The sequence below is a fragment of the Nicotiana tomentosiformis genome, chromosome 2 (genome assembly GCF_000390325.3).
Source record: "Nicotiana tomentosiformis chromosome 2, ASM39032v3, whole genome shotgun sequence".
NCBI lineage: Eukaryota > Viridiplantae > Streptophyta > Magnoliopsida > Solanales > Solanaceae > Nicotiana > Nicotiana tomentosiformis.
In genome coordinates this window covers 165500496-165572584 of record NC_090813.1, presented here as the reverse complement: position 1 = coordinate 165572584, position 72089 = coordinate 165500496, and the positions used below count along the sequence as shown (strand labels likewise).

Here is a 72089-nt window from a genome sequence, read left to right as displayed (position 1 = left end):
AAGCCACCGAGATTCGAATATTAAGTACCTAAGTAAAAGCTTGTACAACCCAATCATCAACGACCGGTGGCAGGTCCATCCGTTCCATTTGAAACCGAGATACATATTCTCTAAGCATTTCATTATCATTCTGCCTCACTTTGAAGAGGTCTGATATCCTGGTTTCGACCTTGATAGCCTCAGTGTGTGCTTTCACAAAAGAGTCTGCAAGCATAGCAAATGCGTCAATAGAATTAAGGGGTAACTTTTGATACTATATCATGTCTCCCTTTGACAAGGTTTCTCAGAATTTCTTCAGTAAGACGGACTCGATCTCATCATCCTCCAAGTTGTTTCCTTTGATGGCGCATGTGTATGAAGTGACGTGCTTGTTTGGGTCATTATCTCATCATCCTCAAAGTTGTTTCCTTTGATGGCGCATGTGTATGAAGTGACGTGCTCGTTTGGGTCAGTTGTTCCATTGTACTTAGGAATTTCAGGCATGCGGAATGTTTTCGGGATCGGCTTCGGAGCCGCACTCGGAGGAAAGGGTTTTTGTACTAACTTCCTAGAATCCAGGGCCTTCAATATCGGAGGTGCTCTTGGGACTTGGTCTACCCTGGAATTATAAGTTTCCACCTTTTTGTCGTTAGCCTCGATCTTCTTCTCCCCTGATTCTATTCATTTTGTCAGCTCCTCTAGCATCTTTATAACTTCGGAGATAGCCCCCGATTCATTTTCGTTTGACTTTTCTACCACCGATTCATCCCTGTGGGTGACTTCCCGGGGAGGATCGGGCTCAGCCCTGCTTGGTGCACGGCTTTGGTTATGTAACTGAGCTATCACCGCATGTTGAGCCTGCAACATTTCGAAGATCATTCGTAGGTTGGTCCCGTCTCCTTCTACATTTTGTGTGTTCCGAGTTGCTGGTCGATCTCCACCACGAACGATATTTTCGGGGTCGGTAGGCAAATTTGCATTGATAGCCACATGCGAATTAGCGTCAATCGGATCTGCGATCGAAATTCCAGCGGGATCAGCAGGCGGTATCTCGTTACCGGGCACTATGTTGTTATTTTCACCTTAGTGACCGGACTCGTTGTCAACATGCAGAGGTGCTGATTGAGAGTTTGACATTTTTGTATTTTATCCTGGAATCAAAGACACTTCAAAGAACAAGTGAAAAATAGTGTGTGTTATGGAAATTTGTATCCAATAACCACTATTATCCTTAGCCCCACGGTGGGACCAAACTGTTTACCCTCAAAATCGGATAACAATTGAATATATAAGTGATTTTAAGGATACATAGATTAATTTGACACAAAGTGATATATTGAACTATAAGTAAATTCAAACTGTGTGACTTGAACAGTTATAAAGTTGAGAAATAAACCTCACTCAAACTGAATACGATCCAAATAATGTCAAATACAGAAGAACAGTAGCTTGCAGAAAGAAAATAATGTTATAATGCTTTTAGGATGCGTGTTACCATATATTTTACAGATAATCAGACTCCCTTTATATAGTAGGGGAGTCCTACTTTAGGTGCAACTCTATATAAGGTAAAAAATCTCATGATTTGCTAATTAAGCGATTTCATTGATACGTGCCAAGATTCCCGCCGTGATGCTCGACCGGTTTATGGATATTTCGGCCTTTCGTTATTTTGGTTCGATGATGTTTTCTCGAGCTAATTCGGAGTCGGAGTCAACTCTGGCGTCATGGACTCGGTAATCTTTGAAGGCGCATGTTCTAACCTCGTACCTAGGTTCGATAGAATCCAGGGTCGATCTTCAACCCATTATGTTTCACCCCCGGTCTGTCATTCAATAGGCGAGCTCGGTTTCTACCGTATACAGATTTATTACAAGAAAGCATCATGCATAAGTATAACTATATTTTGTTTTTACTCTGCAATAGTTTAGAGACCCAAGAACAGTAGCAACCCATATACAAATAGTTTTGAAATGCAGTGCTATTTTAACATGTCTTTTGAAGAGTAAAGTTGATCCAACACCTTCTACAAAGCTATTTAAATTGGTACATACAAGATACCAACGCCTAATAGCAAAACATATAAGTGGTTACTAGTATTTTATTACTAGATAAAGGCACATGTATTTTTAACAAAATGTTTTAAATCCTGGGGGCATGATGTCTAAAGAAAAAGTTTAGCAGTAAATATGTTTAAGGGTGTGTTTGTTACAGAGGAAAATATTTTTCTAGAAAACGTTTTCATGGAAAATTAATGGTTTTATCATTTATTTTCCCTTGTTCGGTTGGTGAGTAAAAAATATTTTTCGAAAAATATTTTCTAATATTTGATTAGAGAGTAGAAAATATTTTTTATACTACTCTCCTCATCCTCTCCCCCCTCCCCCCCCCCCCTCTCTCCCCCCAAGTCTCTAACAATTCACACAAATCCAAATGAACTAATGTGCTGCTTTACTTTTTTATGCAAAATAACGTTGAAATTTGTGCTCCATAACTAAAATAAATACTTTTTTTTTGGTTGAAAAAAAAATATTTTTTCTACAACATGAAAATAAAGTACTTATTTTATTGAAATAAAAGAAAATATTTTTTCTACGTCATAAAAAAAAAATAATTAATAATATTTTTTTAGTATGGGGGTGGGTGGATAGGTGGGGGTGGGTGGATATTTGGGGTTGGGGGTTGGGGTTGGGGTTGGGTGGCCTTGGGTGGGGTTGGGGTTGGGTGTGGGGGTGGGTTGTTGGGGATGGGGAATAGGGTGGGGAAGGTTGAGAAGGAGTTTTGGAAAATGTTTTCCCTTCTCTTGATAGGGAAAATATTTTTTTCTAATTGAAGGAAAATAAGTTCACGAGGAAAATGTTTTCCAAAACATTTAGGCCAACCAAACATGCGAAAATTGAAAAATATTTTCTGAAAAATATTTTTCTTCATACCAAACACACTCTAAATCTATAAAAAATCTAAATTTCATCTTAGTGTCATGACAAAAATACATATATTCAATAATGAAGGTTCTGAAAAAACCACAGCAAGTTCAGATTTAATTCTCAACAAGTATGGGCATGAATTCTAACAATCTCTTTTAGAGAAAAGCTTGAAAGTTTTAACTTTTAAAACAGAATACTATCCTTCTCTTTTACACAACACTTGAGATGAGCAGAAGTGATAGATTTAAACTTATATTCATGAGTCATGTGGATTAGACAGAAATTTTTGCCTTCAAGAATTCAAGAACAAATATATAGATCTTTTATTTAAAAGCTATTACATCTTATAAGCATGGTATCTAAATGCAAATTAAGTACATATATGTTAGCTTCTTATATAGTTAGATCCAAATCAGAATGTCCTATGCTCATGACACTTACAAAATAAGGGAAACAAATAAAATAGCACAAAACAGACTTTTCATGTAAACATTTGGTCAAGATATTAATGTGTCACATTTTGAATTATAGGTCTAGAACACAAGTTTTCTTAAGGACATAATCTTCTAACTTAAAACACTAGAACATGATTTCTCATAAATCTCAAGACACGGAAATATTTAAAAACTGAATATATACAATGCCTAGTAACATGCTTTCTACGACATCAAATTTAAAAGGGACTATAGCTCGAAGTCACTGACCTTTTGCAGGGGAGTAAACTGGGGTTGGGGTCTTTGATCATCTATCGCACTCCGACCTCGAACTACTTCGGACGGCTTCCAAGCAGTAGTAGTACATGATGTGGTCTAAAAGGACTAATAGGATGAAATATAAAAACTAGCCAATATATTTTCTCGCATTTGAAGCCCAAAACTGTTGTCAATTGGCCACTCTTTCTTTGCATTTCTGGATGAGCTTCCAGCTTTGATTTCCTTGTGGATCCGCTGTTATCCATGCTAAAACTTCAGCTGCATTTCCTTTGTGTATGTTATCTCTAAGCTCATAAACTGTACGCCCCAGTATGCATTTTACCACCTTAGAAATGAGCATATGTAGTAGTTTACCTTGAGCGTGAGTGTCTGTCTGAATCCAGCCATCATCCCAGCAACTAGTGACATCCTTATGGTGTGTTTTATCTTGGAGAGTATCTGCATCTTCATGAAATACATCAAAACCGCACGCAGCATAAATTGGTTTCACTGTCCACAAATGGACGAGGACAGCCTATTTGCACAATATTGCGCGTGATCTCCCTGCTTGATCTGTTACTGTCTTTTGTTGAAACTTATGCTGAGGTATTGTATTAGATAAATACATCGGGGTTTTAAATCCACAGTGCATCCATAAGATCCAATTTTCCTCGCAAAAACCTGTACCTCCATTGGTCCCCTATAGAGGAAATCTGGACAGAGCCTTCCTTCTCTTTCCAGTGTTAGTTTGTATCTTCACATCTATGGACTTGGGCTTCAGCTTGGTAGATAGAGGACTAGGGTGATTGAAGTTAACATCAAGCCTTCGAAAGTTGAATAATAAATCCAGCCCCTAGCCTCTTGGTAATCATCCTTGCTTCCATGCTTGTGCCTATCGTTGCTTCCCCTCCAATGGAATGAGTGCGTAATACTAATACCACCAATAGAAGGTTATTCAAGAGATAAGGCATGGATACAATAACGTCTCCTGCAAAAAAGAACACATAGTTAGTGAAAAGATTAATCACCACACTCTCCTCCCTAAGGGTTCGAGAGTGGTGATCATATTTGTTGAGCACCTTCTTCTCCATCACCATTGCCCTTCCCCCTTGTTCCTCTCCTATCTCCTTGATACTTTGACTCTCAAATATGGACATTGAAGCTTATCTCCATTAACTAACCTCCTGCCTTGAGAATCCAAATGATGAAAACCATAACATTCTATGAACCCTTGGTCAAGGGCGTAGTTTGCCAAATGGTCTGTCAGCTTATTTCCTTCTCTAAAAATATGAGATACCCTACCATTGCACATTACAAGCATCTTCTTTATCTCCTCGACTTGTTCATCAATGACCCAATATGGCTTCCAAATTCCTTCAATAACATTTTGAACAACATAAAATCCGTTTGTAGCCATATTTGAGTTAGGTCATTATGAATACAATACTTCAAAGCCTCCAGAATTGCTATACCCTCTGCTTGTGTATTTGTCACCTCCAGAGTTAGGGGCTGAGATTGAGAGGGATCTAGATAGTCCTATGGTTGGGCTAAAAAGGAGAATTTTGGGCTGCTAGTTGGGCGGAATTGGGTCGATAGCTTGGTCTGGATTGATATTAAATGCAGTAGCTACCAGATAAATGGTGGAAGAAGTTTTTGGGGGGATCCAAATGGTCGAATTTTGATGGCCTTTCTCTTCTTCAATTTAATTTCCTTGGGCTTCCTTTACCTTATACTTTAAACTCAATATTACTTTAAACTTGTATAGTTATATGTAATCAATTTACATCAAAATTTAAATAAGATAATATATAGACTAATATCACGTATTAGATAATAACTCAATGTACCGTTAATAATAATGAGGTAATGTTGTAATAATAATAATGCTATAATTGATAGTAATTCTTGTAGTAATAATACTAATACTAATAATAATAAAACTAATAGTAGTAGTAGTAGTAATTATAATAGTAATAATAATTATAAAATAGCGAAATAGAGTATTAAATTATTAATGACTAGGAAGCACAAGGAAATTAATTTGATGAAAGGTAGGACAAAATTGGATATCAACAATGGGGAGCGTGATTCTTGGGTATGAGAGTGTTATCTATACATACATGTACCAACAACATTTGTGGGAAGGTTGTTGAGGTCAAATGGGTAAACATTGGGTTGTGGGATGATGAAATCCACCATACAAGAACCTTGAAATCATAATGCACACCTAGCGTTTGATAAAATGCTTAAATGAGTTGAACCCACGAATATCTTCCTAATTATGGTTCAATTTTGTTATGCCTCTAAATAGATTAAAGTTGCTAGGATTTTCGGTACATTGTAGTAATTTAAGAAAATCTCAAAGCGAGGTATGTTGGCTAAACTTCTCTCTTAGAAATGAATCCCACGATGTCCTCGTAAGTCTCAAGTATGATAGGTCAATTTCTTATTTCTCATGTCCCGAGTTATTCGTTATAAATTTGACTATTTTGAATAAGCTTTGTGTCGAAAGGCATATGTTCAAAATGTATTCCGAATGCTCTTATCTTATTATGTCATCCTTCGAGAATGTGTTCAAAGTATGAGTTGAGTATTAAAATGTCATGACTTCAAGTCGTGTTTCAAATGAAAGTTATTATGCCAAATTGTGGAAGAAAACTCAATGTGCTTAGGACTCTTAATTGCTCATATGTGTACTTAAAGTTTTGATTAGAAATGCCTTATTGTTGATAATCCATGATGATGCTTGAAAGTGAAAGGGGTGAGCATGAAATATGAAATACGAAATACGGCCAACGTGCCAAGAATGATATTATATTTGTGGCCACTAGTGCCAATGGAATTAAAAGATGTGTAAACGATTATGAAATTAGCTGAAAATCCGTTATATAATAAACATTTTGGGGAGTATCGTTAGTCACCGATAAAGGGTAGGTTGAAATAACCTAACCCCGAAACTATATGTGTCAGTGTAGGAGTGATTGAGGGGTAAATCCCCGAACTAATGTGTTGAGAATATTCCCCTTCAATGGGATGAGATTGAGGTGTTGAGACTCTTTCCCCTAAGTTGGGATGAGAGGATTGCTAGCGGAATCTGATGTCGATCCACACGGCATTATGGTGAGACGGTCTAGCCGATTGGGTCGAGATCGGACGCTATGCCGCGCACATGGTGGTGATTGTGATTGTGATTGGATGTCTTTGGATGAGATGTCCTAGCCAATCGGGCCGTGATTGGACTCCGTGCTAAAAATACGGTGGAATATATGTACTAAAGATCTCCCAACCTAAAATATTGAAATTTACTTGAAAACTTATCTTGCTCCTAACTTGATGCTTTGGTATTTTTTTAGGCTTCCATTGCTTCTATGATTGTTTATCCTTGTATTGTTACTCGTTATATTGAGAGGGTATTTAGTCTTACATACTAGTACTATTCCACATGTACTAACATCCCTTTTGCCGGGGGCGCTGCATCTTTAATGGATGCAGGTGGTTCCACAACAGGCAGCATTGATCAGTGATAGTGGTACACCCTCTTCCCAGCTGACTTGGTGAGCCCCACTTCAATTCGGGGTCGTGTATCTTTTGTTCCTTGTGTATTATGTTTTGAGGTATAGCCGGGGTCTTGTTGCCGACACTATCATAGTACCCCTTTGTATCCGTTAGAGGCTTCGTAGACAAGTGTGGATTGATCATTGGTGTTGGGAAAGTCAAACTAGAATGTTGTATTTGTACTACATGTTCCACTTCTAAACTATGAATGTGTAATGTTATATTTTGGAGACTTATAAATAAAGTGACTAATGGTAATGAATTGGTGTTGTTCACATGATCTTCTCATTGTCTAATTAATGAAATGTATTTTCTCTTTATTCGTGGGTAAATTCGGGTATAAGGCAATCTAGCAGGCTTGCTCGGCCAGGTTATCTTGGTTGAGCGCCAGTTGCGCTCCCTGAGGTCGGGGCGTGACAAGATTTTCACGATTTAGATTGGGGTACGTATTTTTTACTCGAATTTGTTTATATTCCATGATTCTATCTTTCTTTTAGTATTTAATTGGTGAATTGAAGTGAAGAAATTGGGGATTTTAGAAAAAAATTCCTAAAGTGTAAATTGAGGATTTGGAGGTTGATTTGAGGACAAAATTGAATAAAATAGGTATGGTTTGACTCATAATCGAATGGGTGTTCAAAATTTATGAATTTGGTCGGGTTCCGAGGTATGGGCCGAGGGATCACCTTTTGGGTTGACTTTTTGATTTTGGTTAAAGATTTTAGCTTTATCAATTGGAATCGATTCCTATGGCTTTTATTGATTATATTAAGTTATTTTAGCTAGATTCGTGCAGTTTGGAGGTTGATTAATGCGGAAAAGGCTTGTTAAAGGAGTGATTTGGCTTGCTTGATGTAAATATCTTACCTAAACTTGGTTGATGCACTAGTTGCTTGAGTTATTTGTGATAACTACGTGTTATGGGTGCGCATATGTGAGCACCAGGGTATTTGTCCATGCTTGGGGTCGTGTTAAGGCTATTAGATACCTTGAATTGATTGTTAAGCTTTAAGACGTGATGTTTCTCATAGTTATAACTCTATTGTGAGCTATTTGACCCATGTTTTGAGGTTATATAGAGGCTAATCTCCTTATTGAACTTGATATTTGCTATTTTCGTAATGAAATTGCCGATTTGAGCTATGATAGCACACTTTGCATATGCATACACTTTAACACGTCACTTATACCAGTCTAGGAGCATGAAATTTGATATTCATTGATCATATACATGTGTTCTTGTATATTTGCTTATGTGTGATATGATTTGGATTGGATGCATGTGACCACGCTAGGCAGATTGTATTTTTATGCATGTGACCACGCTGGGAAAATTGTGTTGGTATGCATGTGATTACGCGGGGCGGATTGTGTGCATGTGACCACGCCGGACGGATTATGATATATAGTATGTGACCACGACGGGCGGAGTATGATTATTGCACGTGACCGAGCCGTGCAGTGTGTGGATATTTTTCCTGTTACACCCCATATTTTTGTACGTGAAAGTACGCCATAAGTAAATTGATGAAAGTTCGGAAATGAGATATTACATCCCGTATTTTTCATACGTTAAAGTTTCATCATAAGTTAATCGACGTAAGTTCGGGAATGAGTTTATTTTAAAATTATAAGCATTTTATGCTATTTCAAACAAGTAATGAGTAAATTCGTGAAGGTGAGAGGGTAAGCAAATCTAAGAAAATGAATTTCATCGAAGTTTGATATTTTGGGATAAAATACCGCCCGAGCTAAAATATCCGGTATTTATGGACTAGTTCCATACAAGGTACCACATAGCCATGATAGTAAGGTGTATTAAAAGTAAGTAGTATTTTAAGTAATTTGAGATAATTCTTAATTATGTGGGTAATTGGTTAATTATCGGATAGTGGGAGATTATCTATTAATCGTGAGATTGGTGGTTAATTAATGGTGATTTTGGATAAAGCTTGAATTACAAAAACGTGGCAGCAAGTCACTACACAAACCGTATGACTCTTAGTCATAATTCATGACTCATAGTCCTTTTTAATTAGGTGGCAACCTAACATGTTATATACAAGATATTTCCCTTCTAATATTTTCAACACCAAAAATTGAAACTTATATCCATGAGAGTGAGCAGCTGCTTTTTGCCTAATTTGCCTCTCTTCAAGCTTTTGATATTCACAACCTGAATATCAATGTCAGCAAAGAACAAAATCCTTCTTATAGTAAACCAACCGAAAATTTGTACAAGTTCAAAGATGTTGGAATCCCTCTACACTTTGATACAAAAAAATGGCACTGTAACCAAAGACTGTTTCTTGATGAACCAATTCATTGCCACATGTTCTACACTTAATAGCACAGATTTTGTAATTCTAAGAGAGTATGGTGCAACCTTTTCCAAGAATATCATACGGAATTTTGCCTACTCTAGGTATGTTAAGGCTATCCTTTTCTTCCTTTTGGCATGATCTATACGACACGAACGAAACGAGCAAATGCATAATTTCCATAAATGACTCTATTCATAGAAATATTAGTGGTGTCTATACTCTTTATTCCCCATGTGAATTATTATTATATCTTCTGTTCATGGGTCTCAGAAAAATACGTATTTGATAAAATTTATCCGACAGGCATATTATTTTTATGACATTTAGAGAAAACCTTATTAACGTATTTCTTATGCATTTCATGCATTTATACATGTATATTTACCCATGACCAGATGGCGTTATATACGCGTATATTATATGTATATGGGATATGGGAAAAGGTTATGGCGTTATATACGCACCACCACCTGATCGGCTGGTATACGTTGATAATTTGCCCACAGTGGCTGAAATGATATGATGGGATGCCCTCGGAGGTTTGATGATGTTATGAACGCATATACCTATGCATTGTATGACATTTATACGCATATGCATGACATTATAAAAATGAAATGACTCACAGAGCTATGCAAACGTACATGTCAAGCCTTTTACTCCATGTTTCTCTCATGTCTATTATTTACTAATTTTTATTCCTTACATACTCAGTACATTATTTGTATTGACGTCCCTTTTGCCGGGGAATGCGGCGTTTCATACCCGTAGGTCCCGATAGACAGGTCGAGAGCCCTCCAAGTAGATTATCAGCTCAGCGGAAGATGTTGGTGCGCTTCATTTGCTTCGGAGTTGCTTGTTTGGTTAGTATGATTTAGACGTGTATTGTTTGGTATGGCGGGACTCTGCCCCGAACCTTATGACCATTATGTATTCTTAGAAGCTTGTAGACAGATGTCATGTATGTAAAAGATTGTATGGCCTTATCGGCCTATGTTCAGTGTACGAGTGATTATTTTGGTCTTATAGGCCCGTATGTCTTATGTATAAGTTGGTATCACATGTTGTATTCTACTTATCTCACGGCAGCCTTCCGGCTCAGTTTTCTATGATAGTATGACATAAAAATATACGTTATGTTGGTACTCAGTTAAGTAAGGTACCGGGTGCCCGTCGCGGCCCATCGGTTTTGGTCGTGACAAAAGTGGTATCAGAGCAGTTCTATCCTAGGAAGTCTACAAGCCGTGTCTAGTAGAGTCTTATTTATGGGTGTGTCGTGCACCACACTTATAAGCAAGAGGCTATAGGGCATTTAGGACTATCACTCTTTCTTCTTACTCTAGATCGTGTGGTAGAGCTAAGTTATAAGAACTCAATTTCCTATACTCTATCTTATTCGTAATATAATGATGCCTACATCCAGAAAGACGGTTGGTAAGAGATATAGCTGTGGAAGAGTTGAGTCAGAGTAACTTAATTTTTGCATCATGCTTTTGATGGATAAATATGAGGTATTCAGCAGATCATGTGTACACTAAGACGTGTAAGTCTCTTGATAAGGAACCTTAAGGCAAGAAAATTTATCCACCTTTATGGGGAAAGACAATGAGAGATTCAAAAGATAAATACAAGTTTCACGAAGTAAAAGAAGCAAGGTGAAAAAAGGTACGAGGTATCCAGTTAATAAAGATTATCATTTTTTACCATTCAGGAAGGGAGATATAAGCATTTTGAGTTACCTTCAACAGTGACAGATGTATGTACAATCGGCCACACCGATCTCAGTTATGCCCTATAGGAGCTAACAGACATAATTTAAGAGAAGGACGAGTTATCAGGACCCGACTGGGGTTAGAATAACCCAAAAATGGTCGATGGATTATTTGCGTTAGTTGAAATTTCCAAAGGATTTTGCAAATGTGCTAATAATTCTCCTTGTGAGACACCCAGATGGTGCACTCTAAAATAGTACATCTGGATATAAGTACTACAAACATAGGCACTGGAAGCCTAAAAGGGATAAATATTACCTTAGTATGGCTCCGGTCCCAAGTTAAGGAAGAATGTTAGGCAACCCGAGGAGCCAGTAGATGGGGCAAGGGAAGCTATAAGCAAAAGATTGTCTTGTTGATGTTTTCAGATAAGGTGATAGGCATAAATGTTAGCGGGAAATTTGAAGAGAGTTAATGTAGTATTATGAGTAAGATGTGATACATGGATGACAACAGTGGAGAAAAAAAATGAAATGACAATATTAAATAGTCTATAATCAAGGGAAGGAAAATATGAGAGGTGCCAGGCTTGGAGGCAACAAAAGAGTATAGTCCGTAAAGTTGTATCCTCATTTTGAGAAATAAATTCGTGACTCTAACGTGATTACCAGAAGGAAAAGTTAGACCCCAGAGTAATAAGAAATCAGTATGGATTGGTGAACAAGATAAACTAAACATGAATTAGGGACTGAATGATTCGATTATGGTCGACATCATGAGAATTTCATATTTCGTTTCGGCGATAATAGATGGACAAAAGAAGAATACCCTTTAAAGGTCATTCAGGAAGACGCTTCCCTAAAGCAAGAAAGGTGAGTAAAGTTAAGCTTAAGGGACTATATGTGCCAGTTACACTAAGTGTCGCCCTCGAGAGTGAGGAATTTCGTTATCCTTGGTACAGAAGGATCACCGTGAGGCGAGTAAGGATCATCGATGACGTGAAAAGATACCAAATATGAGAGTGTAAAATATCTATACGTAGATCATCGTAGCACTAAATCTTAGTGCTCCCCTAAAGGGGGGAATATGGAGTGATGTGGTATTAAGTCAGAATTAAGTAGTTCTAGTAATTATGGAATGGTAAGGGAAGAATGCGAAGAGAAAAAAAATGAAAAAGGGATGAGATTGCACTTATTAAAAGCCTATAAATATGCTACGATTCCAGAACATTATGCAAACACGGCGTCAAGGAAAGGAAGTAAGGGTCCCTGCCCGAGATGTTATTGATAAATAAGAAGCTAGTGCGAGACGTAAGTTAATGCAAAGGAAATAACCTGTGAAAGATTACACGGAATAATGATCTGAGAAAGGGCCAATGAGTAGTTAGTAGTTGATCCAAGAAGAGCCTAGTTATGGCTAAACAAGAGGACACAGAAAAATCAACAGATTGTGCAAGATGAACATAGTGAACCCCAATATGGAGAATTCAGTCTCGCAGATACGACATCGTGATCCTTGAGAAATATTCAGATAGAAGTTGTAGTAGTAATAGGTGACATATAAGTGTTACGGAAATAAAAGAGGATACCACTGGAAACATTCAAAATTTAAGTTCAAAAGAAACCCTACAAGCACAAGGGCATGGAGATAACTAACTATGGATAATTATAGGCGAGAAAGGATTCAAGATCATATGGGTTGTATGGAATTCTAATATGTATGGGCACTAATATAAACCAAGTATTCATGCAAAAAGTGGCAGAAAGACCATGAAAGGTAATATCTTACGTTTAAAGAAAGCCGAGAAGGAATGATAGAACTTATTCGATCAATGATCCATAGTTGGTTACGTTATGAATGCACTTAAGCGTTCGTCATATTTTCCATACAGCATATCTGTCGACAATCATACAGCCGTAGAAGATTCTGGTTTAAGTTAAATGAAAGAATTGAGCCCAGGTCATAGACAAAGGATTGAGTTGTTAAAAGATTGTATCATGGATATTCCATAGCGCCCACGAAAGGCTAAAAGTATAATAACTAATACCATGAGCCGCATATAGAAAGATAGCTTAAACCTACATAAAGGTTCATCAGAGAAAAGAGGAAACTAAAGGATTACATCACCCAAATAAATCAAGAGTTTGATTATTGGACCCAGGAAATTATGGACATCGTGATTAAAAACATTGCAGAATCACTCTTAATATCAGAGGTGCAAGAGAGATAGTACAACAACCATATTCTATTACGGCCCTACGATAAAACCGGTTAGAAAAGTATCAACCTCATAAGAAGTTAGTATGAAGCTCTCGCCAGATTATGTATACACCAGAGGTGCAAGTATTATAATAAAGCCTCAAGTTATGGATGTGAATTATACCTATATGGAAGGAAGGTCATGAAAGAGATACAAGACGTGATGCAAGATTTTAAGGTAAGTAAGGTAAAGGTGAACAACGTACGCGATACTCAAATGTAGGAGGTTGTGAATAGTCTATACTTGGGATAGAAGGATAAAAGCGTGGGGATTCAGTATCCAAGAATGATAGCGGCATCGGCAGTGGCATGTCTTACAGCCTATGGTTTCCAAGTATCGAGTAGGCTAATTAAGAAAGTAAAGAAGAGTTAGAGACGATGTGATGTCGCGCTTGATGTTCCAGAATGACACAAGGAAAACTATGATGCAAGAAAGTTGAAGGAAGGTTACGAGTAGTATAAATATATATACATAGGATGCAAGCTAAAGTATGGTAAAGCAATAAGGTTTTAGAAAGACAGGAATAAGGAAAAGATAGGTCAAATGAGGAGGTGACGAGAAATAGGTAAGTTCTCGGGATTAAGCCCGTGAAAACAAGAGAGCTAATGATCTCTCTAAGTTATAGCAAGTTCAGTATAGCCTGAATAAACTCAAGGGAGTCTAAGACTAATAGCATTAAAAAGAGATGGAATGCTGCCCTGATAGTACAATGAGGGTGTAATTGTAATGGATAAAGGATGCCGTTTAGGCCTTCGAGTGAGTAAAGATTTGAAGAGGATTTCTTGGATTGTACGAGATTAAAATACCCATGTAAGGTGGGTCATTGGGATACTGTGAGATACGCTTATGAAAGCATAGTATCACCCCAGGTGGATCAATCTAATCATTTAAGATGTTCCCCGATGCAACATGGACCCTAGCGGCATAGTTACACAAAAGGTTAAGTTATCAGGGGTAGATTATAGATCAATATTGAGGTGAATCAACAATGGATGGATAAAAGTTATAAAGTATGAGATGAGATTAGGCCATCAGTCTTAAGATGAATAGTAAAGTGGAAGCATTAAAGGACATAGATTTATACATATTGGATAAGCAATAAAAGTAACCTGGAATTTGGTAGCAGACCTCAGTAACAAGAAATCGAGGTAAGGGTTATGGTATAGTATGACCTATTTAGATGCAGTAAAGTCATACGGATGGATAGACGGGTCTATGAAATAAGATATAGAAATATTCGACAAAATACCGAGCGTAGAACTTCAGTAATAGGAAAAAACAAAATCGGAGGAAAAGGAAAGAAGAGACGCATAAGCGCACTTACAAGGTCAGAGTCGTACATGCTGCATGATAGAAGGTAGCAACAGTTACGAGACTGGAAGGATTCCGATCTTAAGTCGTGGTGTGAGAAAGAGGCCTAAAGGGGGGGGAATGCCCTGGCCTTTGGATTTATTCACATAACAGTTGCCTAGATGGCAAGGAGAGTAATAAAGTATTCAGAAGACATAGGCTATGAAAATGATAAGTGCGCCAGTCAACATTCGAGGACGAATGTTCCAAAGGGGGAGGGGGGGGAGGGGTGTGATGTTACACCCCATGTTTTTGTACGTGAAAGTACGCCATAAGTAAATTGATGAAAGCTTGGAAATGAGCTATTACATCCCACCTTTTTTGTACGTTAAAGTTTCGTCGTAAGTTAATCGACGTAAGTTCGGGAATGAGATTATTTTAAGATTATAAGCATTTTATGCTATTTCAAATAAGTAACGAGTAAATTCATGAAGGTGAGAGGGTAAGCAAATCGAAGAAAATGAATTTCGTCGATGTTTGACATTTTTGGATAAAATACGGCCCGAGCTAAAATACCCGGTATTAATAGACTAGTTCCATACAAGGTACCACATGGCCATGATAGTAAGGTGTATAAGGTGTATTAAAAGTAAGTAGTATTTTAAGTAATTTGAGATAATTCTTAATTATGTGGGTAATTGGTTAATTATCAGATAGTGGGAGATTATCTATTAATCGTGAGATTGGTGGTTAATTAATGGTGATTTTGGATAAAGCTTGAATTACAAAAACGTGGCAGCAAGCCACTACACAAACCGTATGACTCTTAGTCATAATTCATGACTCATAGTCCTTTTTAATTAGGTGGCAACCTAACATGTTATATACAAGACATTTCCCTTCTAATATTTTCAACACCAAAAATTGAAACTTATATCCATGAGAGTGAGCATCTGCTTTTTGCCTAATTTGCCTCTCTTCAAGCTTTTGATATTCACAACCTGAATATCAATGTTAGCAAAGAACAAAATCCTTCTTATAGTAAACCAACCGAAAATTTGTACAAGTTCAAAGATGTTGGAATCCCTCTACACTTTGATACAAAAAAATGGCACTGCAACCAAAGACTGTTTCTTGATGAACCAATTCATTGCCACATGTTCTACACTTAATAGCACAGATTTTGCAATTCTAAGGGAGTATGGTGCAACCTTTTCCAAGAATATCATACTGAATTTTACCTACTCTAGGTATGTTAAGGCTATCCTTTTTTTCCTTTTGGCATGATCTATACGACACGAACGAAACGAGCAAATGCATAATTTTCATAAATGACTCTATTCATAGAAATATTAGTGGTGTCTATACTCTTTATTCCCCATGTGAATTATTATTATATCTTCTGTTCATGGGTCTCAGAAAAATATGTATTTGAAAAAATTTATCCGACAGGCATATTATTTTTATGACATTTAGAGAAAACCTTATTAACATATTTCTTATGCATTTCATGCATTTATACATGTATATTTACCCATGACCAGATGGCGTTATATACGCGTATATTATATATATATGGGATATGGGAAAAGGTTATGGCGTTATATATGCACCACCACCTGATCGGCTGGTATACGTTGATGATTTGCCCACAGTGGCTGAAATGATATGATGGGATGCCCTCAGAGGCTTGATGATGTTATGAACGCATATACCTATGCATTGTATGACATTTATATGCATATGCATGACATTATAAAAATAAAATGACTCACAGAGCTATTCAAACGTACATGTCAAGCCTTTTACTCCATGTTTCTCTTATGTCTATTATTTACTAATTTTCATTCCTTACATACTCGGTACATTATTTGTATTGACGTCACTTTTGCCGGGGGATGCGGCGTTTCATGCCCGCAGGTCCCGATAGACAGGTCGAGAGCCCTCCAAGTAGACTATCAGCTCAGCGGAAGATGTTGGTGCGCTCCATTTGCTTCAGAGTTGCTTGTTTGGTTAGTATGATTTAGACGTGTATTGTTTGGTATGGCGGGACTCCGCCCCAAATCTTATGACAATTATGTATTCTTAGAAGCTTGTAGACAGATGACATGTATGTAAAAGATTGTATGGCCTTATCGGCCTATGTTCAGTGTTCGAGTGATTATTTTGGTTTTATAGGCCCGTATGTCTTATGTATAAGTTGGTATCACATGTTGTATTCTACTTATCTCACGGCAGCCTTCCGGCTCAGTTTTCTATGATAGTATGACATGAAAATATACGTTATGTTGGTACTCATTTAAGTAAGGTACCGGGTGCCCGTCGCGGCCCATCGATTTTGGTCGTGACAAAAGTGGTATCAGAGCAGTTTTGTTGTCACGCCCCGAACCTAGGAGCGAGACAAGCACCCCGTGCCTCACCTAACCTGGCGTACCAAATTGTGACTAAGGGACTCTGAACACATAATGTCATACTTTGGCCATGGGGCCACCTTGCAAGACAATTTGCGAAGCAAAATATAAAACTGAATGGAAACTAGCACTAACTAAATATCAATATAAAGCTAGGCCGACAAGGCCGTCATAGCTACTACAGCTGACAAACCACCAATTTATACAAACCCAACATACTGCACTAACCAACAGGATATGCCTACAAGCCTCTACTGATAGATGTACTGTGATCGGAACAGGGCCCCGACCTACCCATAACATATATACAGATATACATAAGATGTACACAAAACTCTAGTCCTGGCAACTCCGAAAGACGTGGAGCTTACCGATCAGGCGGAACTCGGAAAATACCTACTGAGGAGGTCTACCCGTCTGTCTGTCTGAACCTGCACGCATGAAATGCAGCGCCCCCAAAAAGGGACGTCAGTACGAAATAATGTACCGAGTATGTAAGGCAATAAAATAACTGAAATCTGAAACTGAACTGATAATATGATAACTGAAATTAACTGGGAGTCAAAGATGATCTGGAGATATACTTACCTGCTGATACTGACTCAACTCCTTCAATATAGTAAGTAAAATAATTGTACGGCCTTATAAGGCTCGGTATATATAACTGCTCTGCCATAGTAGGCTCGCTTATAGGCGCTCGGCCATACTAGGCTATGTATCTCGACCATGCTGGGCTCGCTCATAGGCGCTCGGCCACAGTAGGCTCGGTATATAACTTTCCATCTGATCAGAGGTTGCCCAATAGGGGCCTACCCATCGATTATAGCTCGATGGTAATGAAAATACTGTAATACTGTATATATAGGCTTGCTGCTCTCTTGACTGGAATAAGACAATACTAAAATTGAATATAGAGTCTCGATAAGGAATAATATTGTAACTTATGAGACTAGAATAGTGTGAATAAATTCATGAATATGAACTTCTCTTTTTGTCTCATTACTAACACATGTAGCTACGAGATCATGCCAAAATGAAGGAAGGCTTAGCCTTAACATACCTTATCACAATCTTTTCAATCACCAAGTTGAACTCACCTCTTCGCACCTTAATCTACAAGAATGATAATAATACTATCGTTAAGTTACGAAAGGTACAACTATCGCACAACGAACGACAAACCTATTTTGTATTAAAACGGGCAGCATCTCCCCTATAATATGCCCTTCCTCCAACTTCAAGATAACACCAACAATACAAGGACAGAACAATAACAACATATATACATCATTTTCCAGCCCTATATACACCATCAAATACTACAAAACAGCCCAACACACCCCAATCTCTTCGTACACAAAACGACCACCGTAGTAGTGTCAAACGACCCGAAAATGTTATGACGAACGACCAGCCAACCACCCTACATTTATATGGTGTTTATAAACCCCCTTCCTCCTCCAAAACTCCACAAAATAGTAATAAAACACGCAGCCCAACAGCAACACAAAACAGTCCACAAAACAGTCCGCTACAAGTGAATAACTCGAACTCACGGCTTCCGATCACCATCCCGTGAGTTCTTACAAGTATAGAACGACTTACCATGAATTTACAGAAGAAAAAATGGATGAAAGAGAGCAGTAAACTCACCTTATTTGTTGGATAACTCAGCTCCTATCTTGGTTCTTCAAACTCTAAGTTTTACCTCCAATTGGAACTTGAAAGGGAGAGAAAATCAATTAGGGTTTGTGGGAAATTTTTGGGAGGATTCTTTGCAGAGGTTATGTCTGGTTATTATGCTCTATTTTAAGTCTAATATATGAAGAAAATAGGCCCTTAAAAGGCCTCTTTGGACGACCCGAAATGGCCCATTTTTGGGCTTTCATTTAAGCAAGTAGGTGACACACCTACTTGTCACCTAGCAGCTTGCGCAGTATCGCAAAAATGCACATATCTCTCTACTCCGATGTCGTATTGACAAATGGTTTAATGCGTTGGAAAATAGACTCATAGATCTTTAATTTGATGTGTGGAACACACCATAACTCTAAGTATATTGGGAGAAAATTGCAGTTACATTTGACCCAAAGTTTCAGTAAAACTTATGAATGTAACTTGTGATGACATTCATCGACTTTTGTTCCACAACTCGCTTGACTTAAAAACATAACACACGGATGTAATACGACTAATATAAATCATAACATAATCTCTTTATCATGTTAATCACCCTAGTCTCACCCCAAAAGTACATGTTATAACATTCCCAACTTGTCGACTTTCGATGAAACATTGTTTTATTTAATTGCTTTAGCTTCTGAACTGTCCAACCCTCTTTGTACTTGTTGTTCATGATCTTCAATATTTGTAACCTCAGAGGTAACATGATTAACTTACTTTATATACTTTTAAATATTATCTCATTTTTTTGTCCTACATTAGTTTGCTTACGACGCATTTTTACATACGAAAATATAGGGTGTAACATTTGTCCTAGGAAGTCTACAAGCCGTGTCTAGTAGAGTCTTATTTATGGGTGTGTCGTGCACCACACTTATAAGCAGGAGGCTATAGGGCATTTAGGACTATCACTCTTTCTTCTTACTCTAGATCGTGTGGTAGAGCTAAGTTGTAAGAACTCAATTTCCTAAACTCTATCTTATTCGTAATATAATGATGCCTACATCCAGAAAGACGGTTGGTAAGAGATATAGATGTGGAAGAGTTGAGTCAGAGTAACTCAATTTTTCATCATGCTTATGATGGATAAATATGAGGTATTCAGCATATCATGTGTACACTAAGACGTGTAAGCCTCTTGATAAGGAAACTTAAGGCAAGAAAATTTATCCACCTTTATGGGGAAAGACAATGAGAGATTCAGAAGATAAATACAAGTTTCACGAAGTAAAAGAAGCAAGGTGAAAAAGGGTACGAGGTATCCAGTTAATAAAGATTATTATTATTTACCATTCAGGAAGGGAGATATAAGCATTTTGAGTTACCTTCAACAGTGACAGATGTATGTACAATCGGCCACACCGATCTCAGTTATGCCCTATGGGAGCTAACATACATAATTTAAGAGAAGGACGAGTTATCAGGACCCGACTGGGGTTAGAATAACCCAAAAATGGTGGATGGATTATTTGCATTAGTTGACATTTCCAAAGGATTTTGCAAATGTGCTAATAATTCTCCTTGTGAGACACCCAGATGGTGCACTCTAAAATAGTACATCTGGATATAAGTACTACAAACATAGGCACTGGAAGCCTAAAAGGGATAAATATTACCTTAGTATGGCTTCGAAAATATACGGTGTAACATCACTCCCCCCTTGGGAACATTCGTCCTCGAATGTTTACTCTTGGAGACTTTGGAAACTTTTTCCAGAGTATCCTTCGTACACTAGGTTAAAACCAACCTGCACGTAGCCAGAAACATACTATGCATGCCACACATGGCCAATCTTTATAAATAGCAGCAATTTGCCTCTGACATAATCCTGTCTCGTAGCCCTGCTACATCTGGAACACACAAACGACCCTTGTATCTGAGAACCCCATCTCCCTTGAGCTCTAACAATGGCTTCTTCTGCTGCGGAACTCGCTCTCTCAACTCGACCAACTCTGGGTCCTCGTACTGCCTTTCCTTGACTTCAGCTATGAGGGATGATTTTGCAGTGTTTTGGATTACAACTCCACCATCCTCAGAATCTACTAACCGAACCCCCAACGAAGCCAATTGATGAATATCTCTAGCTAATTGTCTTTTCTCGGGCTCTACATGTGCTAAGCTACCCATAGATCGGCGACTTAAGGCATCTGCTACAACATTAGCTTTCCCTGGATGGTAGAGAATGTTAACATCGTAATCTTTCAATAACTCAAGCCATCGCCTCTGTCGCAAATTCAACTCTTTCTGCTTGAAAATATATTGTAGGCTTTTATGATCAGTAAATATATCAACATGAACACCATATAAATAATGCCGCCATATCTTAAGTGCATGGACAACCGCAGCTAACTCGAGGTCGTGGGTCGGATAATTCCTCTCGTGCTTCCTCAACTGCCTTGAAGCATATGCAATTACCTTCCCATGTTGCATCAGGACACATCCTAACCCGACACCTGATGCATCACAATACACGGCATAACCCTCTAGACCCTCTGGAAGTGTTAGAACTAGAGCTGAGGTCAACTTGTTCTTAAGCTCTTGGAAACTCCGCTCACAAGCCTCTGTCCATTGAAACTTAGTTTCTTTCTGTGTCAACTTCGTCAATGGTGCCGAAAGGGAAGAAAAACCCTCTACGAACCTCCGATAGTATCCTGCTAAGCCTAGAAAGCTACGAACCTCTGTCGGAGTGGTAGGTCTAGGCCAAGATTTCACGGCCTCAATCTTCTAAGTGTCCACCTTTATCCCTTCATCTGATACAATATGCCCCAAGAATGCTACAGACTTCAACCAGAACTCACATTTAGAAAACTTAGCATACAACTTACGATCACGGAGGGTTTGGAGTACCGCTCGCAGGTGGTCCGCATGCTCATCCTCTGAACGGGAATAAACCAGAATATCATCAATAAATACTATCACGAACAGATCTAAAAATGGTCGGAATAGGCTATTCATCAAGTCCATAAATACAGCGGGTGCATTAGTCAACCCGAAGGACATGACAAGGAACTCGAAGTGGCCATATCGGGTCCTGAAGGCTGTCTTCGGAATATCTTTTTCCCGAACTCTGACCTGGTGGTACCCCGACCTCAAATCAATCTTGGAAAAGCATCTAGCTCCCTGCAACTGATCAAACAAGTCATCGATCCTTGGAAGTGGATACTTATTCTTAATAGTTACCTTGTTCAACTGCCTATAATCGATACACATCCTCAGCGAGCCGTCTTTCTTCCGCACAAATAGTACCGGTGCACCCCAAGGTGAGGTACTGGGCCTAATGTAACCTTTCTCCAGCAAATCTTTTAACTGCTCCTTCAACTCCTTCAATTCGGCAGGTGCCATTCTATACGGAGGGACGGATATTGGTTGAGTTCCTGGAAGCAAATCGATGCTAAAATCAATCTCTCGCTCTGGAGGAATACCTGGAAGCTCATCTGGAAACACATCTGCATACTCTTTGACTATGGGAATAGACTGAAGTGTAGGTATCTCAGCATCTGCATCTCTAACTCGCACAATATGATAAATGCACCCTTTTGCGATCATTTTCCTCGCCTTCAGATAGGAAATAAACCTACCTCTGGGTGTTGGTGTATTACCTACCCATTCAAGGACTGGCTCACCCGGAAAATGAAATTTGGCTACCTTTGCTCGGCAATCAACTGTGGCATAGCAAGCTGCCAACCAGTCCATGCCCATGATAGCATCAAAGTCCATCATCTCTAGCTCAACTAGGTCAGCTGAGGTCTGACGACTACAAATTGTCACCGTACAACCTCGGTAAACCCGTCTAGCAATAATCGATTCTCCGACCGGTGTAGATACCGCAAAAGGATCACTTAGTATTTCAGGCACTATACCAAACTTCCTCGCGACAAATGGGGTAATATACGATAAAGTAGATCCTGGGTCTATCAAAGCATAAGCATCGTGAGAGCAAATGGTTAATATACCTGTCACAACGTCTGGTGAAGACTCCTGGTCCTGTCGACCCGCTAAAGCATAGATACGGTTCTGATTACCACTTGAACTGGAACCTCTACCTCTGCCTCGACCTCTACCAACCGAAGACTGAGACTCACGCCTTGAAGGATGCACGGACATAGACGATCCTGTTGCTGAACTCGCTGGTTGTGCCATTCCCCCAGAATCTCTATTTGGGCAATCTCGCATCATATGCCCCGGACGCCCACATGTATAACAAGCATCAGAACCTGCTCGGCATTGACCCAAGTGTCCTCTACCACAGATGTCACACCGCGGAGGAAATGACCATGTCTGCGCAGAACCTCGTTGTCGCTGCAAACCCGACGCCCGTGAGCTCTCACCTGGTCCTGACTGAGTATAGCGGTCATACCCGTAACCCTGTAACTGAGGTGGCAGAGGCCTAGGTGGCCGTCCGAAGTACTGGGTCCTATAACTACCCTGAGATTGCTCCTGAGACCTGGGAAATCTCATCCTCTTACGTTGCCCTTGCTCAGCCCTCTCTGTACCCTGCTGCCGACGCCTACCCCTTTCTATATTCTGGGCGAATGCCTGAATCCGGGAGATATCCATACTATCCTGCAATGCAGTGGTGGCACATGCCTCGGTTAACTCTGGGGCTAACCCTGCTATAAACCTGTGAATCCTGTCCCGCATAGTAGAAACTATGGATGGTGCATATCTGGCCAATGAGTCAAAACGGAGACTATACTCTCGAACACTCATATTACCCTGCTTGAGGGCTAGAAACTGATCGACTCGAGCCTGTCGGATCTCCCGCGGTAAGTACTGGTCAAGGAAAGCATCTGAAAAAAATTCTCCCAAATAGCTGGAGGTGTATCACGTCCCCTGGACCTCTCCCATCCCTTATACCAAAGGATGGCTATATCTCGGAGTCGAAAAGCTGCTAGCTCAACTGCCTCTTTCTCCGTGGCATGCATAACATGAAAGATCCTGTGAAGCTGATCTATGAAATCCTGCGGGTCCTCCCTCTGATCTGTCCCCGTGAACTCTGGGGGACTCAAAGCAATAAACTCTCGGACCCTTGAACTCCCAGACCCCTCAGAAGTTCCTGCACTAGCTGATGCCCTAGCATGTTGCTGGGTAGCTACCAACTGTGTCAACAAATGCACCGCACTCCTTAAGTCCTGATCTGATGGAAGTGGAGGGGGAACTGGATGTGCGGTTTCCCTAGGAATCTCCGTAGTTGGTGGAGGAGCCGGTAATGGCTGAGTAGGGGTCTCCCCTTGAGCCTCAGACTGGGCCCCATCTACTGGGGGTACCCTGTTGGTCCCCTCACCTACTACTGTATCTCTCCTCTGGCTAGCCGTAGTCTTCCTAGTCACCGTCATCTGTGCATGCAAACACCAACACATAAGTTTAATTCAAATTTCCTATAACTCAGTTCTATAGCACGATTTAGATTTCAAAGAAGTGTAACCAACTCCTAAATGCCCTGTAGTTCCTTGCTTATATAATGTGGTGCACAACACATCTATAAACAAGACCCTACTAGACACGGCTTGTAGACTCCCTAGGACAGAACTGCTCTGATACCAAGTTTGTCACGCCCCGAACCTAGGAGCGAGACAAGCACCCCGTGCCTCACCTAACCTGGCGTACCAAATTGTGACTAAGGGACTCTGAACACATAATGTCATACTTTGGCCATGGGGCCACCTTGCAAGACAATTTGCGAAGCAAAATATAAAACTGAATGGAAACTAGCACTAACTAAATATCAATATAAAGCTAGGCCGACAAGGCCGTCATAGCTACTACAGCTGACAAACCACCAATTTATACAAACCCAACATACTGCACTAACCAACAGGATATGCCTACAAGCCTCTACTGATAGATGTACTGTGATCGGAACAGGGCCCCGACCTACCCATAACATATATACAGATATACATAAGATGTACACAAAACTCTAGTCCTGGCAACTCCGAAAGACGTGGAGCTTACCGATCAGGCGGAACTCGGAAAACACCTACTGAGGAGGTCTACCCGTCTGTCTGTCTGAACCTGCATGCATGAAATGCAGCGCCCCCAAAAAAGGGACGTCAGTACGAAATAATGTACCGAGTATGTAAGGCAATAAAATAACTGAAATCTGAAACTGAACTGATAATATGATAACTGAAATTAACTGGGAGTCAAAGATGATCTGGAGATATACTTACCTGCTGATACTGACTCAACTCCTTCAATATAGTAAGTAAAATAATTGTACGGCCTTATAAGGCTCGGTATATATAACTGCTCTGCCATAGTAGGCTCGCTTATAGGCGCTCGGCCATACTAGGCTATGTATCTCGACCATGCTGGGCTCGCTCATAGGCGCTCGGCCACAGTAGGCTCGGTATATAACTTTCCATCTGATCAGAGGTTGCCCAATAGGGGCCTACCCATCGATTATAGCTCGATGGTAATGAAAATACTGTAATACTGTATATATAGGCTTGCTGCTCTCTTGACTGGAATAAGACAATACTAAAATTGAATATAGAGTCTCGATAAGGAATAATATTGTAACTTATGAGACTAGAATAGTGTGAATAAATTCATGAATATGAACTTCTCTTTTTGTCTCATTACTAACACATGTAGCTACGAGATCATGCCAAAATGAAGGAAGGCTTAGCCTTAACATACCTTATCACAATCTTTTCAATCACCAAGTTGAACTCACCTCTTCGCACCTTAATCTACAAGAATGATAATAATACTATCGTTAAGTTACGAAAGGTACAACTATCGCACAACGAACGACAAACCTATTTTGTATTAAAACGGGCAGCATCTCCCCTATAATATGCCCTTCCTCCAACTTCAAGATAACACCAACAATACAAGGACAGAACAATAACAACATATATACATCATTTTCCAGCCCTATATACACCATCAAATACTACAAAACAGCCCAACACACCCCAATCTCTTCGTACACAAAACGACCACCGTAGTAGTGTCAAACGACCCGAAAATGTTATGACGAACGACCAGCCAACCACCCTACATTTATATGGTGTTTATAAACCCCCTTCCTCCTCCAAAACTCCACAAAATAGTAATAAAACACGCAGCCCAACAGCAACACAAAACAGTCCACAAAACAGTCCGCTACAAGTGAATAACTCGAACTCACGGCTTCCGATCACCATCCCGTGAGTTCTTACAAGTATAGAACGACTTACCATGAATTTACAGAAGAAAAAATGGATGAAAGAGAGCAGTAAACTCACCTTATTTGTTGGATAACTCAGCTCCTATCTTGGTTCTTCAAACTCTAAGTTTTACCTCCAATTGGAACTTGAAAGGGAGAGAAAATCAATTAGGGTTTGTGGGAAATTTTTGGGAGGATTCTTTGCAGAGCTTATGTCTGGTTATTATGCTCTATTTTAAATCTAATATATGAAGAAAATAGGCCCTTAAAAGGCCTCTTTGGACGACCCGAAATGGCCCATTTTTGGGCTTTCATTTAAGCAAGTAGGTGACACACCTACTTGTCACCTAGCAGCTTGCGCAGTATCGCAAAAATGCACATATCTCTCTACTCCGATGTCGTATTGACAAATGGTTTAATGCGTTGGAAAATAGACTCATAGATCTTTAATTTGATGTGTGGAACACACCATAACTCTAAGTATATTGGGAGAAAATTGCAGTTACATTTGACCCAAAGTTTCAGTAAAACTTATGAATGTAACTTGTGATGACATTCATCGACTTTTGTTCCACAACTCGCTTGACTTAAAAACATAACACACGGATGTAATACGACTAATATAAATCATAACATAATCTCTTTATCATGTTAATCACCCTAGTCTCACCCCAAAAGTACATGTTATAACATTCCCAACTTGTCGACTTTCGATGAAACATTGTTTTATTTAATTGCTTTAGCTTCTGAACTGTCCAACCCTCTTTGTACTTGTTGTTCATGATCTTCAATATTTGTAACCTCAGAGGTAACATGATTAACTTACTTTATATACTTTTAAATATTATCTCATTTTTTTGTCCTACATTAGTTTGCTTACGACGCATTTTTACATACGAAAATATAGGGTGTAACATTTGTCCTAGGAAGTCTACAAGCCGTGTCTAGTAGAGTCTTATTTATGGGTGTGTCGTGCACCACACTTATAAGCAGGAGGCTATAGGGCATTTAGGACTATCACTCTTTCTTCTTACTCTAGATCGTGTGGTAGAGCTAAGTTGTAAGAACTCAATTTCCTAAACTCTATCTTATTCGTAATATAATGATGCCTACATCTAGAAAGACGGTTGGTAAGAGATATAGATGTGGAAGAGTTGAGTCAGAGTAACTCAATTTTTCATCATGCTTATGATGGATAAATATGAGGTATTCAGCATATCATGTGTACACTAAGACGTGTAAGCCTCTTGATAAGGAAACTTAAGGCAAGAAAATTTATCCACCTTTATGGGGAAAGACAATGAGAGATTCAGAAGATAAATACAAGTTTCACGAAGTAAAAGAAGCAAGGTGAAAAAGGGTACGAGGTATCCAGTTAATAAAGATTATTATTATTTACCATTCAGGAAGGGAGATATAAGCATTTTGAGTTACCTTCAACAGTGACAGATGTATGTACAATCGGCCACACCGATCTCAGTTATGCCCTATGGGAGCTAACATACATAATTTAAGAGAAGGACGAGTTATCAGGACCCGACTGGGGTTAGAATAACCCAAAAATGGTGGATGGATTATTTGCATTAGTTGACATTTCCAAAGGATTTTGCAAATGTGCTAATAATTCTCCTTGTGAGACACCCAGATGGTGCACTCTAAAATAGTACATCTGGATATAAGTACTACAAACATAGGCACTGGAAGCCTAAAAGGGATAAATATTACCTTAGTATGGCTTCGGTCCCAAGTTAAGGAAGAATGTTAGGCAACCCGAGGAGCCAGTAGATAGGGCAAAGGAAGCTAAAATCAAAAGAATGTCTTGTTGATATTTTCAGATAAGGTGATAGGCATAAATGTTGGCGGGAAATAAGAAGAGAGTTAATGAAGCATTATGAGTAAGATTTGATACATGGATGACAACAGTGGAGAAAAAAAATGACATGACAATATTACATAGTCTATAATCAAGGGATGGAAAATATGAGAGGTGCCAGGCTTGGAGGCAACAAAAGAGTATAGTCCGTAAAGTTGTATCCTCATTTTGAGAAATAAATTCATGACTCTAACGTGATTACCAGAAGGAGAAGTTAGACCCCAGAGTATTAAGAAATCAGTATGGATTGGTGAACAAGATAAACTAAACATGAATTAGGGACTGAATGATTCGATTATGGTCGACATCATGAGAATTTCATATTTCGTTCCGGCGATAATAGATGGACGACAGAAGAATACCCTTTAAAGGTCATTCAGGAAGACACTTCCCTAAAGCAAGTAAGGTGAGTAAAGTTAAGCTTAAGGGACTATATGTGCCAGTTACACTAAGTGTCGCCATCGGGAGTGAGGAATTTCGTTATCCTTTGTACAGAAGGATCACCGTGAGGCGAGTAAGGATCATCGATGATGTGAAAAGATACCAAAGATGAGAGTGTAAAATATCTATACGTAGATCATCGTAGCACTAAATCTTAGTGCTCCCACAAAGGGGGCAATATGGAGTGATGTGGTATTAAGTCAGAATTAAGTAGTTCTAGTAATTATGGAATGGTAAGGGAAGAATGCGAAGAGAAAAAAAATGAAAAAGGGATGAGATTGCACTTACTAAAAGCCTACAAATATGCTAAGATTCCAGAACATTATGCAAACACGGCGTCAAGGAAAGGAAGTAAGGGTCCCTGCCCGAGATGTTATTTATAAATAAGAAGCTAGTGCGAGACGTAAGTTAATGCAAAGGAAATAACCTGAGAAAGATTACACGGAATATTGATATGAGAATGGGCCAACGAGTAGTTAGTAGTTGATCCAGGAAGAGCCTAGTTATGGCTAAACAAGAGGACACAGAAAAATCAACAGATTGTGCAAGATGAACATAGTGAACCCCAATATGGAGAATTCAGTCTCGCAGATACGACATCGTGATCCTTGAGAAATATTCAGATAGAAGTTGTAGTAGTTATAGGTGACGTATAAGTGTTACGGAAATAAAAGAGGATGCCACTGGAAACAGTTAAAATTTAAGTTCAAAAGAAACCCTACAAGCACAAGGGCGTGGAGATAACTAACTATGGATAATTATAGGCGAGAAAGGATTCAAGATCATATGGGTTGTATGGAATTCTAATATGTATGGGCACTAATATAAACCAAGTATTCATGCAAAAAGTGGTAGAAAGACCATGAAAGGTAATATCTTACGTCTAAAGAAAGCTGAGAAGGAATGAAAGAACTTATTCGATCAATGATCCATAGTTGGTTACGTTATGAACGCACTTAAGCGTTCGTCATATTTTCCATGCAGCATATCTGTCGACAATCATACAGCCGTAGAAGATTCTGGTTTAAGTTAAATGAAAGAATTGAGCCCAGGTCATAGACAAAGGATTGAGTTGTTAAAAGATTGTATCATGGATATTCCATAGCGCCCACGAAAGGCTAAAAGTATAATAACTAACACCATGAGCCGCATATCGGAAGATTGCTTAAACCTACATAAAGGTTGATTAGAGAAAAGAGGAAACTAAAGGATTACATCACCCAAATAAATCAAGAGTTTGATTATTGGACCCAGGAAATTATGGACATCGTGATTAAAAATATTGCAGAATCACTCTTAATATCAGAGGTACAAGAGAGATAGTACAACAACCATATTCTACAACGGCCCTACGATAAAACTGGTTAGAAAAGTACCAACCTCATAAGAAGTCAGTATGAAGCTCTCGCCAGATTATGTATACACCAGAGGTGCAAGTATTATAATAAAGCCTCAAGTTATGGATGTGAATTATACCTATGTCGAAGGAAGGTCATGAAAGAGATACAAGACGTGATGCAAGATTTTAAGGTAAGTAAGGTAAAGGTGAACAACGTACGCGATACTCAAATGTAGGAGGTTGTGAATAGTCCATACTTGGGATAGAAGGATAAAAGCGTGGGGATTCAGTATCCAAGAATGATAGCAGCATCGGCAGTGGCATGTCTTACAGCCTATGGTTTCCAAGTATCGAGTAGGCTAATTAAGAAAGTAAAGAAGAGTTAGAGACGATGTGATGTCGCGCTTGATGTTCCAGAATGACACAAGGAAAACTATGATGCAAGAAAGTTGAAGGAAGGTTGCGAGTAGTATAAATATATATACGTAGGATGCAAGCTAAAGTATGGTAAAGCAATAAGGTTTTAGAAAGACAGGAATAAGGAAAAGAAAGGTCAAATGAGGAGGTGACGAGAAATAGGTAAGTTCTCGGGATTAAGCCCGTGAAAACAAGAGAGCTAATGATCTCTCTAAGTTATAGCAAGTTCAGTATAGCCTGAATAAACTCAAGGGAGTCTAAGACTAATAGCATTTAAAAGAGATGGAATGCTGCCCTGATAGTACAATGAGGGTGTAATTGTAATGGATAAAGGATGCCATTTAGGCCTTCAAGTGAGTAAAGATTTGAAGAGGATTTCTTGGATTGTACGAGATTAAAATACCCATGAAGGTGGGTCATTGGGATACTGTGAGATACGCTTATGAAATCATGGTATCGCCCCAGGTGGATCAATCTAATCATTTAAGATGTTCCCCGATGCAACATGGACCCTAGCGGCATAGTTACACAAAAGGTTAAGTTATTAGGGGTAGATTATAGATCAATATTGAGGTGAATCAACAATGGATAGATAAAAGTTATAAAGTATGAGATGAGATTAGGCCATCAGTCTTAAGATGAATAGTAATATGGAAGCATTAAAGGACATAGATTTATACATATTGGATAAGCAATGAAAGTAACCTGGAATTTGGTAGCAGACCTCAGTAACGAGAAATCGAGGTAAGAGTTATGGTATAGTATGACCTATTTAGATGCAGTAAAGTCATACGGATGGATAGCCGGGTCTATTAAATAAGATATAGAAATATTCAACAAAATACCGAGCGAAGAACTTCAATAATAGCAAAAAACAAAATCGGAGGAAAAGGAAAGAAGAGACGCATAAGCACACTTACAAGGTCAGAGTCGTACATGCTGCATGATAGAAGGTAGCAACAGTTACGAGACAGGAAGGATTCCGACCATAAGTCATGGTGTGAGAAAGAGGCCTAAAGGGGGGAATGCCCTGGCCTTTGGATTTATTCACATAACAGTTGCCTATATGGCAAGGAGAGTAATAAAGTATTCAGAAGACATAGGCTATGAAAATGATAATTGCACCAGTCAACATTCGAGGACGAATGTTCCAAAGGGGGGGGGATGATGTTACACCCCATGTTTTTGTACGTGAAAGTACGCCATAAGTAAATTGATGAAAGCTCGAAAATGAAATATTACATCCCACCTTTTTTGTACGTTAAAGTTTCGTCGTAAGTTAATCGACGTAAGTTTGGGAATGAGATTATTTTAAGATTATAAGCATTTTATGCTATTTCAAATAAGTAATGAGTAAATTTGTGAAGGTGAGAGGGTAAGCAAATCGAATAAAATGAATTTCGTCGATGTTTGACATTTTGGGATAAAATACGGCCCGAGCAAAAATACCCGGTATTTATGGACTAGTTCCATACAAGGTTCCACATGGCCATGATAGTAAGGTGTATTAAAAGTAAGTAGTATTTTAAGTAATTTGAGATAATTCTTAATTATGTAGGTAATTGATTAATTATCGAATAATGGGAGATTATCTATTAATCGTGAGATTGGTTGTTAATTAATGGTGGTTTTGTATAAAGCTTGAATTACAAAAATGTGGCAGCAAGCCACTACACAAACCGTATGACTCTTAGTCATAATTCATGACTCATAGTCCTTTTTAATTAGGTGGCAACCTAACATGTTATATACAAGAAATTTCCCTTCTAATATTTTCAACACCAAAAATTGAAACTTATATCCATGAGAGTGAGCAGCTGCTTTTTTCCTAATTTGCCTCTCTTCAAGATTTTGATATTCACAACCTGAATATCAATGTCAGCAAAGAACAAAATCCTTCTTATAGTAAACCAACCGAAAATTTGTACAAGTTCAAAGATGTTGGAATCCCTCTACACTTTGATACAAAAAAGTGGCACTTCAACCAAAGACTGTTTCTTGATGAACCAATTCTTTGCCACATGTTCTACACTTAATAGCATAGATTTTGCAATTCTAAGGGAGTATGGTGCAACCTTTTCCAAGAATATCATACGGAATTTTGCCTACTCTAGGTATGTTAAGGCTATCCTTTTTTCCCTTTTGGCATGATCTATACAACACGAATGAAACGAGCAAATGCATAATTTCCATAAATGACTCTATTCATAGAAATATTAGTGGTGTCTATACTCTTTATTCCCCATGTGAATTATTAATATATCTTCTGTTCATGGGTCTCAGAAAAATACGTATTTGATAAAATTTATCCGACAGGCATATTATTTTTATGACATTTAGAGAAAACCTTATTAATGTATTTCTTATGCATTTCATGCATTTATACATGTATATTTACCCATGACCAGATGGTATTATATACGCGTATATTATATGTATATGGGATATGGGAAAAGGTTATGGCGTTATATACGCACCACCACCTGATCGGGTGGTATACGTTGATGATTTGCCCACAGTGGCTGAAATGATATGATGGGATGCCCTCTGAGGCTTGATGATGTTATGAACGCATATACCTATGCATTGTATGACATTTATACGCATATGCATGACATTATAAAAATGAAATGACTCACAGAGCTATGCAAACATACATGTCAAGCGTTTTACTCCATGTTTCTCTCATGTCTATTATTTACTAATTTTCATTCCTTACATACTCGGTACATTATTTGTATTGACGTCCCTTTTGCCGGGGGATGCAGCGTTTCATGCCCGCAGGTCCCGATAGACAGGTCGAGAGCCCTCCAAGTAGACTATCATCTCAGCGGAAGATGTTGGTGCGCTCCATTTGCTTCGGAGTTGCTTGTTTGGTTAGTATGATTTAGACGTGTATTGTTTGGTATGGCAGGACTCTACCCCGAACCTTATGATGATTATGTATTCTTAGAAGCTTGTAGACAGATGTCATGTATGTAAAAGATTGTATGGCCTTATCGGCCTATGTTCAGTGTACGAGTGATTATTTTGGTCTTATAGGCCCGTATGTCCTATGTATAAGTTGGTATCACATGTTGTATTCTACTTATCTCACGGTAGCCTCCGGCTCAGTTTTCTATGATAGTATGACATGAAAATATACGTTATGTTGGTACTCGGTTAAGTAAGGTACCGGGTGCCCGTCGCGGCCCATCGATTTTGGTCGTGACAAAAGTGGTATCAGAGCTGTTCTGTCCTAGGAAGTCTACAAGCCGTGTCTAGTAGAGTCTTATTTACGGGTGTGTCATGCACCACACTTATAAGCAGGAGGCTATAGGGAATTTAGGACTATCACTCTTTCTTCTTACTCTAGATCGTGTGGTAGAGCTAAGTTGTAAGAACTCAATTTCCTAAACTCTATCTTATTCGTAATATAATGATGCCTACATCCAGAAAGACGGTTGGTAAGAGATATAGCTGTGGAAGAGTTGAGTCAGAGTAACTCAATATTTGCATCATGCTTATAATGGATAAATATGAGGTATTCAGCAGATCATGTGTACACTAAGACGTGTAAGCCTCTTGATAAGGAACCTTAAGGCAAGAAAATTTATCCACCTTTATGGGGAAAGACAATGAGAGATTCAGAAGATAAATACAAGTTTCACGAAGTAAAAGAAGCAAGGTGAAAAAGGGTACGAGGTATCCAGTTAATAAAGATTATCATTATTTACCATTCAGGAAGGGAGATATAAGCATTTTGAGTTACCTTCAACAGTGACAGATGTATGTACAATAGGCCATACCGATCTCAGTTATGCCCTATGGGAGCTAACAAACATAATTTAAGAGAAGGACGAGTTATCAGGACCCGACTGGGGTTAGAATAACCCAAAAATGGTCCATGGATTATTTGCGTTAGTTGACATTTCCAAAGGATTTTGCAAATGTGCTAATAATTCTCCTTGTGAGACACCCAGATGGTGCACTCTAAAATAGTACATCTGGATATAAGTACTACAAACATAGGCACTGGAAGCCTAAAAGGGATAAATATTACCTTAGTATGGCTCCGGTCCCAAGTTAAGGAAGAATGTTAGGCAACCCGAGGAGCCAGTAGATGGGGCAAGGGAAGCTAAAATCAAAAGAATGTCTTGTTGATGTTTTCAGATAAGGTGATAGGCATAAATGTTGGCGGGAAATAAGAAGAGAGTTAATGAAGCATTATGAGTAAGATGTGATACATGGATGACAACAGTGGAGAAAAAAAAATGAAATGACAATATTACATAGTCTATAATCAAGGGATGGAAAATATGAGAGGTGCCAGGCTTGGAGGCAACAAAAGAGTATAGTCCGTAAAGTTGTATCCTCATTTTGAGAAATAAATTCGTGACTCTAACGTGATTACCAGAAGGAGAAGTTAGACCCCAGAGTATTAAGAAATCAGTATGGATTGGTGAACAAGATAAACTCAACATGAATTAGGGACTGAATGATTCGATTATAGTCGACATCATGAGAATTTCATATTTCGTTCCGGCGATAATAGATGGACGACAGAAGAATACCCTTTAAAGGTCATTCAGGAAGACGCTTCCCAAAAGAAGTAAGGTGAGTAAAGTTAAGCTTAAGGGACTATATGTGCCAGTTACACTAAGTGTCGCCCTCGGGAGTGAGGAATTTCGTTATCCTTGGTACAGAAGGATCACCGTGAGGCGAGTAAGGATCATCGATGATGTGAAAAGATACCAAAGATGAGAGTGTAAAATATCTATACGTAGATCATCGTAGCACTAAATCTTAGTGCTCCCCTAAAGGGGGGAATATGGAGTGATGTGGTATTAAGTCAGAATTAAGTAGTTTTAGTAATTATGGAATGGTAAGGGAAGAATGCGAAGAGAAAAAAAAAATGAAAAAGGGATGAGATTGCACTTACTAAAAGCCTACTAATATGCTACGATTCCAGAACATTATGCAAACACGGTGTCAAGGAAAGGAAGTAAGGGTCCCTGCCCGAGATGTTATTGATAAATAAGAAGCTAGTGCGAGACGTAAGTTAATGCAAAGGAAATAACCTGAGAAAGATTACACGGAATATTGATATGAGAATGGGCCAACGAGTAGTCAGTAGTTGATCTAGGAAGAGCCTAGTTATGGCTAAACAAGAGGACATAGAAAAATCAACAGATTGTGTAAGATGAACATAGTGAACCCCAAAATGGAGAATTCAGTCTCGTAGATACTACATCGTGATCCTTGAGAAATATTCAGATAGAAGTTGTAGTAGTTATAGGTGACGTATAAGTGTTACGGAAATAAAAGAGGATGCCACTGGAAACAATCAAAATTTAAGTTTAAAAGAAACCTTACAAGCACAAGGGCGTGGAGATAACTAACTATGGATAATTATAGGCGAGAAAGGATTCAAGATCATATGGGTTATATGGAATTCTAATATGTATGGACACTAATATAAACCAAGTATTCCTACAAAAAGTGGCAGAAAGACCATGAAAGGTAATATCTTACGTTTAAAGAAAGCTGAGAAGGAATGAAAGAACTTATTCGATCAATGATCCATAGTTGGTTACGTTATGAACGCACTTAAGCGTTCATCATATTTTCCATGCAGCATATCTGTCGACAATCATACAGCCGTAGAAGATTCTGGTTTAAGTTAAATGAAAGAATTGAGCCCAGGTCATAGACAAAGGATTGAGTTGTTAACAGATTGTATCATGGATATTCCATAGCACCCACGAAAGGCTAAAATTATAATAACTAACACCATAAGCCGCATATCGGAAAAGAGGTTGATCAGAGAAAAGAGGAAACTAAAGGATTACATCACACAAATAAATCAAGAGTTTGATTATTGGACCCAGGAAATTATGGACATCGTGATTAAAAACATTGCAGAATCACTCTTAATATCAGAGGTGCAAGATAGATAGTACAACAACCATATTCTATAACGGCCCTACGATAAAACCGGTTAGAAAAGTACCAACCTCATAAGAAGTCAGTGTGAAGCTCTCACCAGATTATGTATACACCAGAGGTGCAAGTATTATAATAAAGCCTCAAGTTATGGATGTGAATTATACCTATGTGGAAGGAAGGTCATGAAAGAGATACAAGACGTGATGCAAGATTTTAAGGTAAGTAAGGTAAAGGTGAACAACATACGCGATACTCAAATGTAGGAGGTTGTGAATAGTCCATACTTGGGATAGAAGGATAAAAGCGTGGGGATTCAGTATCCAAGAATGATAGCGGCATCGGTAGTGGCATGTCTTCCAGCCTATGGTTTCCAAGTATCGAGTAGGCTAATTAAGAAAGTAAAGAAGAGTTATAGAATATGTGATGTCGCGCTTGATGTTCCAGAATGACACAAGGAAAACTATGACCCAAGAAAGTTGAAGGAAGGTTGCGAGTAGTATAAATATATATATGTAGGATGCAAGCTAAAGTATGGTAAAGCAATAAGGTTTTAGAAAGACAGGAATAAGGAAAAGAAAGGTCAAATGAGGAGGTGACGAGAAATAGGTAAGTTCTCGGGATTAAGCCCGTGAAAACAAGAGAGCTAATGATCTCTCTAAGTTATAGCAAGTTCAGTATAGCCTGAATAAACTCAAGGGAGTCTAAGACTAATAGCATTTAAAAGAGATGGAATGCTGCCCTGATAGTACAATGAGGGTGTAATTGTAATGGATAAAGGATGCCGTTTAGGCCTTCGAGTGAGTAAAGATTTGAAGAGGATTTCTTGGATTGTACGAGATTAAAATACCCATGTAAAGTGAGTCATTGGGATACTGTGAGATATGCTTATGAAAGCATGGTATCGCCCCAGGTGGATCAATCTAATCATTTCAGATGTTCCCCGATGCAACATGGACCCTAGCGGTATAGTTACACAAAAGGTTAAGTTATCAGGGGTAGATTATAGATCAATATTGAGGTGAATCAACAATGGATGGATAAAAGTTATAAAGTATGAGATGAGATTAGGCCATCAGTCTTAAGATGAATAGTAATGTGGAAGCATTAAAGGACATAGATTTATACATATTGGATAAGCAATGAAAGTAACCTGGAATTTGGTTGCAGACCTCAGTAATGAGAAATCGAGGTAAGAGTTATGGTATAGTATGACCTATTTAGATGCAGTAAAGTCATACGGATGGATAGCTGGGTATATGAAATAAGATATAGAAATATTCGACAAAATACCTAGCGAAGAACTTCAGTAATAGCAAAAAAAAAATCGGAGGAAAAGGAAAGAAGAGACGCATAAGCGCACTTACAAGGTCAGAGTCGTACATGCTGCATGATAGAAGGTAGCAACAGTTATGAGACTGGAAGGATTCCGACCATAAGTCGTGGTGTGAGAAAGAGGCCTAAAGGGGAGAATGCCCTGGCATTTGGATTTATTCACATAACAGTTGCCTAGATGGCAAGGAGAGTAATAAATTATTCAGAAGACATAGTCTATGAAAATGATAAGTGCACCTGTCAACATTCGAGGACGAATGTTCCAGGAGGGGGGGATGATGTTACACCCCATGTTTTTGTACGTGAAAGTACGCCATAAGTAAATTGATGAAAGCTCGGAAATGAGATATTACATCCCACCTTTTTTGTACGTTAAAGTTTCGTCGTAAGTTAATCGACGTAAGTTCGGGAATGAGATTATTGTAAGATTATAAGCATTTTATGCTATTTCAAATAAGTAACGAGTAAATTCGTGAAGGTGAGAGGGTAAGAAAATACGGCCCGAGCTAAAATATCCGGTATTTATGGACTAGTTTCATACAAGGTACCACATGGCCATGAGAGTAAGGTGTATAAGGTGTATTAAAAGTAAGTAGTATTTTAAGTAATTTGAGATAATTCTTAATTATGTGGATAATTGGTTAATTATAGGATAGTGGGAGATTATCTATTAATCGTGAGATTGGTGGTTAATTAATGGTAATTTTGGATAAAGCTTGAATTACAAAAATGTGGCAGCAAGCCACTACACAAACCGTATGACTCTTAGTCATAATTCATGACTCATAGTCCTTTTTAATTAGGTGGCAACCTAACATGTTATATACAAGACATTTCCCTTCTAATGTTTTCAACACCAAAAATTGAAACTTATATCCATGAGAGTGAGCAGCTACTTTTGCCTAATTTGCCTCTCTTCAAGATTTTGATATTGACAACCTGAATATCAATGTCAGCAAAGAACAAAATCCTTCTTATAGTAAACCAACCGAAAATTTGTACAAGTTCAAAGCAGTTGGAATCCCTCTACACTTTGATACAAAAAAAAGGCACTGCAACCAAAGACTGTTTCTTGATGAACCAATTCATTGCCACATGTTCTACACTTAGATTTTGCAATTCTAAGGGAGTATGGTGCAACCTTTTCCAAGAATATCATACGGATTTTTTCCTACTCCAAGTATGTTAAGGCTATCCTTTTTTTCCTTTTGGCATGATCTATACGACACGAACGAAACGAGCAAATGCATAATTTCCATAAATGACTCTATTCATAGACATATTAGTGGTGTCTATACTCTTTATTCCCCATGTGAATTATTATTATATCTTCTGTTCATGGGTCTCAGAAAAATACGTATTTGATAAAATTTATCCGACATGCATATTATTTTTATGACATTTCGAGAAAAGCTTATTAACGTATTTCTTATGCATTTCATGAATTTATACATGTACAGTTACCCATGACCAGATGACATTATATACACGTATATTATATGCATTTGGGATATGGGAAAAGGTTATGGCATTATATACGCACCACCACCTGATCAGCTGGTATACGTTGATGATTTGCCCACTGTGGCTGAAATGATATGATGGGATGCCCTCAGAGGCTTGATGATGTTATGAACGCATATACCTATGCATGGTATGACATTTATACATATATGCATGACATTATAAAAATAAAATGACTCACAGAGCTATGCAAACGTACATGTCGAGCCTTTTACTCCACGTTTCTCTCATGTCTATTATTTACTAATTTTCATTCCTTACATACTCGGTACATTATTTGTATTGACGTCCCTTTTGTCGGGGGATGCGGCGTTTCATGCCTGCAGGTCCCGATAGACAGGTCGAGAGCCCTCCAAGTAGACTATCAGCTCAGCGGAAGATGTTGGTGCGCTCCATTTTCTTCGGAGTTGCTTGTTTGGTTAATATGATTTAGACATGCATTGTTTGGTATGGCGGGACTCTGCCCCGAACCTTATGAAGATTATGTATTCTTAGAGGCGTGTAGACAAATGTCATGTACTTAAAAAATTGTATGGCCTTATCGGCCTATATTCAGTGTACGAGTGATTATTTTGGTCTTATAGGCCTGTATGTCTTATGTATAAGTTGGTATCACATGTTGTATTCTACTTATCTCACGGCAGCCTTCCGGCTCAGTTGTCTATGATAGTATGACATGAAAAGATACGTTATATTAGTACTCGGTTCAGTAAGGTATCGGGTGCCCGTCGCGGCCCATTGGTTTAGGTCGTGACATATCCATCCCACGAGGGTCACTCTCTTTTGTTTCTCTCTTGATGATGTACACGCAAATTGTGAAAAATAGATAAGTGGTTTTGTACTGTATTGAAAATTTTGAGGAAAATTTGGCCAGTGTTGTTTTATTATTGTATTTCATCTTTAATTGCAATTTTCATGATTATTTACCTAATTTACTTGCATATCATCTTTATATGCTGTATCATTGACTGAGTACAGTACTAGAGTAATTGCGGGCACCAAGGTGGTTTTATCCATGATTTCATCATTTGATCATATTTTTGTTTTGTACTTGTTAAATTGATGAATTGTACATCTTATGGCAAGTATCATTTATAATTCTTGCTGGTTTTACCTTGCCGAGGTTAGTTATGATACTTGATGTGTACATGGGATCTTATGTACTCATGCTACACTCTACACTTAATTGTGCAGATCTAGGTGTCGGACCTAGTCATCGGTAGTAGAGTTTGCTAGCTACATTTATCATCGAGAGACGAGGTAGATCGGCATTCTCATACGTTGTCTTGGCATCTCTTTCCATATTGTAGTGTTGTCCTTATTTCAGACAGTGTTACTATTTAGCTTTCAGACTTGTATTTCTTTCAGTTTTAGCGCTCATGACTTTGTATTTACCAGTTCTGGGAGATATATCATGTAATGGTATAATTATGCTATGTTACTAATTTTAATTGTGTCATTTCCGCTATTTTGGTTCATTATGGTTTTGTTTGGCGTTCCTAGAAAGTGTGTTAGGTGCCATCATGACTGGTTGGGATTTTGGGTCGTGACAAGATTTCAAACAGATGATGTATCTTTCCTCAAATTGGAGTTGTACTCTTATTCTTAGTAGCTCGTGACTTGTACTACCAGTCCGTGTGATGGTTGAATTGAGCACTTTTAGCTATTTAATTCATTCTCTATATTGGTTTCTATTTATAGAAGCGACTTACACTGTTGGGCTTACCTAGCGGGTTGAGTTAGGTTCCATCACGATTGAGTATGATTTTGGGTCGTGACATTATTCATCAATGTATTATTATTAAAATTGTGTTGATATTCTATATGCAAGTGCTGGTATCCTTTGAAGGATATAAGTATGTCAAACAAGTCGCGAGATCGGCTCTCTCACACGAGTAATCGCCTCCAACATCGAGAAACATGTAGAGATGAGACCTATTAAAACCTTATTAGTGCAAGGTCATGTATATCTTTGGATAAAATGGTCGGTCTTTAGTAGAGCTCAGACTAATGGATTCCGCTATCCTTTTGAATTGTTTTATAAGCCAAAAACTCGGGTTAGATATCTAGAGGTGTCTTGACCAAGATCTGTATGGTGTTGAATGAGTAAAATAATGAGACACGCGCGCTAATATGTTTCATACTACATGTGCTTGCGGCCAATGGGATAATAGAAGAATGAATCCCTGCTTTTTTATTATGTGAGATCCTAAAACGTTATATTAACTTTTATTGAATGCCCTTTTAACCTTTTACTGTTTCTTGAAGTGTCAATCAGTGTTGATACTTTGTCATGTCACTAATAGCCATGAGTGATTCAGCAATGCAGTGCATGTCTAATAGAGTAGTTGATTTAGAATGTATAGATTCGAGTAAAAAGGGAAGACAACAAAAATAAGTAATTTTACTTGTATCCACATGTCGACTATTATACTTACCATGAGGGTGTCAAGTGTAATTGTAGGTACAATGTTGTACATGAACTCGAGTTTACCTCTTTCGAGGACGAGGGATCAGATAACTAGCTACTGGAGTAGCAACTAATGTCTAGGGTATTGCGAGTAATAAAATCCTCTTGTTAATAGTGAATTCTTTCCACATGTGATTGAATTCCTACATGGAGTTATTGTGTAACATTGATAGTATATGTAACGACCCGGCCTTTCGTTTTGAGAATTAGAGCCTCGATCCCCTAATATCTATTTTCCCCACATTTGTTTCCGCTATTGAGACTTGCCGGAGTGATTGATTATCGAATTCAGAGAGTTTTGGGATACTTAGTCCCTAGTTGTGAGTTTAAGCCTTAGAGTTTGGACCGTAGTCGAAACTATGTGAAGACGGATTCGGAATGAAATTCCGTCGACTCTGTTAGCTCCGTTGAGTGATTTTGAGCTTAGGAGTGTGTTCGGATTGTGTTTCGGAGGTCTGTGGTAGATTTAGGCTTGAATTGGCGAAAGTTAGATTTTCGGCGATTTCGGTCGATAGTGGAATTTTTGATATCGAGCTCAGAATAGATTCCGAAAGTGGCTGTAGGTTCGTAGTGTCATTTGTGACTTGTGTGTAAACTTTGAGGTCATTCGGACTAGATTTGACATATTTCGACATCGTTTGTAGAATTTGGAAAATTCGAAATTCTTAGGTTTGAATCCGTGCTTAATTCATTATTTTGGTGTTGTTTGATGCTTCGGGTGCTTAACGGGTGAAAGCTTGGACTTAGAGAAATTTTTGAGTTGCTAGTTCTAGTGTTTTCGCACCTGCGGTGGGGAGCCCGCAGAAGCGAGGCTGGGATCGCAGGTGCGCTTTTAGGCCGGGAAATCAGTGGTCGCATATGCGACGAGTGAGCCGCAGGAGTGGAGCCACATCTCCGGAAGTGCAGTCGCAGATGCGGAGGTGAGAAGGACCCAAGGTTCCGCAGAAGCAGATGATTGAGCGCAGAAGCGCATCCGCAGGTGCGGACCCAAGCGCGCAGGTGTGCACCCAGCCCAAGTAAGTGGACTTCGCACCTGCAATGGGTTGTCCACAGGTGCGTGACCGCAGGTGCAGTCCTGGGTCCGCGGGTGCGGAAATCGCTGGGCAAAAGAGGGGATTTCGAGGGTTTAAATTTTCATAACACAAAATTCGATTTAGAGCTCGGTGGGAGACGATTTCTCGAGTGATTTTGAAGTAGAACTATTGGGTAACTAATTCTAACTTTATTTTGATCATAATACATTAATCTATTGTTGTTTTCCTCATCTAATTAAGGAAATTGAGGGTAGAAGTTTCGAAACGGGGGAAAAGGTTCCTCAATTGAAAATCTGAGATTTTGAATGGGAATTTGACGTCGAATTTAGATGATTTTTGTTCGAGTGAACTCGTGAGTGAATGGGTGTTTAAAATTTATAATTTTTACCCGATTCCGAGACGTGGGCCCGGGGAGACCTTTTGGGTGTTTTTCCTAATTTCACGCTTTAGCTTCGAATTAATTAGCTAAATTAGTTACTTGTAGTTAAATTTACATTATGCAATTAATTTGAATAGATTCGGGCCATAAGGAGTCAGATACTCGTGGCAAGAACGTGATATCAAGTTGATTTGAGCGGCTTGAGGTAAGTGGCTTGCATAACCTTTGTTGGGGACTTTCCCCTTTGGATGTTTGATATTAATTTATGTGTGGGCGCCGTGTACATGAGGTGATAAGTACGTACACGGGCTATTATTGCAAAAATCCTATTTTTCCTTTCTAAATCATAAATTGTTTTCCCTTATTAAATTGCACTAATACGTTTAATTGTTTAGCTTAGATTAGAGGAGCATGCTTACGTGTTTTAACTGCCTATTTGACATTCTGTGTGCCATGCTTAGTTAAGTCCCTATTTTCCTTATCTGTGTTGAGTGTAAACTGTATAACTCAATGCCATACCTTTCATTTCATCTTGCATTGCATATTTAATTGGGACTACGGACGTATTCCAGGAGATCCCCCTATTGTGCATATTTATTTTGGGACTACGGACGTATTCCAGGAGATCCCCCAGCATTGTATACTTACTTTGGGCAGCACTGCATATTTACTTTGGGACTACGGACGTATTCCGGGAGATCCCCTTGTACTGCATATTCATTCGAAACTACGGGACGGTATCCCGGGATATTCCCCATTGTGTCTACCTTGTTCTAAGCCGAGAGCTCCCTTAACTGTTAAATTTTCGAGAATTTCTTTAACTGTGTTACCGTAAACTTTACTTATGTCTTTTACTGTTTAATTTATTATATTTACTCCGGTAGGGCCTTGACCTGACCTCGTCACTAATCGACCGAGGTTAGGCTTGGCACTTACTAGGTACCATTGTGGTGTACTCATGCCCTTTCCTGCACATATTTTCGTGTGCAGATCCTGGTGCGAGCTGTCAGCCTCGGGGTTAGTGCGTGCTGCTAAATCTAGGAGACATCAAGGTACTTCTGCTTGCGTCCGAAGATCCTCGGAGTTTCTCTTCTACTCCTTCGCCTAGAGACTTTCTTTATTATCTTCAGACTTTTGTATAGAGCTACATAGATTATAGCAGCTTGTCACTTAGTGATATTCCGGGTCTTGGGAAATTATTTTGTATATGCCGAGTGGTACTACTCTTGGCTATTCACAATATGTTGTTGATCTTTAAAAATGTTGTGTTTTCTTTATATTTTTCGTGATATTAGGCTTACCTAGTTGTAAAGACTAGGTGCCATCACGACACCTTACGGAGGGTTAATTTGGGTCGTGACAAGTTGGTATCAGAGCACTAGGTTCATAGGAGTTGCGAGTCACAAGTCGCTTTATTAGAGTCTCGCGGATCGGTGCGGAGACGTCGTACTTATCTTCGGGAGTCTATGTAAATGTTAAGAACAATCATATTTCTTTGATTTCCTTGTCGTGCTAGTTATTGACATCAAAAAAAAAATCTAAGATTCTATTCTATTCTTTCTCACAGATGGTGAGGACCCATACTGGGAGGACCGACGATTAGGCACCTGAGCCCTCTGCCAGAGCTGCCAGAAGCCGGGGTCGGGGTAGAGGATGACCACGCGGTGCAGCCCGAGCACCTGCGAGAGCTGCGTCAGAGGAGCCCCCAACCGCTCTAGCTGGAGGGCCAGCAACGGTGATCCCTATTGCTACTCCAGCCTTCCAGGAGACTTTAGCTCAGTTAATGAGCATGTTCAGCACTCTAGCTCAGGCTAGACTATTTCCGATAGCTCCCGCTACATCTCAGGCCAAGGGAGGGGCACAAACTCCCACAACCCGCACTCCTGAGCAGAGGGTCCAGGTTTATCAGACCCTAGAGTATATTCCTATGCCCCCAGTGGCTCCGGTTCAGCATGAGACTAGGGTAGCTACTTCTGAGGCAGAGTAGCTCAGACTTGTGAGGTACAAGAAGTACCACCCACTTACTTTCAGCGGACTAGCTTCAGATGATGCTCTGGGTTTCCTTGAGGAGTGTCATCTTATTCTCCGCACTATGGGCATTGTGGAGCCGAGTGGGGTTTCTTTCACCGCTTTCCAGCTGAGGGGAGCGACATATCAGTGTTGGCGTGCCTATAAGTTGAGTAGTCCGAACGAGGCGGCCTCACTCACTTGGACTCACTTTTCAGAGATGCTCTTACGTGAGTATGTTCCTCGGAGCCTCAGGGACGCTTGGCACACAGAGTTTGAGCAGCTGCGTTAGGGTGCTATGACTGTGTCGGAGTATGCAGTCCGTTTCAATGAGTTAGCTCGCCATGTACCGGCTCTGGTTGCTACAGTCACAGAAAGGGTTCGTCGCTTCATTGAGGGACTCCACCCCAGTATTCGGACCAGTATGACCAGGGATTTGGAGATGGATATCACTTATCAACAGGCAATGAGCATTGCCAGGAGAGAGGAGGGCATATTCGCCCGGGACACGGAGGAGAGAGAGGCCAATAGGTCTCTAGAGACTGGTCATTACTCTGGAACTCGTGCACCAGCAACACACTATGGTAGGGGTTTTGTGAGTCTCCTTGTTCATTTAGCTCTTCCAGCAGCCAGCGGTGTTCCAACTCCTCTCAGACCTCAGGAGCCCTATTATGCACCGCCAGTATCCAGTATGCCTCCTACTCGAGGTGCTATTACTAGCCAGACAAGCAGGCCAGGCCCGAGTCAGTCTCAGCCACCGCGTCCTCTGAGAGGTTGTTTTGAGTATGGGTACACTCGTTACATAGTTAGAGATTGCCCCAGAGCCAGGAGGGGTACACCTTACCAGACTTATCAGCCTCCACATGCTCCACTGGGTCCTCCGGCCATTCTTCCAGCACCAGCTGCCACCCCACCACCTCACCCAGCTCAAGGTGGAGGTCGGGGAGGTCGAGGTCGCCCTAGAGGGGGAGGCCAGGCCAGGTACTATGCCCTTCCCACCCGTTCAGAGGCCGTTGCTTCAGATTCAGTCATCAGAGGTATCGTCCCTATTTGTCATAGGGATGCATCAGTATTATTTGACCCAAGCTCTACGTATTCATATGTGTCTTCTTATTTTGCTCCACATTTGGGGATATATCGAGATTCTTTGAGTTCCCATGTTTATGTATCGACTCCCGTGGGAGATTCTCTCGTTATGTACCGCGTATATCGGTCGTGTTTGATTGCTCTTAGTTATTTTGAGACCAGAGCCGATTTGTTATTATTTTGTATGGTAGATTTTGATGTTATCTTGGGCATGGACTGGTTGTCACCCTATTATGCTATTCTTGATTGTCACGCAAAGACCGTAACGCTGGCTATGCCAGACATGCCGAGATTAGAGTGGAGAGGTACCTTAGAGTATACTTCCCGCAGGGTCATTTCATTTCTTAAGGCTCAACGAATGGTTGAGAAGGGGTGTAATGCGTATTTGGCCTATGTGAGAGATGTCAGTATTGATACCCCTACAGTTGAGTAAGTTCCAGTAGTGAGGGACTTTCCATATGTGTTTCCAGCTGATCTTCCGGGCATGCCGCCCGATAGAGATATTGATTTTGTCATTGATTTGTTGCCGGGCACTCAGCCCATCTCTATCCCTCCATATCGTATGGCTCCTCCTGAATTAAAGGAGTTGAAGGAGCAGTTACAGGAGTTGCTTGAGAAGGGCTTCATTCGGCCCAGTGTGTCACCTTGGGGTGCTCCTTTCTTATTTGTGAAGAAGAAGGATGGTTCTATGCGGATGTGTATCGATTACCGCTAGTTGAACAAAATCACAGTAAAGAACAAGTATCCATTGCCTCGTATTGATGACTTATTTTATCAGTTACAAGGTGCCAGAGTGTTTTCCAATATTGACTTACGTTCAGGTTATCATCAGTTGAAGATTCGGGAGTAGGATATCCCGAAGACTGCTTTCGGGACCAGATATGGTCACTATGAGTTTCTTGTCATGTCATTTGGGCTGACCAATGCCCCAGCAGCCTTTATGCATCTGATGCATAGTGTGTTCCGGCCTTATCTTGATTCCTTCGTCATTGTGTTTATTGACGACATCCTGGTATATTCCCGGTCTCGGGAAGATCATGAGCATCACCTAAGGACCGTGCTTCAGACTTTGAGGGAGAAGAAATTGTATGCAAATTTTCTATGTGTGAATTCTGGCTTGATTCAATGGCATTCTTGGGCTACATAGTTTCTTGTGATGGGATCAAGGTAGATCTGAAGAAGGTGGAGGCAGTGCAGAGTTGGCCTAGATCGTCATCAACTATGAAGATCCGCAGTTTCCTTGGTTTGGCGGGGTATTACCATCGCTTTATGGGGGGATTTTCATCCATTGCAGCACCTATGACTAGGCTGAACAGAAGGGTGCTCCGTTCAGGTGGACCGAGAAGTATGAGGAGAGCTTTCAGAAGCTCAAGACAGCTTTGACTACAGCCCTAGTATTAGTAGTGCCTATAGGTTCGGGGTCCTACACAGTCTATTATGATGCCTCAAGGATTGGCCTTGGGGCGGTATTGAAGTCGGATAGTAGGGTGATTGCCTACGCGTCTAGACAGTTGAAGGTGCATGAGAAGAATTTTCTGGTTCATGATATCGTATTAGTAGCTATCGTTCACGCCTTGAAGATCTGGCGTCATTATTGGTATGGTGTTCCCTGTGATATTTACACTGATCACCGGAGTTTGCAGCACTTGTTCAGGCGGAAGGACCTTTATTTGCATCACCGGAGGTGGTTGGAGCTACTTAAAGACTATGATATCACTATATTGTACCACCCGGAGTGCCTTGAGTCGCCGGGCAGAGAGTTTGGGGAGTTTGGCATATCTTCCGGTAGCTGAGAGGCCCTTAGCCTTGGATGTTCAGGGCTTAGCCAGCTAGTTCATGAGATCGGATATTTCAGAGCCTAGCCGTGTATTATCTTGTATGGTTGCTCCGTCTTCTCTTTATGAGCATATAAGGGGAGCACTAGTATGATGATCCTCATCTTCTAGTTCTTCAGGACAGGGTTCGGCAAGGTGATGCCAGAGATGTGGCTATTGGTGATAACGGTGTGATGAGGATGAATGCTCTAATCTGTGTGCCCAATGTAGATAGGCTTCGGGAGTTGATTCTCGGGGAGGCCCACAGCTCGCGGTACTCCATTCATCCCGGTGCCGCGAAGATGTACCAGGATTTGAGACAACACTACTGGTGGAGGAGGATGAAGAAGGATATAGTTGGGTTTGTGGCTAAGCATCTCAACTGTCAGCAGGTCAAATAGGAGCACCAGAGGCCGGGTGGATTGCTTCAGAGGTTAGAGATCCCAGAGTGGAAGTGGGAGCGGATCACCATGGACTTTGTAGTTGGACTTCCACGGACTTTGAGAAAGTTCGATGCTATTTTGGGTGATCGTGGATCGGCTGACCAAGTCAGCTCATTTTATTCCAGTGTTGACCACTTATTCTTCTGAGAGGTTGACTGAGATTTATATCAGAGAGATTGTCAGCCTTCATGGTATTCCAGTATCCATCATTTCAGACAGAGGCACACATTTCACATCACGGTTTTTGAGAGCCGTACAGTAGAAATTGGGTACTACGGTGGAGCTGAGCATAGCCTTTCACCCTTAGATAGACGGGCAGTCCGAGCGCATGATTCAGATTCTTGAGGATATACTCCATGCCTGTGTGATGGAGTTCTGAGGGTCATGGGACTAATATTTTCCACTTGCAGTGTTTGCTTACAATAAAAGTTACCAGTCCAGCATTCCGATGGCACTGTATGAGGCTTTGTATGGTAGGCGGTGCCGGTCCCCAGTGGGATGGTTTGAGCCGGGCGAAGCCCGATTGTTGGGTGCAGACGTGGTCCACAATTCCCTGGATAAGGTGAAGGTGATTCAGGAGAGACTTCGCACAGCCCAGTCCAGGTAGAAGAGTTATGCAGACCGGAAGGTTCGTGATTTAGCATTTATGGTTGGTGAGCGGGTCTTGCTTCGGGTATCGCCTATGAAGGGCGTCATGAGGTTCGGGAAGAAAGGCAAGCTGAGCCCGAGGTTCATTGGTCCTTTTGAGACATTGTGGCGAGTTGGGGAGGTTGCTTATGAGCTTGTCTTGCCTCCCAGCCTAGCAGGAGTTCACCCGGAATTCCACGTGTCTATGCTCCGGAAGTATCACGGTGATCCAACACATGTATTGGATTTCAGCTCAGTCCAGTTGGACAAGGATCTATCTTCTGTTGAGGAGCCAGTAGCCATTTTGGACAGGTAGGTCAGAAAGCTCATGTCAAAGAATATTGCTTCAGTAAAGGTCTAGTGGAGAGGTCAGCCGGTCGAGGAGGCGACTTGGGAGACCGAGCAGGATATGCGCAGCCAGTACCCTCATCTTTTCACAGTTTTAGGTATGTCTTTAGACTCGTTCGAGGACGAATAATTTTTTTAAGAGGGGGAGGATGTAATGACCCGGCCGGTCATTTTGATAATTAGAGCCCCTATCCCCTAATAATTATTTTCCCTATGTTTGTTTTCGCTATTGAGACTTTCCGGAGTGATTGGTTATGGAATTCAGAGAGTTTTGGGACACTTAGTCCCTAGTTATGAGTTTAAGCCTTAGAGTTTGGACCATAGTTGGAACTGTATGACGACGGATCCAGAATGGTATTTCGTCGACTCCGTTAGCTCCGTTGAGTGATTTTGAGCTTAGAAGTGTGTCCGAAATATGTTTCGAAGGTATGTAGTAGATTTAGGCTTGAATTGGCGAAAGTTAGATTTTCGGCGATTTCGGTCGATAGTGGAATTTTTTATATCGAGCTCGAAATGGATTTCCGGAAGTGGTTGTAGGTTCGTAGTGTCATTTATGACCTGTGTGTAAAATTTGAGGTCATTCGGACTAGATTTGATGTGTTTTGGCGTCGTTTGTAGAATTTAGAAAATTCTAAATTCTTAGGCTTGAATCCGTGCTTAATTCATGATTTTGGTGTTGTTCGATCTGGTTTGAAGGCTCGAATAAGTTCGTATGGTGTTATAGGATTGTTTGGTAGGTTTGGTTGAGGTCACGGGGGCCTCGGGTGTGTTTCGGGTGCTTAACGGGTGAAAGCTTGGACTTAGAGGAATTTTTGAGTTGTTGGTTCTTGTGTTTTCGTACCTGCGGTGGGGAGCCCGCAGGTGCGGCCTTGTAGAAGCGAGGCTGGGATTATAGGTGCGCTTTTAGGTCGGGGAGTCAGTGGTCCCAGATGCGACGAGTGAGCCGCATCTGCGGAAGGGCAGTCGCAGATGCGGAGGTGAGAAGGACCCAAGGTTCCGCAGAAGCGGAAGGTTGAGTGCAGAAGCGCATCCGCAGGTGCGGACTCAAGCGCGCAGGTGCGGACCCAGCCCAAGTAAGTGGACTTTGCACCTGCGATGGGTTGTCCGCAGGTGCGTGACCGCAGGTGCGAAAATCGCTGGGCAGAAAAAGGGATTTCCAGGGTTTGAATTTTTATAACACAAAATTCAATTTAGAGCTCGGTGGGAGACGATTTCTCGAGGGATTTTGAAGAAGAACTACTGGGTAACTAATTCTAACTCTATTTTGATCATAATACATTAATCTATTATTGTTTTCCTCGTCTAATTAAGGAAATTGAGGGTAGAAGTTTCAAAATTGAGGAAAAGGTTCCCCAATTGAAAATGTGATATTTTGAATGGGAATTTGACGTCAAATTTAGATGATTTTGGTTCGAGTGATCTCATGAGTGAATGGGTGTTCAAAATTTGGAATTTTTACCCGATTTCGAGACGTGGGCCCGGGGAGGCATTTTGGGCATTTTTCCTGATTTCACGCTTTAGCTTCGAATTAATTAGCTAAATTAGTTACTTGTAGCTATATTTACATTATGCAATTAATTTGAATAGATTTGGGCCATTTGGAATCAGATACTCGTGGCAAGAACGTGATATCGAGTTGATTTGAGCGGCGCGAGGTAAGTGGCTTGCCTAACCTTTGTTGGGGACTTTCCCCTTTTGATGTTTGATATTAATTTATGTGTGGGCGCCGTGTACGTGAGGTAACGAGTACATACACAAGCTATTATTGCAAAAATCCTATTTTTCCTTTCTAAATCATAAACTGTTTTCCCTTATTAAATTGCACTAATACGTTTAATTGTTTAGCTTAGATTAGAGGAGCATGCTTATGTGTTTTAACTGCCTATTTGACATTATGTGCGCCATTCTTAGTTAAGTCCCTATTTTTCTTATCTGTGTTCAGTGTAAACTGTATAACTCGTTGCCAACCTGTCATTTCATCTTGCGTTGCATATTTAATTGGGACTACAGACGTATTCCGGGAGATCCCCCTGTTGTGCATATTTATTTTGGGACTACAGACGTATTCCGGGAGATCCCCCAGTACTGCATATTTACTTTGGGATTACAGACGTATTCCGGGAGATCCCCCAGCACTGCATATTTACTTTGGGACTACGGACGTATTCCGAGAGATTCCCCTGTACTGCATATTCATTCGAAACTATGGAACGGTATCCCGGGAGATTCCCCATTGTGTATACCTTGTTCTGAGCCGAGAGCTCCCTTAACTATTAAATTTTAGAGAATTTCTTTAACTGTGTTACCTTAAACTTTACTTATATATTTTACTATTTAATTTATTATATTTACTCCGGTAGGGCCTTGACCTGACCTCGTCACTACTCAACCGAGGTTATGATTGGCACTTACTGGGTACCATTGTGGTGCACTCATGCCCTTTCCTGCACATGTTTTCGTGTGCAGATCTAGGTGCGAGCTATCAGCCTCGGGGTTAGTGCGTGCTGCTGATTCTAGGAGACTTCAAGGTACTTTTGCTTGCGTCCGCAGATCCTCGGAGTTTGCCTTCTACTCCTTCGCCTAGAGACTTTCTTTATTATCTTCAGACTTTTGTATAGAGCTACATAGATTATAGCAGCTTGTGACTAAGTGATATTCCCGGTCTTGGGAAATTATTTTGTATATGCCGAGTGGTACTACTCTTGGCTATTAACAATATGTTGTTGATCTTTGTAAATGTTGTGTTTTCTTTATATTTTTCGTAATATTAGGCTTACCTAGTCGTAAAGACTAGGTGCCATCACGACACCTTATGGAGGGTCAATTTGGGTCGTGACAAGTTGGTATTAGAGCACTAGGTTCATAGGAGTCGCGAGTCATAAGCCAATTTTTTAGAGTCTCGCGGATCGGTGCGGAGACATCCGTACTTATCTTCGGGAGGCTATGTAACTGTTAAGAGCAATCATATTTATTTGATTTCCTTGTCGTGCGAGTTATTGACATCAAAAAAAATTATAAGATTCTATTCTATTCTTTCTCACAGATGGTGAGGACCCATACTGGGAGGACCGACGATCAGGCACCCGAGCCCCCTGCCAGAGCCGCTAGAGGCCGGGGTCGGGATAGAGGACGACCATGCGGTGCAGCCCGAGCACCTAAGAGAGCTGCGTCAGAGGAGCCCCCAGCAGCTCCAGTTAGAGGGCCAGCACAGGAGATCCCTATTGCTACTCCAGCCCTCCAGGAGACGTTAGCTCAGTTCATGAGCATGTTCAACACTCTGGCTCAGGCTGGACTATTTTGGATAGCTCCCGCTACATCTCAGGTCGGGGAGTGGCACAGACTCCCGCAGCCCACACTCCTGAGCAGAGGGTCCAGGTTGATCAGGCCCCAGAGTATATTCCTATGCCCCCAGTGGCTCCGGTTCAGCATGAGACCAGGGTAGCTGCTTCTGAGGCAGAGCAACTCAGACTTGAGAGGTACAAGAAGTACCACCCACCTACTTTTAGCGGACTAGCTTCAGATGATGCTCTGGGTTTCTTTGAGGAGTGTCATCGTATTCTCCGCACTATGGGCATTGTGGAGACGAGTGGGGTTTCTTTCACCGCTTTCCAGCTGAGGGGAGCGGCATATCAGTGGTGGCATGCCTATGAGCTGAGTAGTCCAGATGAGGCGGCCTCACTCACTTGGACTCAGTTTTTAGAGATGTTCTTGCGTGAGTATGTTCCTTAGAGTCTCAGGGATGCTTGGCGTACAGAATTTGAGCAGCTGCGTCAGGGTGCTGTGACTGTGTCAGAGTATGCAGTCCGTTTCAGTGAGTTAGCTCGTCATGCACCGGCTCTGGTTGCTACAGTTAGAGAGAGGGTTCATCGCTTCATTGAGGGACTCCCCCTAGTATTCGGACCAGTATGGCCAGGGAGTTGGAGATGGACATCAGTTATCAGCAAGCAGTGAGCATTGCCAGGAGAGTGGAGGGCATATTCGTCCGGGACAGGGAGGAGAGAGAGGCTAATAGGTTTCGAGAGACTGGTCATTATTCAGGAGCTCGTGCACCAGCAGCACGCTATGGTAGGGGTTATGTGAGTCGCCCTGTTCATTCAACTCTTCCAGCAGCCAGCGGTGTTCCAGCTCCTCCTAGACCTCAGGAGCCCTATTATGCACCGCCAGTATCCAATATGCCTCCTACTCGAGGTGCTATTACCGGCTAGTCTAGCAGGCCAGGCCCAAGTCAGTCTGAGCCGTCGCGTCCTCCGAGAGGTTGTTTTAAGTGTGGTGACACTCGTCACATGGTTAGATATTGCCCTAGAGCCAGGAGGGGTACACCTTCACAGACTTATCAGCCTCCACGTGCTCCACCGGGTCCTCCGGCCATTCTTCCAGCACCAGCTGCCACCCCTCCTCCTCAGCCAGCTCAAGGTGGAGGTCGGGGTGGTCGAGGTCGCCCTAGAGGGGGAGTCCAGGCCAGGTACTATGCCCTTCTATCCAGTTCAGAGGCCGTTGCTTCAGATTCAGTCATCACAGGTATCATGTCTGTCTGTCATAGGGATGCATCAGTATTATTTGACCCACGCTCTACGTATTCATATGTGTCTTCTTATTTTGCTCCACATTTGGGGATATCTTGAGATTCTTTGAGTTCCCTTATTTATATATCTACTCCCGTGGGATATTCTCTCATTGTGGACCGCGTATATCGATCGTGTTTGATTGCTCTTAGTGATTTTGAGACCAGAGCCGATTTCTAATTACTCAGTATGGTAGATTTTGATGTTATCTTGGGCATGGATGTGTTGTCGCCCCATTATGCTATTCTTGATTGTCACGCTAAGACCGTGACGCTGGCTATGCTAGGCTTGCCGAGATTAGAGTGGAGAGGTACCTTAGAGTATACTTCCCATAGGGTCATTTCATTTCTTAAGGCTCTGCGAATGGTTGAGAAGGGGTGTAATGCGTATTTGGCCTATGTGAGAGATGTCAGTATTGATACCACTACAGTTGAGTCCGTTCCAGTAGTGAGGGACTTTCCAGATGTGTTTCCAGCTGATCTTCCGGGCATGCCGCCCGATAGAGATATTGATTTTGGCATTCATTTATTGCTGGGCACTCAGCCCATCTCTATCCCTCCATATCGTATGGCTCCTCATGAATTAAAAAGTTGAAGGAGCAGTTACAGGAGTTGCTTGATAAGGGCTTCATTCGGCCTAGTGTGTCATCTTGGGGTGCTCCTGTCTTATTTGTGAAGAAGAAGGATGGTTCTATGCGGATGTGTATTGATTACCACCAGTTGAACAAAATCACAGTGAAGAACAGGTATCCATTACCTCGTATTGATGACTTATTTGATTAGTTACAGGGTGCCAGAGTGTTTTCCAAGATTGACTTACGTTCAGGTTATCATCAGTTGAAGATTCGGGAGTAGGATATCCCGAAGACTGCTTTCACGACCAGATATGGTCACTATGAGTTTCTTGTCATGTCATTTGGGCTGACCAATGCCCCAGCAGCCTTTATGCATCTGATACACAGTGTGTTCCGGCCTTATCTTGATTCCTTCGTCATTGTGTTTATTGACGACATCCTGCTATATTCCCGGTCTCGGGAAGATCATGAGCATCACCTGAGAACCATGCTTTAGACTTTGAGGGAGAAGCAATTGTATGCAAATTTTCTATGTGTGAATTCTGGCTTGATTCAGTGGCATTCTTAGGCCACATAGTGTCTTGTGATGGGATCAAGGTAGATTCGAAGAAGGTGGAGGCAGTGCAGAGTTGGCCTAGACCGTCATCAGCTATGAAGATCCGTAGTTTTCATGGTTTGGCAGGGTATTACCATCGCTTTGTGGGGTGATTTTCATCCATTGCAGCACCTATGACCAGGCTGACCCAGAAGGGTGCTCCGTTCAAGAGGACCGAGGAGTGTGAGGAGAGCTTTCAGAAGCTCAAGACAGCTTTGACTACAGCCCTAGTATTAGTATTGCCTATAGGTTCGGGGTCCTACACAGTCTATTGTGATGCCTGGAGGATTGTCCTTGGAGCGGTATTGATGCAGGACGATAGGGTGATTACCTACTTATCTAGACAGTTGAAGGTACATGAGAAGAATTATTCGGTTCATGATCTCGCGTTAGCAGCTATTGTTCACGCCCTGAAGATCTAGCGTCATTATTTGTATAGTGTTCCCTGTGAGATTTACACTTATCCTCGGAGTTTGCAGCACTTCTTCAGGCAGAAGGACCTTAATTTACGATAGCGAAGGTGGTTGGAGCTACTTAAAGACTATGATATCACTATATTGTACCACCCCGGGGAATTCCAATGTAGTGGCCGACGCATTGAGTTGCCGGGCAGAGAGTTTGGGGAGTTTGGCATATCTTCCGGCAGCTGAGAGGCCCTTAGCCTTGGATGTTCAGGCCTTAGCCAGCCAGTTCGTGAGATTGAATATTTCAGAGCCTAGCCGGGTATTAGCTTGTGTGGTTGCTCGGTCTTCTCTTTATGACCATATCAGGGGAGCACCAATATGATGATCCTCATCTTCTAGTTCTTTAGGATAGGGTTCGGCGAGGTGATGCCAGAGATGGGGCTATTGGTGATGATCGTGTGATGAGGATGCATGGCTGGATCTGTGTGACAAATATAGATGGGCTTCGGGATTTGATTCTCGAGGAGGCCCACAACTCGCGGTACTCCATTCATCCCGGTGCCGTGAAGATGTACCAGGATTTGAGACAATACTACTGGTGGAGGAGGATGAAGAAGGATATAGTTGGGTTTGTGGCCAAGCGTCTCAACTGTCAGCAGGTCAAATATGAGCACGAGAGGCTGGGTGGATTGCTTCAGAGGTTAGAGATTCCAGAGTAGAAGTGGGAGCGGATCACCATGGACTTTGTATTTGGACTTCCACGGACTTTGAGAAAGTTCGATGCTATTTGGGTGATCGTGGATCGGCTGACCAAGTCAGCTCATTTTATTCTAGTGTTGACCACTTATTCTTCTGAGAGGTTGGCTGAGATTTATATCAGAGAGATTGTCCGCCTTCATGGTATTCCAGTATCCATCATTTCAGACAGAGGCACACAGTTCACATCACGGTTTTGGAGAGCCGTACAGTAGGAATTGGGTACTAGGGTGGAGCTGAGCACAGCCTTTCACCCTTAGATAGATGGGCAGTCCGAGCGCATGATTCAGATTCTTGAGGATATACTCCATGCCTGTGTGATGGAGTTCTGAGGGTCATGGGACTAATTTTTTCCACTTGAAGTGTTTGCTTACAATAAAAGTTACCAGTCCAGCATTCCGATGGCACTGTATGAGGCTTTGTATGGTAGGCGGTATCGGTCCCCAGTGGGATGGTTTGAGCCGGGCGAAGCCCGATTGTTGGGTGCAGACTTGGTCCACAATTCCCTGGATAAGGTGAAGGTGATTCAGGAGAGACTTCGCACAACCAAGTCCAGGTAGAAGAGTTATACGTACCGGAAGGTTCGTGATTTGGCATTTATGGTTGGTGAGCAGGTCTTGCTTCGGGTATCGCCTATGAAGGGCGTCATGAGGTTTGGGAAGAAGGGCAAGCTGAGACCGAGGTTCATTGGTCCTTTTGAGATATTGCGGCTAGTTGGGGAGGTTGCTTATGAGCTTGCCTTGCCTCCCATCCTAGTAGGAGTTCACCCGGTATTTCACATGTCTATGCTCCGGAAGTATCAGGGTGATCCGACTCATGTATTGGATTTTAGCTCAGTCCATTTGGACAAGGATCTATCTTATGTTGAGGAGGCAGTAGCCATTTTGGACAGGCAGGTCAGAAAGCTCAAGTCAAAGAATATTGCTTCAGTAAAGGTCCAGTGGAGAGGTCAGCCGGTCGAGGAGGCGACTTGGGAGACCGAGGAGGATATGTGCAGCCAGTACCCTCATCTTTTCAAAGTTTCAGGTGTGTTTTTATACTCGTTCGAGGACGAACGATTGTTTTAAGAGGGGGAGGATGTAACGACACAGCCGATCATTTTGAGAATTAGAGCCCCGATCCCCTAATAACTATTTTCCCCATGTTTGTTTCCGTTATTGAGACTTGTCGAAGTGATTGGTTATGGAATTCAGAGAGTTTTGGGACACTTAGTCCCTAGTTGTGAGTTTAAGCCTTAGAGTTTGGACCGTAGTCGAAATTATGTGAAGACGGATCTGGAATGGAATTTCGTCAAGTCTGTTAGCTCCGTTGAGTGATTTTGAGATTAGAAGTGTGTCCGGAATGTGTTTTGGAGGTCTGTAGTAGATTTAGGCTTGAATTGGCGAAAGTTAGATTTTCGGCGATTTCGGCCAATAGTGGAATTTTCGATATCGAGCTCGGAATGGATTTCCGAAAGTGGCTGTAGGTTCGTAGTGTCATTTGTGACATGTATGTAAAATTTGAGGTCATTCGGACTAGATTTGGCGTGTTTCGGCATCGTTCGTATAATTTGGAAAATTCTAAATTCTTAGGCTTGAATCCGTGATTAATTCATGATTTTGGTGTTATTCGATGTCGTTTAAAGGCTCGACTAAGTTCGTATGGTGTTATAGGATTGGTTGGTAGGTTTGGTTGAGGTCCCTGGGGCTTTGGGTGTGTTTTGGGTGCTTAACGGGTGAAAGCTTGGACTTAGAGGAATTTTTGAGTTGCTGGTTCTGGTGTTTTCGCACCTGCGGTAGGGAGCCCGCTGGTGCAGCCTCGCAGAAGCGAGGCTAGGATCGCAGGTGTGCTTTTAGGCCGGAGAGTCAGTGATCGTAGATGCGACGGGTGAGCCGCAGGAGCGGAGCCGCATCTGCGGAAGGGCAGTTGTAGATGCGGAGTTGAGAAGGACCCAAGGTTTCGCAGAAGCGGACGATTGAGCGCAAAAGCGCATCAGCAGGTATGGACTCAAGCGCGCAGGTACAAACCCAGCCCAAGTAGGTGGACTTCGCATCTGCGATGGGTTGTCCACAGGTGCATGACTGCAGGTGTGGTCCTAGGTCCGCAGGTGCGGAAATCGTTGGGCAGAAAAGGGGATTTCGAGGGTTTGAATATTCATAAAACAAAATTTGATATAGAGCTCGGTGGGGGACGATTTCTCGAGGAATTTTGAAGGAGAACTATTGGGTAACTAATTCTAACTCTATTTTGATCATAATACATTAATTTATTGTTGTTTTCCTCGTCTAATTAAGGAAATTGAGAGTAGAAGTTTGGCAACGGGGGAAAAGGTTCCCCAATTGAAAATATTATATTTTGAATGGGAATTTGACGTCAGATTTAGATAATTTTTGTTCGAGTGAACTGGTGAGTGAATGGGTGCTCAAAATTTGTAATGTGTACCCGATTCCAAGAAGTGGGCCCAAGGAGGCTTTTTGGGTGTTTTTCCTAATTTCACGCTTTAGCTTCGAATTAATTAGCTAAATTAGTTACTTGCAGTTATATTTACATTATGCAATTAATTTGAATAGATTCGGGCCATTTGGAGTCGGATACTCATGGCAGGAACGTGATATCGAGTTGATTTGAGCGGTTCGAGGTAAGTGGCTTGCCTAACCTTGTGTTGGGGACTTTCCCCTTAGGATGTTTGGTATTAATTGATGTGTGGGCGCCGTGTACGTGAGGTGACGAGTACGTACACAGGCTATTATTGCAAAAATCCTGTTTTTCCTTTCTAAATCATAAATTGTTTTCCCTTATTAAATTGCACTAATACGTTTAATTGTTTAGCTTAGATTAGAGGAGCATGCTTACGTGTTTTAACTGCCTATTTGACATTATGTGCGCCGTGCTTAGTTAAGTCCCTATTTTTCTTATCTGTGTTTAGTGTAAACTGTATAACTCGATGCCATACCTGTCATTTCATCTTGCGTTGCATATTTAATTGGGACTACAGACGTATTCCAGGAGATCCCCCTGTCGTGCATATTTATTTTGGGACTACGGACGTATTTCGGGAGATCCCCCAGCACTGCATATTTACTTTGGGACTACGGACGTATTCCGGGAGATCCCCCAGCACTACATATTTACTTTGGGACTACAGACGTATTCCGGGAGATCCCCTTGTACTGCATATTCATTCGGAACTACGGGACGATATCCCGAGAGATTCCCCATTGTGTCTACCTTGTTCTGAGCCGAGAGCTCCCTTAACTGTTAAATTTTCGAGAATTTCTTTAAATATGTTACCGTAAACTTTACTTATATCTTTTACTATTTAATTTATTATATTTACTCCAGTAGGGCCTTGACCTGACCTCGTCACTACTCGACCGAGTCTAGGCTTGGCACTTACTGGGTACCATTGTGGTGCACTCTTGCTCTTTCGTGCCCATGTTTTCGTATGTAGATCCATGTGTAAGCTATCAGCCTCGGGGTTAGTGCGTGCTGCTGATTCTAGGAGGCTTCAAGGTACTTTTGCTTGCGTCCGCAAATCCTAGGAGTTTCCCTTCTACTCCTTCGCCTAGATACTTTCTTTATTATCTTCAGACTTTTGTATAGAGCTACATAGATTATAGCAGCTTGTGACTTAGTGATATTCCAGGTCTTGGAAAATTATTTTGTATATGTCGAGTGGTACTACTCTTGGCTATTCACAATATGTTGTTGATCTTTAAAAATGTTGTGATTTCTTTATATTTTTCATAATATTAGGCTTACCTAGTCGTAAAGACTAGGTACCATCACGACACCTTACGGCGGGTTAATTTGGGTCGTGACAGTATATCTCTTGATGGTCGCAGGTCGCACGAACTATTTGTCCGTATGAATTATGTGTGTTATTGATATGATAATATTTGGGTCTACCCATCCTGTGCGAAGTGGGAGATGTTACAAGTTGGGTCATGGGTAGCTCATCTGGGCTAACTCGACCCAGTTAGGAGCAAAAAGATAAGTGTGAGTTGTTAAGGGAAGTTACAACACCCACCAAAACTACCTCTAAACTAATGTGTATAAGAGGTAGGGTAAAACTCTCTAAACATGAACTTCTTTGCAACAGGAAAAGAATAATCCAAAAAGGAGAAACTTCTTCTCTTCTCCTCTTTAACAGAGAAAAGATTTCTCTGGCTTTACCTCCCAAAAACACACACAAAAAGGACATCTAGTTCGTGAGATACTAACTTCGTTTCGGTCACGACCCTAAATTTCCACCTTCGGATGTCGTGATGGCACCTAGTCTCTAAGACTGAGTAAACCTAACACATGCTGAATTATTAACAGATCTAAATCATTAACCATTAAACATGAACTAGTAACTGCCATACTTAGCCAACAATAATCAACAAATATACAATATCCCAAAATCAGTAGTACGAAGTCATAAGCATTTCTAAGAGTATCTAAGAATATCGAATACATCACTGTTTGGAATAGAAGTAAATAGTAACAATGTAAAGCATCTAGACGGTGACTCTGAGGCCTGTAGGCATAGTGGAAGGTATACCTTGAAGTCTCCGTAGCAAATCTCCAATAGCTAGCTAACGCCCGACACGCTCAGAGGTACCTGTATCTGCACAAAAGATATGCAGAAGCGTAGCATGAGTACATCACAACAGTACCCAGTAAGTATCAAGACTAACCTCGGTGGAGTAGCGACGAGGTACAGTCGAGACACCTACTAGACATAATAACTTGTGCAAGTATTAGTATAAAATAATAGAGGAACGAATATCAATATAAACTAAGCATGGAAAGAATAACAATATGACACTAGCAAATGGAAAGTAGAAGCAACAAACAACAACAAGGAGTAAACAGGTTATAACGCCGCAAAGTAATCAGAACATAGTTAAAGTCTTATTGAACTCAATTAAGGAAAACAAATGACAACCAAATAATCAACCGTTCTTCCACAAGGTTTACATAAGAATCACCACCGGGTACTACACCTCATAATCACAAGTCACGGGTCCCAAATCACAAATCATAATCACATAGAATCTCGTGCCCACATTACCAATTATAACCGCACAGACAACTCACATGATGCACTGGCCACTCACGCGCCAATAACCATTAATGCCTCAGATCTGCATGGACAACTCACGTGCCAATGGTAACAATACCTCATATTCGTACGGACAACTCATGTGCCGATTGTAACAATACCTCATATCCGCACGGACAACTCACGTGCCAACAGTTCAATCCACGCATAGAAGGCAGGTATACAAGAATTTATGTACATGATCAATAAACATCAAGATTCATACTCTTGGACTGATATAGGTGGCATGTTACGGTGTATGCTTGTGCAAGTGTACTATCACAGTTCAAGTCAACAGGTAAAATCAGAGACACCGAGTAGCACATTGGAAACAACATAACAAAACCCGTAATATGCATGACGCACACAAGAAGGTCACACCACCACACAAATATCATCAATAATAATACATCCAGGCCATCACAAATCATTCCCGACATAGCCCCCTTGTCTCGCCACATACGCATAGTAATTATCCCATCTTGTCTCGCCACATGCGCAAACCCAACATATATAGTTCGCCTTGTCTCGCCGCATGTGAAAATATCAAGAATAACAATAGCATTGTCAAATCACGTGCAAACACCCCGACAATCCTCTCAACAATTCCACATGAGCCAAAAGAAACATTACAACACAATATAACAATTCGCGCCACATGTGCTCATATGCCACACTATTTTCATAACAACAATTCCAATACCACAACCACGCATAGCTCATAGTTCAACAACACTGAGTACAACAACAATGATAATAACACGAGAGTACGATAAGTAATCAACATAAGAATTTCAACAACACAATGTAGCAGAAGAATAAGCTCAACAACGACAAAGATAACAAGTAATAATGACTTCAAATAAGAATAACTCAACAATAAAAGAGATAACATGTGGGAACGACTTCAAATAAGAATAAATCAACAATGGAAGAGATAACATGACAATAAAAGAAGCAACAACTTCAATTAAAGCATATAAAAGTATACTTGGCAATAAGAGATATAACATATACTAACAACTTCAATTAAAGCATGTAAGAGTAAATTTAACAATTGAGGATATAACATGATATGAAAACTTCAATTTAATGTACATAAGAAACCTAAGAATCTAAACCGGTCAAATTTCCACATATAAAGCTGTGTACACACTCATCACCTCGTATACACATCTTTCACGTAATTCAAATAGTGCAATCAAACCAATCCCTACAGGTTAGTTCTCCCACACAAAATTAGGCAAGAAACTTACCTCAACTAGGCCAAATCAACACTCAAAAATAGCTTTTCCTTTACAATTCACCTCCGCTCGGCTCAAATCCAATAAAAATCGACTTAATAACATCAAATAATGCAAGAGAAACCAATTCCAATAAGTAAAGCTATGATCTTTATACAATTCCTCAAAAGTCAACAAAAATCAACGTTGGGCCCGCCCGGTCAACACCCGGGTCCAAGGGTAGGTATCGACTACCCATAATCCCACGAGTCCATATATGTATTTTTCTTCAAAATCCGAGTCCCATTCGACACTCAAATCCCAAATTTTTATTTTTCAAAACATAGACAAAGTTTTCCCAAAATTTCACTTTGATTCTCAAAATTTTGATGTTAAATCTCATATATAATCATGATTGTAGATGAAAATACAATCTCCAAATCGCCTCCTACCGAGTCTAGGGTTCAAGATATGAAAAATGAGACCAAAATCCCGTCTTCCAGCCTTAATGTTCTAGAGCAGGTGTCGCAAATGCGACCTAGGATTCGCAAATGCGAACCCCGCAAATGCAAAAAATGATCACAAAAGCGACATCCATCACAGCCCTGCTAATGTCGCATATGCGAACACTGAACATTTCGCAAAAACGACCAAATGATCGCAATTGCGTTCCTGCCTAGTCCAGACCCCAATCACAAAAGAAAACAAAATATTCGCTAATGAGAACCTAACAGACCCAGTGAGCTTCGCAAATGCGAATCTCACCTCGCAAATGCGTAGGTCGCAAATGCGAACAAAATCTCGCATTTGCGAGGCCTGCAACACCTATTCAAAAACCAGCAAAACTGCAACTCTTCCAAACACTCCGAAACGCGTCAGAAACTCACCCGAGCCCTCGGGGCTCCAAACCAAACATCCACACAAGTCTACAAATATCATATAAACTCGCTCACGCTATCAAAATACCAAAATAATATCTAGAACCGTGAATCAGACATCAAAATGCATGAAATTTTAATTGAAACTCAAGAACTTCTAAAAACACAACCACGCGTCCGATTTCTATCAAATCAAATCGGAATGACGCAAAACTTTACAAACAAGTTTCAAATAACAAAACGGACCTATTCTAACTCCCAAAACTGAAATTCGAACATGATAGTCATAAAGTCAAACCATAGTTAGACATAAAAAAATTTTAAACCTTTAAATTGCCAACTTTCGGCAAAACAAGCCAAATCAATCAGGGACCTCCGAATTCAATTTCGGGTGTATGCCCAATTCTAAAATCAAAACACAAACCTATCGGAGCCATAAAAATACCGTTCCGGGGTTATTTTTACAAAAGTCAAATCTCGATCAACATTTCGAACTTAAGCTTCTAAAATAAGAACCACTCATCCAAATAAATCCCAAAACATCCGAAAATTGAATCCGACCATAAACGCAAGTCATAATACACAATATGAAGCTACTCAAGACCTCGAACAATTGATCGGAACGCTAACGCTCAAAACAACTGGTCGGATCGTTATAGCTTTCTACATGTATAAGATTTCTCTGGCTTTACCTCCCAAAAACACACACAATAAACACATCTAATTTGTGAGATACTAACTCTGTTTACTGAATCGATGTTTGACATGGAGCAACTTATTCTTCGATGGTGAGTACAAAGATCTGTGCTGCGTTATAAAGGTACACAATTTGTTATTCCCACCTCGCAATTTATTCTAACAGGAAGAAATAGTAAATAAATAAAAATTATTATACGTTTTAGTTTCAATATACATTTTTATAAAAGATATCTTTGTATTTCCCTAAGAGAGAAGGATATGTATTTCCCTGAAAAAGAAGGATATGCCGAATGAGAATACAAAAGAAGAGGTCAAATTTTGGTAATTTTTATAGAAGGACCAGTATAAATTAATACTTAGCTTTATGTACTCTTTTTCTTTCATATTTGATTCTCAAAAGCAATACAAATCACCTAAAGAGCGCTGTGTGCTTTAATCATGTGTGTTCATATTATCTCTTATTTGTTTCTTCATCTTTCAAGCAAAATGAGATCTGCAAAATGAGCTCTTTAACTTATACATAAAATGGAATATATAATTGTTATTTTGATTATGTTCATGCTCATAAATCCAAATAATCAAAAGTGGGAAGAGTTCTTACCAGAAAAAGAAGGCAGGTTATAACTCTTGTGACGATTTCTGCTTCTCTAATTTCATTGCATCACTTCCGCAAGTTTTTGTGATGTCTCCTTTGTTTATGTTCTTTCCTCACCATTCCTCAAAGTGAAAGAGAATACAAAAGAGAAGAAATGAGCATTTTTAATTGCAATAAATCAGGCAAACTTTCTCGATTACAAAGGAAAACAATCCTGATATACTCAACAAAGAAAGAATTTCTATGCTAGATGATCACCTAATTTTGTTCAACTGTCAAAGCGGATAACAATATCAATTAATTTTACCAGTAAGAAAAATCTGGAGGAAAAAGCAGATATAATATAGTGCATTGGATCAATTATTTGCATGTGGTATTGGTAAAAGTCCTAGCATTTCCCCTCAGTGAAGTTAATATTCATTTTATCAGTATGAAAAATGAAAAGGGGTACACCTATTCATGCAAAATGAATGTGAAGTGTTGAACTGATTCAAATAAAAAGGAGAGTTACAACCGTTACATCTTTCCTTTTGGAAATAGAAGAAAAGTAAAAAAATAATGGAGTAAAGCATGCCACATCATCACCTTTTTTTTGTTTTTTCTTCCTTTTATTTCTTTTCCTTCACGCTCATTTTGGAGCAACTAATGAAACCCATGCAGAACGGCAAACCATCCATTTGTACGTTTTCTGAGTAAAATCAATCATGCATGATCTAAGGAGATTTTCTCACGTCTCAACATTTTTTCTCAGCTTTTCTTTTCCGTTTTATGCACCGAAAACGGCCAAAAGGTGGCAGCTTCAACTGTCGCCAGAGTGCCTCCCCGGGAGATCTAAAGCAAAATGGTTAATCCGAATTTCTTGAAGACCCCAGATATTCCATCGTATAATGTCCGAGGGAAACCAGTGGCGGGTGTTGACAAATTGTGTTATATGACAGATACGGTTACCGACAATGGCATTTGGGAAGAAATCAACCCTTTGGATTCCAAACTCCCAATCTTTATCTTTCAACTTGCTATTGTTCTATTCGTCACCCGCCTTTGTCTGCTCCTCCTCAAACCCCTCCGCCAACCCCATTTCGCTGCTGAATTGCTCGTATGTATAATTGCTTATTTCGTTTAGGCGTAGTTTGTACGACACTCCTACCCATTTGGATATTGACAACATGTCATTTTTTATCCCATTTCTAACAATTTCAATATTTAAACTTTGATATTCTCTCTGTCCCAATTTGTTTTTTCGCTTAGGCACGAAGTTAAATAAACAAGAAACATAAGACAAAGATATTCGTGTTGTTATAAATCAGATGAATTTGAAAGATTAAAATTAAATAATGAAATAGATATTCTATCAAAGTGTACTTTTCTAACCATTACTTTACTATATTTTCTTACGATCACTAATATAATACATAAGTCAAGATGAATATCAAAATCTATTCTCATCAAACATGTCATATCTATTGAAACCAAGTAAGTGTCAAATTAATACTACCTAGCTAAGCCACATTTTCATGTCTTTCTTTGCATGGGTTTGATTGTTCGTACTTGAAATTTCTTTAAACTTTTTTTAGTTGGTTTACTAGAAAGATTAATATTATTATGTGACCTATCATGCACGAAGATAATTAATAGAGGTTCGATACTATTTTTATTGGTTAGCTGCTTTTGCTCTTACGAGACTAAGTCATCTTAATTTGGCTTCATTTGATATGTTAAGTTTTCCTAGCTTGTTCTACTTTATAGATCACTTCCTTGTGAATAAACACAAATTTTGGAGCACACTCATGCTATTATATCAAATATTAAGCTGCGGATTGAAGTGTAATTTTTGTGATTTCTTTTTTAGAGAAGAAGCAAATTCCTCATTTTTGAATCATAATGCCAATTTATGAAGTGTGCATTTTGTTGCGTTTGGCAGGCTGGTATACTGGTGGGTTCAACTGCAATTGCAAGTGAATTCGCACGAGAACATATTCCAGCGTTGGGTGCTATATTTGCAGCCTCTCGAATTATGATGATGGAGACAGTGGGAAACCTTGGGCTAATTTATCATGTATTTCTTCTTGGGTTAGAAATGGACTTAAGAGCATTAACAAGTGTTGGACCGAAAGCCCTTGGCATTGGTATTGCTGGAGCTATTTTCCCCTTTGTTATTGGAGCTTCCTTGTACATTTTTATCGCGGACTATCCTGAGAGTTTCAGGTGGGGTTTCCTTTATTGGGGTGTAGCACTCTCAGTCACTGGCCTTCCTGTTATAGCAGAAATCTTTGCAAAACTAAAGCTCCTCCATTCAGAGATTGGAAGAATAGCCATGTCTTCAGCCCTTGTTAATGACTTGTCGTCATGGTTTCTCCTTGTAGTCTCATTATCAATAACTAGTAGCTATTCAAGTACGTTCTTGTCATTGTTTAGTGCTATTGTGTTCATCATTTTCAGTATTTTTGTAATCCGTCCGGCACTTTTGTGGGTGATTAGGAGGAGGACCCGAGAAGGAGAAGAATTTAGTGAAGCAGTAGTTTGTGCTATACTTGCAATGGTCTTGGTTTGTGGGTTGGTGACGGATATATGTGGAGTTAGCTCTATGCTTGGTGCATTTGTATTTGGTCTTATCATACCTCCAGATTTCTTGGGGCATAGGTTTGTGTTGATGCTACAAGGCTTTGCGTCGGACTTGTTGCTGCCTCTTTATTATGCTAGTTTGGGAATGAGGACTCATCTTGGGGGATTAAACAAAGAGGACGTGCTTATGATGGTTCTAGTTAGCTTCTTTTCCTTCATACCTAAGATTGTTTGCACTATTGCTGTTTCTTACTTGTATAAAATGTCGTTGCGTGAAGGATTTACACTTGGAGTCCTGATGAACACCAAAGGCCTGGTAGCTGTCATGGCAATGAGCTTGGGGCGTGACCATACTGTAATGAATGAGGATGGATTTGCCATCATGTTGTTTACCATTTTTTTCATGAGCATAGCAACATCACCAATTGTGAACTTCCTCTATAGACGGACTAAAAGGTTCTTGCCAAGCCAGCACAGGGTGTTACAGGACCTAAAACCAGATGCTGAGCTCCGAATCCTTACCTGTATTCATGAAGTACAAACTGTTGCTGGAATTACTGCACTCCTGGAAATATCCCATGCCTCCAGAAGATCCCCAATTTGCGTCTTTGCTCTTCAGCTCATGCAGCTGAAAAAACATACTACCGCTCTCCTCATTGTTCATGACTCCAGCAGGGCTAGCTCAAAAAGCGTCAGTAAAGTAGGCGGACAAATAGACCAATTAATTGCTGCGTTTAACAACTTAGAGCATCAAAGTGCAAATATATCTGTTCAGCTATTGACTGCTATATCTCCTTATGGCACAATGCATGAGGATGTCTGCAGTATTGCTGAGGAAAAGCAGGTGACACTAATCATTCTCCCATTCCACAAGAGACAGACTATCCATAATAACATGGAAGAAATGAATCCTGCTTATAAAGATGTAAATAATAATATTTTAGCAAATGCACCTTCTACTGTTGGTATTCTTGTAGATCGTGGTTTTGGCACATTGTTACCTACTAAAAAAGATGAGGGTATAAGTAGGAGTTGCAGAATTGCCATGATCTTTATAGGGGGGCCTGATGACAGAGAGGCTTTGACCTATGCTTTGCGCATGGCGAGACATCCGAAGGTAAGTCTAACAGTTTTGAGGTTTATTCTAGATGAAAGTAGAGCTATAGCTGGTTCAACACAAAATGACGATGAAGATTTTTCCGTCATAATGGGAGCTGAAGCTGAAAAGCAAGCTGATGACCTTTTGGTAAATGAGTTTAGGCACAAGGTACAGAATGATGGCTCAGTTGTTTATATAGAGGAGATGTCTAGTAATGGGGCAGAAACAGTGAAAATAATAGCAACACTAGATCAGGATTTTGATCTCTATGTGGTAGGAAGAGGATTGGGGTTCTTTTCGCCGCTGAAGGGTGGGTTAGATGAGTGGAGCGACTGCCCGGAGCTAGGGTCGATTGGGGATCTGCTGCTGACATCAGACTTTTCTTCTACTGCATCAATTTTTGTGGTGCAACAGCATGCATGGCTCAACCCTGGATCATCAACTCAAGGAAATTCAATTCTATGATACATTTAGAATCATGTTAATCTGGTACAATTTATTAATGAGACAGAAAAGATGGTTGTTGATCTTTGCAGAGGGTTGAGAAATGATTTAGCATCTAGCTAGCTTGTACAGGAAATTTTTAATTTTATATTTAGAGGGAGTTTCTTTTTTCTCTCTAAATAGATATATCTACCTTGTTTGAATACAAAATTCTTGAGTTCCATTGTTGTATATTCTTTGATTAATCTAGGAAAAGGATCTGCCATTCAAGCTTCATTAATTTTGTTTGGTAGAGCTTTTGTTAGTATTTCTTCATCGGGTATGTAAGGTTGCTCTAGTGGTAAGCACCCTCCACTTCCGACCAAAAGGTTGTGAGTTCGAGTCACCCCAAGAGCAAGGTGGGAAGTTCTTGGAGGGAGGGAGCCGAGGGTCTATCGGAAACAGCCTCTCTACCACAGGGTAGAGGTAAGGTCTGCGTACACACTATCCTCCCCAGACCCCACTAGTGGGATTATACTGGGTTGTTGTTGTTGTTCTTCATCGGGTATGTACATATTGAAGTTGTTGTCACGATCCAAAATCCCACCAAAGGTCGTGATGGCACGCAACCTCCAGACCAGGTTAGCCAATCACACAATAATATAAAAACAACAAAACAAGATATAATAAGTTTGAATTAATATAAATAGCAGTGTAAAGCTCCAACAACATAAACCAAATTCCCAAAACCAGGTAGTACTGAGTTATTAGCTCTAAAACCAAATATAGGATATGTCTCAATAGTGTAATATTGCCTGAATAAAAAATAACAACATAAGATGAAGGAAGGGACTCCAAGGGTCTGCGGCATCCATGTAGCACTACCTTGAATCCTTTCGATCAATCAAAAGCTCACTCGAGAGATCCGCTGCTACCAACACCCCGATCTACATGAAAATGTACAGAAGTGTAGTAACATGAGTATTGGACAACATGTACTCAATAAGTATAAATGTTGGGCTGAGCATGTATTATATTTTGATGATTAACAAACCAGGATCAACTATGTGAAATAACCAAGTTTCATGTTCCAGGATAATGTGTAACTTAACAGGTGTGCAGGAGTGAGATACAATTGACAAATGAACCAGGTTCGTAGCAGACTAAAGTCTAGTGCTGATCACACGCAGGATGTCAGAATACTTGTGCAAGCTGAATTCCTCAAGCAAGTTATGTTCGCGCTCTACATAGAATGCATTAACTGAGAGGAGTCCGTGATCAAAAGGATTCTTGTAAATAAGGGAATACTTGTGTGGAAAGAGAAAGTTGAAGAGTTGAAAAAAATAAGGAAACCAAATCAAAATAGGAGAGGTTTTCCTTAACCTAAATATTATGCGTTTTGGAGCGTTAATTGAAGAAGATTTTCGGCCAACTTTGCAACTATAAAAGGAGCCTTTTTGATGCAGTCCAAGGTTAACGCTATAAAAAATTACATATATAGAACTACTCCTGACAAAAACAAACAATGCAAGAAGATACTCTTGAAGACTCAAGCCGCTCATCTAAAGAACATGTTCCTAAAGAAGAAGTTGTTGAAGTTCTTTAGTTGTTAGATTGAGTCAAGTATTTCAGATTGTGACCTATATGTTTTTGAGAAGTGTAATAGTAGGTTAGTCCAGAAACTTTGAGTTTTTGTAAGCTTCCTGGGCTAGAGTTAGTTTGGGAAGGGGTAGCTACAATTTAGTTGATTGAGTCAAGAGTTTTTGTAAGCTTCCTGGCCGAATTTACGTAAACGAGCTACCAACTTACGTTACGGACTTAGCCTTTACTTAGCATTGATTTTAAATCTCCTTATGCTATGGTAAATTGCATCGAGTGGTTTGAAGAGCTGCTTGGAAGGTATTAAGGACTCAACGAGATTAAGGTATGTTAAGGCTAAACCTTTTCTTCATTTTTACAAGATCCCATAACTACATGTGTTTGATAACGAGACATAAAGAGAAGTTTGTATTCTTGAACCTATGTACATTATCCTAGTTTCATAAGTTACAGTATTCTTCCTTATAGAGACTTTATATTCAGTTAAGTATTGTCTTCTTCTAGTCAAGATAGCAGAGGATCTATATATATATATATAGTATTACAGTATTTTCACAACCATCGAGCTATAATCGGTGGGCAAGCCCCTATTGGGCAGTACTGCAGTAATTTTACCACCATCAAGTTATAATCGGTGGGAAGGCCCCTATTGGAAAACCTCAGATCAGATGGTAAATTATATATTGAGCCAACTGTGGCCGAGCGCCTATGAGAGAGACTACTACGACAGAGAGGTTATACGTACCAAGACTCATAGGGTCGGGCAGCTATTTTACTTACTATATTGAGAGAGTTGAGTCAGTATCAGTAGGTAAGCATATTTTCATATTATCTTTGACTCCCAGTAACTTTTAGTTATTATATTATCAGTTTAGTTTCAGCTTTCAATTATTCTGTTGCCTTACATACTCGGTACATTATTTCGTACTGACGTCTCTTTTGCTGGGGACACTGCATTTAATGCCCGCAGGTCCTGATAGGCAGTTGGATAGACCTTCCCAGTAAATAGAGTCAAACATCATATCGGTTGGTAAGCACAACTTCTTCGGAGTTACCAGGTCTATTCCTTGGAGTCCATTTTATATATACAGGTTTGATGTGTCATGCCCCAAACTCGGAGAGCGCGACCGGTGCTCAACCGAGAGAACCTGGCCGAGCAAGCCTGTTAGATTTTCTTCTACCAAAACTCATCCATGAATAAAGAGAAGATGCACTCCATTAATCAAACACTGAAAAGATTTTATTAACAACTTCCTTTTCATTCCCATTAGCAGCTTCATTCATAATTTCCAAAATATTACGAGTTTATAGAATTAATGAAAAACATGATTTCCAAATACCAACATTTCTAGTTCAATTCCCAACATCAACCACAACCTACAACCTGTCTACGAAGCCTCTAAGTACAATAGAAGAGTAGTATGGAAGTTCCGGCAACAAGGTCCCGGCTATACCTCAAAACACAGTACATGAGAAACAAAACATACATGACCCTGAAATGAAGTGGGGCTCACCAAATCAGCTGAAAAGAGTCTACTGCTATACTGATCAATGCCGCCTGCTGTAGAATCACCTGCATCCATTAAAGATGCAGCGCCCCTAGCAAAAGGGACGTTAGTACTATCGAATAACACTAGTATGTATAGCTAAAAATCCTCTTTCAAAATAGAATTCCCATATGATCTATACGTGAAACACATAATATAATGTAATTGAAACAACATGTACAAACAAGGACAACGAAAGTGGCACCTATTGTCTGCATAAATAATGTGTCTCATTAGACCGTACTTAGTGTTCACATATCATATTCTTCACTTATGCATTTCATAGACCGTCCATAGTGTTTATTCATACCGTACACCTATACTTCCCATACACAATGCACCTATGCATTTCATAAACCGTCCACAAGATTTCATAACACAATATAACTATGCGTTTCATAGACCGTCTACAGGATTTCATAACACAATATACATATGCGTTTCATAGACC

General features: G+C 40.3%; 1 protein-coding gene and 1 long non-coding RNA gene across 2 annotated transcripts; one reads left to right on the top strand and one right to left on the bottom strand.

Moving 5' to 3' along the window:
• Positions 1-60279: 60279 nt before the first annotated feature.
• On the bottom strand, positions 60280-65021 carry LOC104105081 (uncharacterized). Its single transcript, XR_688268.2, has 2 exons — positions 64415-65021; positions 60280-60536 (listed from the first exon to the last, which is right to left on the bottom strand). It is a non-coding gene; the product is annotated as an uncharacterized lncRNA (long non-coding RNA).
• Positions 65022-65124: 103 nt separating this feature from the next.
• On the top strand, positions 65125-68789 carry LOC104105076 (cation/H(+) antiporter 15-like). Its single transcript, XM_009613314.4, has 2 exons — positions 65125-65504; positions 66330-68789. The coding sequence occupies exons 1-2, from the start codon at positions 65250-65252 to the stop codon at positions 68532-68534; spliced, it is 2460 nt and encodes an 819-aa protein (XP_009611609.1). The 5' UTR covers positions 65125-65249; the 3' UTR covers positions 68535-68789.
• Positions 68790-72089: the final 3300 nt, after the last annotated feature.

Bases quoted from the DNA above. Each gene is read 5' to 3' on its own strand.
- LOC104105076 (XM_009613314.4), top strand. From the start codon at position 65,250: ATGGTTAATCCGAATTTCTTGAAGACCCCAGATATTCCATCGTATAAT. The intron at 65,505-66,329 runs GTATGTATAATT...TGCGTTTGGCAG, and splicing joins ATTTCGCTGCTGAATTGCTC to GCTGGTATACTGGTGGGTTC.